The following is a 52,167-nucleotide window of genomic DNA, read 5'->3' as shown; positions in this document are numbered from 1 at the left end:
ACTTTCTCAAACATCCGCCCCCCCCCCCCCCTAACATTCTTCATGAAAATCCATTTTGTTTCATTTGGAGAATTAAAGACGGAACAATATATATATACTAAACTACAATACATTTTATGAGTATATACAAGGAATAATGAGCCGAGGGACTTCCTACTTTTTTCTAAATTTTAAATAAAAAGATATATAGAAACTTTTGTGACCCCCGTCACTTCCGCTCAAATTTGATAAAAGTTATCAAAGTTAAAAGTACTTTTACCATTACTTTTATACTACAATACGATACTAATTTTCAATTTTAATTTGAAATTTCTATTTTTTTGAAATTGCATCTTTGAACTCTGTGAAAGTATAAGGTATGTTAAAATATATACAAAGTTCACTTCTGACTGAGTCAACACATAAACGATTCCTTTCATCGGTCCAAACATTTCCCATAACACTGAATAATCTTTTGACATTTGCATTTGAAACCGGAATAGACATAACATACTTAACAATTTTCAAAAGATTCGGAGACTTTTCAAGGGATGATGCTTCTGGAAGCGATGGGAAAATAAATTTCAATGCACCCAACTCATCGTTTAAATCATCTGGAGGAACTTCATTTTTCCAAGGTGACGTCATCCAAATTTCAATAACTTTGTCTAGAGTTGGCAATTTTGTCAGATTACCAAGGCTAAGAGCCTTATATTTAAAATATGGAGAGTCGTTGTCAGCTCCATATGCCGTTACGTTTACCTACGACAATTTATTTTCCTGAAGCACACGACATAAATGACCCTTTATAGATGACGAGTTTTTAAATGAATCTTCATAAAAGTCAAGTATTTTGTAACTAAAAGATAAGGTGAAATACTGTACTACAACTGGATAAACTTTTCGGTTTCCCTTGTTTGATGCATCTGTTGAAACTGAAAATGGCAAATCATCATGTAAGTCATTCAATACTACTTCTAACGAGTATGGATACAAAACATTGTTGACAATTGCAGACGCTTTTGTGAGACCAGCCGTCATTTTTTTAAACAGTATCAGAATCTGGAATGATTTGTTTCATAATTTTAATTGTACAATCTTGAGCTAAAAAAGAGTTGCGATGTTTCACTCCATGAAAAACATGGGTTAACTCGGCTATGATGACTTTTTCATTCTGTGAATTGCCTTTAATGATAAAAAAAAACTCTTCATTCTTTGTGAAACAGCAGCGGCTAAGACATTTTTTGTGTGTTTTTGCGAACCTGCATGCTGAGTTAATGCTTTAACACCGTCAAATCCAATATTAAAAGATGAACTGCATAGCTTATATTTCGCTTTATTTTGATGACTGACTTCATTGCTGCATTTTTCAAGGCACGAATACTCTTTTTCCCACTCTGAATTAAATACACAGTCTTTTTCTCTTTTTTTGTGGCGTTTCTGGGTTCGTTTTTTTTTCCGGCAATGATAAATTCGAGAACATCGCTTGAATTTTCGTTATTATTTTTAAAACTAACAGCTGCATCACTGTCACTTCCGTTCATTTTAATATCCAGCTTTCGTTATCCACAACAAACAAAAATAATTGAGAAATAAAATGTATTTTGCATTTAATTTCTGTGTGATTGTGAAAGTGACGCCTAATTAAAATAAAAACAATACCTTTATTTAAGAATTAAATTTCAAACAAAATTGTTATATATTAATGAGGCGCCTTTTTCTTGCTTGTTGTAGATGTATAAAAACTGAAAATTAAACAGTTTTTAATAAATTTTTGTTTGCGTTTATTTTATCATTTACACAAACTTTCAATACTCAAATAAAAATTCTGAAATTTGAAGGTTTGAAAATTAAATTCCTATATAATTAAACGCAACTAAACATTTTCACTAATAATAAACAGAATTTATTATTTTTAAAAAATAATAAATTCTGGCTATTTTTTAAAAATAATTCGTAAACAATCAAATGAAGAAAAACATATCTTCAAGAATTTTGAAAAAACCGGACATTTACAAAACAGGTATTTATTTTTGTTTTTTACAGGACAGACTGTTGAAATAATGGACTGTCCGGTTCAAAACCGGACACCTGGCAACCCTATTTGGTGGATTGCGGTCGTCAATAACTGATAAGTTTTATTTTAACAAATTATTATAAGCAACAAAAGTATTTTATTAAAAGTTCATTAGAAACGTTTAAAGCGTTTAAATTTCAACAAAACATTCAAAAATCAATTACCGTTCATGAGAAAAATACTTTGAGTTAGAAAATCCCGTTTAAATTTGAAATCAGATTTGTGAAATGTCTGTCCTTAAAACTAAAAGAAGAGTGAGAACTATGAATGTTAATTCTATTTAAAAAATATTCGATCAGGCTAATGATTTAATGGAAGATGTAAATCAAAATGATAATTAATCAGAACTTATTATTTTGAGAGAGACTGCAAATGATAGATTTGAGAGAATCAAAATTCTAGATGATGAAATATCAGTGCTGATTGAAGATGCAGATGAACTGCAAATTAATGATGATTTAGCAATCGAATTTGAAGAAATATATGTAAAGAATCTTGTCATAGTATTTAATCATCGAATTGAAGTAAATAAAAACAATTCTTTACAGTGCTTAATTAATTTTCCACTTAACAATAGGTGTGGAATTTTCCTCTTTAATTCTCCATATTACTTTAGATAGTTCTGTGTCGTTCTTGTACTTTTCAATACTAAATGATTTTAGGTGGTTTGCATACCTTAATTTGAATGGTGTTTCATTGATGCCGTAATATGTTTTTGCTTTTATTTCTGGTTTGCTGGAGGAGACGATGGCTTGGTAAACTATGTTTCTTGTTCGGCAATTCTGATGTAAAGTAGGGAGTTTTGTCACGTGACATTTTATCGCGGAAAAAAATATACCGAACGTTTTTGAAAAACTTAGTCCAAAAAACGCAACAAATGATTTTATGTAGGTGTCGAAGAAAGAAAACCCACCCATGAAAATAAATAGTATATATATATATATAGATGTTATTTTTTTTAGAAAAGGTTGCACTACAATAATTTTTTTGGGGACATCGTTTTGCTTTAGAATTGATAAAGTTATTTAACTTTAAATGTTTCAGTTTTGTTTATATACAAGTAAATTAAGCTAATTCTTTCGTCCCCACATAAAAATAGATTCTGCAACTATTTATTTATTATGTCAATCAGTTTTTTTTTTGTTTTTGGTAGTCTAATAGGGTAGGTTTTTTGTTTTCTAAGTGGAAATTTTAAAAATCTTTAGATCTTTAGATATTTTATTGTTAACGCAACTTTTTACGCAAGAAAAAAAGAAGATAAAGTTTTATTTTTTCGGTGCCAAAAGTTTAACGAGAAACTTTAAGGAAATATTTCATAAAATGTATATGAATTGAAAATATTAAAACACGAATATCTTTGGAGCTAAATAAGCTACAGAAGTGGTTGACACCATTTTGAAAATAAAATATATTAAGGAATCCAATGCATTTTAAATAAAAAAGATTTACATTGGCTATAAAAATTGCCTAAGCTCCCTATGTAAAGGACACTTTGTTTTCCAAGCAATTATAAGTTTTTTCTCTCATATTGTGTTTATTTTGCAGAATGTGTTGGTTATGTGGATATATGATGTCTTTTAAGCTTGGCGTGCAGCTGTAACAAACTTTGATGGAATTTCTATTGCGTATTTTACGGAGTTTGTTGTTTACTGGAAAATGTTTGTCAAACAGATTTAAAAGCCGCTCATCAATATTTGTGCAAACATTTTTACTGTAAGGTGGTTTAAACCAGATAATTTTTCGCTCACGACTTTTGTTGTTAACGGTTTGTAAGTTGTATTTAAGCTTTTGGTTGTAACCGAATATTTTTAAAGATTCCTCGTATATATAGGAAGGATTTCTGAAGAAGTGTTCGCTAGATGAATTGGCCGACTATTGTAGCTCAATAGAATGCGGAATCTGTTTTAAGATGTTTGGTGGATGGCTGGATTCAGTATGAATAAAGCTTCGAAAATTCTCGGGTTTACTATAAGGCCGGAAAGATTTGTCATCGAGGTTTAAAGTAACATCAAGATAATTGACACATTTAATATTACATTGGATGGAAATAAGTAGGCCATTGTCTTTGAAGATTTGAACAAAGTGCTTTTTGATTTGCGGACCACTGGTGTTTTTAAATACAGCAAAACCGTCATTTCGATATAGTCCAAAATCAATCTGGTTTTAATGTAGCGAAAGTTGGAAAGGAGGAAAATACTAACAAGTTCACAAACCTCAGCCCCATCGAACGCACCCATGGTAACATCAAACAAACCGTTTTTTTTTAATCCAATCTTGTTGATTATTGAAGAGCAAAGATTTTCTTGCGTGTTTACTTTTTTTAATTTAAAAAAATCTTTTAATTGAAAGGAGTTTTGCCCTTTTAAACGCATTCTCATTTTTTTTGTCATCACCCGTTAATTTTAAAAAACTTGCTTAATGATTAAAAGAATACTTTACTCTTATGAGAGTCAAATATGTTACTAATAAGAATATATTAAATAAGAGTGTAAAACTAATTACTAGAGTATTTTAGCGACTATTTTGTCAAGTAATTTACTTTTTTTTATAGTAAAAAGTGGTCTGATCAAGAAAAAGCAAACATGATTTGCAGTTTCAGTCGAAATTCTTCAAACAAATGCTACCTTAAGTTTGAACTTGAATTGTTTAAAATTTATATAAACTGTCAGAAAGTTGTTTCTAAGTATCACATTTTACTGATTCACATACCAATTGATGGTTAAAAAACATGAATAAACCTTCAGCATATTAAAAACATTTTTGTAAATAAAAAATAACATTTGTTTTCTGCTGCATTTAATTTTTTTTAAAGTTTCCAAACAAATTTTAACCTGCAAGTTAAAAGAAACTTGTGTTTGAAAATTATATATACTGCCAGGACTGGGATAGGCGGTTTTAAAGTATTAAAAAACTTAAGTAATCAGAGGGTTTCTCCTTTTTGTAATATTTTATTGTTTAACAAGCAAGATTTGAATTTTATTTATTTGATTTAAGTGACTTAAATTCAATTTGTATTTATCCTCACATTCAATAAGTATCTTGATTCAAAGATTGAAGATTAAAACACTAAGCATATTAATTGGCCTGTGAATATTATTGCCTATAAAATAGAGAGTTCAGACTGAAACAGGAAGTTATTGCGCCACAACTCTCATCATCATGAGCTACCAGGAAACGAAACAAGCGACACACAACTTAAATTCTTTAAATCCTTTCTACATGAAGAACTGACGATCAGAACTGAAACTAAAAAACTGACGCGGTTACTTTCTCCTGTAACAAACAAATTGTGAACAAGAAGCAAATGTAAGAGAGAATGAAATTGAATGTAACAAAAAAGCATTAATATTTGCTGACATAAAATCAAAAATTATTTATAGTTTTTTGTAAATGAAGTTTAATTATATTTAATAAATATAAAATTATATTTAATTATATATAAAAAAAAATTATATTTTTTTGATATTTTTTTGAATCGCTCATTCCAAATATGACATAAAACACAATATCAAATATCGCAGATACAAAATTTTTTCTTGGCTTCTTTAAATTTGTCATAAGTAACATGGTAAAAATGAAGAATTGTTCGCAACATCAGCACTTTTTATAATGCAATGTTGATTTTTAGACAGCTTCGCTTCCATTGATATAGAAAGTGGAATGTAAAACTCTCTTTATACTTTGAGGCTTGCTTTTGAGAGGTACAAGTTAAATCTTCAACTATACTTGCAGCATGGTCTGCTCCTGTAGCCCAAATATTCCACAGAACTGCAAATGCTAACTTGGATGAACTGAATGTGGAACTCATTTCCTAAGATTTTCGTCATTTCGCTAGTCTACTTGCAAGATCAAAACTTATAAACGGTCGACCAATCACAGTTGAGCTTTTTTTTTCTTTTTTTTTTTTGTACTTGAACAATGTGAAAAAAAGTTCAGATAAAAAAAAATTAAAAACTATCAGAGGTTTGTTAGAGTTTAACCAAGGAAAATCTAAAAAACACTGCTGAGACTTTTAACCATGACACACTGTCAAAATCAAAATAAACCTGAACTGAAAGGACCAAAGAAATCCTTCTATGGAAGCATCATGTAGACATTGTGTGTTAATTTGGAGGTGTTTTAAAATCTTTTAATTTTGTCCGAGCCTGATTTTTGCGTTTTAACAGGTGGATTTTTGATTTTTTTGTGTTCAAGATGGTTAACATCCCAGCGTTGGTGCAAACTCAAAACTTTTATATGATCATGATAATGTCAATTGAGGATGGTTTACAAAAAACTACGGCAAGCGGAACGTTGGGAAAAAAATACCGCGATAATTTTGCCCTCTTGACTCGAAGACTATTATTTTGGAAAAAAAAACTACTTTATTCTATAGTTGACCAAAGCTCTTTTATATAATTCAAATTTCAACAATCCTCTTGGTGTTTAGAAACGGTAACCAGGTAAAGTATACAACCCCCTCAATTTGAGAGGGTTGTATTCATAACTTGGTCATAACTCATAGACACGAAATGAGAAAAAACTTTGGGGCCTAAATTTTCTTAATGAATTTAGATCTACTTTAGGGTGAAGTAGTTTTTTCTTGGAGATATTTACAGTACCTATAGTTGGATTATATTTTATAGAAGCTGAGAAACCAATTAAGTTAGTTAATCTTGCGATGCTATCTGAGACACTATTTGTAAATCATTTTTGAAAAATCTTTTGCGAAAGTGATCAGATAACTTTTTTTTTAAGAAATGGGCATTGTCAATCGAAAACCTTGTTGTCACTGTTATTACTGACAAAAAATTTGTATTAAATGAAATGTAAAACTTTTGGTAACCATTATGAGAATGCTTAATTTTCATATGTACATTGAAACCTTTCATAGGATGTGATTTAATCAGCATTGTTCACCTTTAGTTGGCATGAAGACTTTGTTTAAGAAGATTTTCCCAGCAAGACTAAGATATTAATAAACTTGAACATTTAACTATTTTTTAACATGAAACATTTCGTTTAGATGAAAAAAAGTTTACCAAATCAACTTCTCATTTAAAATTTAAAAAATTTAAAACTGATTTACTGATATGCAGACCAGAAAACACAACTTTTGTTTCATTTATAAGACAATTTTGGCTCGTTTTATGATAGAATTAAAAACTAAGATCCCACAGGATCACTCTCATACAAAACTTGAAATCGGCTAACATTTTTTTTATTTTAAAAGGAAAAATCAGGCTGATTAAAAATCGATTAAGTCTTAAAATTGCTTCTACAATTATCGAAATTAAGTAAAAAAAACAAAAATAGTACGTTAAGGCATTACAACAGGCAAAGGTTTAAATTAAAAAAATAGTATTAAAAAAATTTAAGCAACATGAAAATAAAGAGAAAAGAAAAAAAACGATGAGTATTTTTTGTCAAGTTAATGAGAGAAATTTAAAAAAATAAAATGAGAAACAGAATAAAAAACATGGAAATATTTCATATTAAAATAATGTTCGTATAAATTCGCTTTTAAAAAGTAAAAAAGCTACACAAAGCTCAAAAAAAACTTTCGTTGCTCTTTAATTCGTTTTGTTTCCCTTTTTTGTCTCAGGAAAAACAACTTACATTCGTTTTCAAATTTGATCACGTCATCAAGTTGTTGCTCTGTCAAGGTTTTTTCTAATAAAAGAAAAAAAAAGAAAGAGTTATATTTTTTAGAATATTAAATTACCAAGAGAGAAACATTTGTCATTCAATGGGAAAATATCCTAAAATCAGTTATACTCTATGAAACAATCATGTTTATAATAGCAAATGATGAAGATTATGTGATGATTAATGATGATGATGATGATGATGATGATGATGGTGATGATGATGATGGTGATGATGATGGTGATGATGATGATGATGATAACAATCATGATGATGATGATGATGATGATGACAACAACGATGATACTTCTCTCTAAAATGATAATAACAACAGTCACAGCTGTAAAAAAAAAAAATTATGTACTTAAAGGCATCTCCGGTGGCTGCAATCGATCATGATAATAATTGTTCAAATAAACTATTAACTTGTAGATATAGCACAAGAGAGGACTCAGCGGTGGTCGATTAGCATATTCCATGATCATGTTGTAGCGTTCGAATTTCCAGATTTGCTTAGAATTAGATTGTACCTTTAGATAGGTATTGCTAAATGATGCAAAAAGGTCTGCTAATATAAAACTACAATATCAGGTGATGCTAGAAAAGTAAAAACATGACATTATTGCAAAATATAAATGTGTTCAAATTTCACATGAGCTATTGAATAACTTCTTTTGTAATCAAACATTTACAATCTATGTAGAAACCAGTATGATAAGTTAAACTTAAATTACATTCAAAATCTAATTTTTACAATCTATGTAGAAACAAGTATGATCAGTTAAACTTAAATTATATTAAAAATATCCTTGAAAAGAGTTTTTTTGAAATTATTTTTTTACTTAAAGATAGCAATCAAAAGATTGAGGAGCAAAACATTTGCAATCAAAAGATAAAATCCCAGAAGTGTCAAAGCAATAGGTTCAGAATAACTGTTTTTTACTGGTGTTCCAAACCGTGTAGTATTATCTAAAAAAAAAAAAAAAAATTAAAGAAATATGTAAACACTTAAAAATGCAAAAAACTACTTAAGCTTTAAATCTAATCAAAAAAATTACTTAAGCTCTAAAACTAACCGTTTGAAGGATCTCGATCAATAAAGAGTTCACCAAATAGATTAAAATAGGGATGAATTATTGCATCTACTACAACTTTAAGCCCACTCCCTTGTGGCTTCAGTATTGAAATAGCAGCAAAAGCATATGCCACAAGAAACACAAATAGTATCAGTAAGAAGCTTACCATATCTAAAAACTAAAGTGATTGACATGACAAAAAAATATATAATTCTGATGGCTTTAAAACATTCATGAAACCAAGCTTCCTCTGATACAATAAATAAATGTAAAAAATAGATACCATTTTGGATATCATAACCACATAAGGACCCAGTTTTTGATCCACATAAAAAACATTTAATAATCTTATCACCCACATCCCCAGATTTATGCCATGAATGTTATGTGCAAAATCTAAAGTTGTTTGATTGAATTGAAGAGCTAGTCCAACATAAAAGGCTACTAGTGCTATCAAATCTAATTTGTTCCAATTACTAGACCACCAATTAGAAAGCTTTTTTGTAAATATTGATGCTTCATCTTGTAAAACCTTTTATTATATAGAAAGAATTAGATTTGATTAGGAAAAAATGTGAGCATTTTACAAAAATTTGATGCATCATAAACTTACTTGAAGTATTTCTTCAATAGTCAAGGTAACTATGTATAAAACCAAAAACCATTCTGCAGTTGATGGTGTTGTGGTGTCTTTTTTAACCATCAAAACATATGCAAATAACGCCAAAAAAATCAAGTAACTAAACTAAAATGCAGAAAAAAATTGACCAGAAAAAGTTTGAACAATTTACAAATAAAAAAAGTTTACACTTTTTTATATGATAAATTAATTTAAAAATCATATTTACAAATAAAAATCTCAAAGATACTTTCTTTTACAACAGGAGAGAGAGAGAAAAAAAAAGAAAGAAAAATTGAGCATAACAAAAAGAAAATATTAATGCAGAACAATTTTTTTTTAAAAATCTTACTAAATAAGACATGAACTTTACAACTGGAGTGCGAAAATAGAAATTTCCCATTCTACAGATAAAAAATATGTGCAAAATTTGTAACTCCAATCTACATATTCAACAATAAGCAACAATTACAACAAGTAAAAGTGGATTTCTTAAAAAACCTTTATGTGAATAAAAACATATGGATACTTTTTTTTTTTAAGAAGGAAGTGTTTTTTTGTTTTCATTTTGTGTAAAGTGTTTTTATTCTTAAAAAAAGTATGATTCTTAAATTAAAAATTGATTATCAATAAGAGTTCTAAGTTACATATGAAATTTAATCCTTTCATTTTTTATTAATAACATGTTTGGAATGTATCTAGAATCCATATTCGATGCTAAAAAAACTAAATCTTTAACAAACAGCAGAAATATTTCTGATAGATGTCGCTACTTGATTCTGAAGTGGTATCTGTGTTACATTTAAGTAATAAGATTGGTCAATCTTTCTCAGTTTAGTTATTGTTTCTAACAATTGGATTTGCAAAACTTTTTCTAAAATGTGGCAAACAATTCTAGCTGCATATAAAAATTTAAATGCTAAATAAGCTTATTTGAATTTAATCTAAAACCCACTATCTAAGCTGTAATACAATCTTGTTTTAATAACTGTAGTAAATTACATTTTGGTTGAAAATCATCATCAATGTTGTAGAACTTTGAATTAGCTTTTGAAAATAGTTCCTTACATTTTAGGTTTGATATAAACATACTATTTATTTAACAGGGTTACCACTATTAAAACTGAGGCTAAAAATAAGGATTTTAAGGAGAATTATTGATATATTTTCCCAATTTATAAGGATATTTGGTCGCGAACGCCAATTTTTTCAAGGAAAAAATAAGGAGAATTAAGGAGAAAATGATTACTTTAAAAACAGAATCTTTCTTTTTTTAATAAACATTCAATACAAATAGATAAACTATTATAAATATAATATACTATATACAAATATATATATAACATTATAAAAGTTCATTTTTCTTTTTAACAAGGTTTTTTTTTTTAACATAAAGCATTTCAAGAAACTCTTGTTTTTCAAAGGCAGCTCTTTTTAATGCATTAGATTTTGAAACGTCAGCTTTAATGTCATCTAAATACAAAGAGAATCATTAAATAATGACATTTCATTTAGTATTATATGAACTAAAAATTTACTTGGTTCGCTTTAATGTAAAATTGAACATGCAATATTTAACTTTTTTTCAAATTGTTTTTTTGACGATGAGATAGTCTTTGGTCTCAAAGAAAAATAGATTCGTAAGATGTTTTTTCATAGATGGTCAACCGTAATTTTGGAGTTTCATGCTGTATTTTTTTATAGCTCATTTTGTAACTTTTTTATTACTTGTTTTAATTTAAGTTTTTGCTAGTAATATTTCAAACAACAATAACAAAAGTTTAGAGTTAGTAAATGCTGATGAAAATAAAAGCAAAATTATAAAAGAAAATCATCAAATAAAGCAGCAAGCCTCAACTTTTGGCCAACATTAAAAAAATGAAAATTATAAAGTAGATGTTTTAAAATTATATATATTTAGTAATATAAAGTAAATTTTTAGGAAACAACATGTAAATTAAATAGTAAAGACTTTACTTATTAATTAGCACTAATAAAATATTGAAAAAATTAAACAGTTTTCAAAATAATTTCAATCAAACAGGTGCTTTAAAAAAAAAGGAGAAAGTGGGCTTTCTCTATATATAAATATATATTTATATATATATATTAGGGTGCATCACAAAATACCAGTTTAAAAGTATTGATTTTGTCTGACACCTAATTGTGTTCTAACACCTAATTGTGTTCTGTTATATATTAAAAAAACAATGACTTTCAAAAACTTAAGAAAAAGAAATATTTTTAGAGATCCCCCAACACCCTTGAATATTTGACCAGTCCCTAATAATTAAAAAAAATATAGTTTTTCAAAAGTAGGTCGTGTTGGGTCTCAAATTAGGCAAAATTTTAAAAAAAATTTCAAAAATAATCATCATTTAAAAAAAAAAACATTTTATATTTCACTGCTATGTATATATAAAACTACAAAAAATGCACCTTTTTCATCTTTCCTTTAAAAATGTCATATTTATTGCAGTAAAGTCTAATGTGAATTTTTTTTAAGAAAATGATGATTATTTTTTAAACTTTTATAAAATATCACTTAATTTGAGACCCAACATGACCTACTTTTGAAAAGCAATTTTTTTGAAATCATTAGGGACCGGTCAAATATTCAAGGGCGTTGGGGGACCTCTAAAAAATATTGAAAGTCAGTTTTTTTTTAATATATAGAACACAATTAGGTGTCAGACAAAATCAATTTTTTTAAATTGTTGTTTTGTGATGCACCCTAATATATATATATATATATATATATATATATATACCCAGTGGGCACAAGACGCGTTGAAAGCATCTAAAACACATATTAAAACGTTTTAATACATATTTTAGACGTTTAAAACACGTCTTGTGCCAACTGGCAACTGGGTATATATATATATATATATATATATATATATATATATATATATATATATATATATATATATATTATAGGTGTAGGATTTCAAATCATCAAAGAAGTAACTATTTGCTTCTCTATTGATAAGTATAATCCATATACTTTAATAAAATTTCCTTGAAGATAATGTAAGAAAATAAGGAGAAATTAAGGACAGCAGTTAAATTTGAACTTTTTTTAAGGTTATTTAAGGACTTTTAAGGAGTTTTTTTTATTAAGGATATTAAAGGTTTATAAGGAGGAGTGGGAACCCTGTTTAATGATCAGATTTTAACAAAATTCAAAACTAAAAAAAAAAATATCTCATGAGTATTTATTGCAATATAATAATTTTGCAAAGTTCATCATCTCCCTTCAATCCAGGAGCTACATAAAATCTTTCATTTTGTTAGTTATATTAAGTTTCTCAGCTTGCTTAGCTACACTAAATCTTTCAAGTTGTTAACAATGTTAAATCTTTTATCTTGTTATTCCAATCCTCTTTTCAATGTGATATATTAAATTTTTAAAATGTTCTTTATGTTTTAGATTGTATGCATTTTGGTATTCAAAATAATGCACGCCCTTATGGAATGGTATTTCTGTTCAGTTTATATGGTTATAATATGTTTTTTACGATAAGAACTTTTTATGACTGTCTTAAAGCAGAGATTGTATTTGATGGTGTTTTTGTTGTTGCTTGTTACAATTTTCTTGGGAATTGCTGATATCATTTTTTAGATACCCACCTTTTATATAACTAGATAACTTTTACAAAAATTCATCTATGTAAAATTAAAAACATTTATATTCATTATCATCATTGTTGCTTCCACATTTTAAAATTTAACATGGCAATTGTGATAACAACATTTGAACATTTATCTTGAAAGAACTTAGGTAAACTTGTTTAAAAAAAAAAAAAAAAAAAAACCTAGAGAGATTTTAATGTGATAAAACTATAACATCAAAAATAACATCAAACTTTTGTAGAATTCACAGCTTCATAAGAGCTTTCAAAGAATATTTTAATAGCTTACTTCGCAAATATGTTGGTTTTAGCTTCTGCTTGTTTATGAACAGTGTCCTTGAGAAACTCATGCTTGTAAATATAAGGAGGAAAAAAGAAAGCTATTGCCAATTGCATACGAGATATATTAGGATCTTTTATAAATCCATTCCAAACTTCATCCATGATAGTCTGGACAGCAATATTGGAAATAAAATGTTTATGATCCGTTAACACAGCTAAACGCAAACAATTATGATAATTGAGCTCTGAAGAGCTGCTGGTAATAAGTTGCTCAGTTTTCTCTCTATCTTTTTTAAAGCATTGATCTAGCAAGTTTGTGCAAAGCTTTTGAAATTTTCTAAAAACATAAATTTTTTTATGTTACTTGAGATATAGCACATTTTTCACAAGGCTTGTAATAGGTAGTATTTAAATTATTTGAAGCTTACACTAAGCTTTTATGACTAGTTGAGTATTTTTAAAAAAGAGCTACATTTGCCAGGATTACTACATAAAATTTGTAACTAGAAGAAAATTTTGATTTTTTTTAAAAATATTTTGAGCACCTTTATCATACATGACATAACTTAAAACCTTACAACTTGCTTTTTTTAACTTGATTTGTAATATCACCAGGAAGGTAATATTTTCTTGCCATCTCTGCTAAATATCTATTGATTACAATGCCAAAAAATGCTTTATTTAAACTTCTCTCTTGTAAACTCCAAAAGTAAAGAGCCATTTTAGGCATACTGCACAGCAATCCAAAGAAAAATAGCTCATTATATGGATCTTTAAATTTTTGTTGGTTTGTATCTCTCTAAAAAAATTATTGATAAATTTTTCATAATAAAACTTACTCATTACTTAGTTGTTAATAGAAAACAAATAAATACATGTAATAAATAAATATAAAGGTCTATATTGAAAGAACTGTGAAATGAATTAAACAGAGTTTTAAGAAACATAAATTATGTGCTACAAAAGCCTGGAGCATACTTTACTAGTTATTTGTGCAATATCTTTGTATTATGAGAAAGATTTTAAAGTACCAAAAAACAACAAGTGTTTGACATTGAAAGTGACTTTTTAGTTGACAAATCTTTTTAATCATATGGTAATTAGCATTTTGAATAGAGTATGCAAATATTGTGTAAAATGAGGTTGCCATTTAAAAATTATTCTGCATCAAAAACTAAAAAAAAAAGAAATAACAGACAGTTACCCTATTATTTATCTTTAACTAGAATGGTTAAAATTTTATTGTATTAACTACAAAATTTATACTGAATGACCAAAGTTTTACATACAATTTATTTTAAAAAGAAAAAACTCAAAGAAAAATAAGTTTTTTGGTTTTAAAATGGTTTGAAAGAATTTATTTTGTAAATTGTTTATTCATTTTAATGCTTTTATTATGATCATCTTTCTGATCTTCAACAAACCAATCAACTTATGCATAGGAAAAATTAAGGAACAGTAAGATATGTAACATATTTAACAAGTCGAGAGATTTAACACAGTTAACAGGACGAAAGTATTAACATAGTTAATGCTTTCATTCTGTTAATTGTGAGAGACTTACCATTAAAGATGAAAGATTGACATAGTTAACAATTTGAAAAATTTTGTGTAGTTAACATTTTACATTAAATTTCAGCTGATAAAAGCTTTGAATAAAGTTGATTAAAACCCCCCTCACAAATCACACAAACTACCTCTACCTTAAGTTAGATAACCTATGCCTGCAAACATTTCAAGAGTCTTTTTTATGAAGGTATATATCCGTTTAATCCTATAAGTGACAAGATAAAAATTTTTACTTGAGTCAGGTTGGTTAAATAACATTACTTTTAACATGTTTACCAACAAATTTTATGTGATAAAAATTTGTTCCTCTTATGTGAATTGTATTACTGTTTCTAGCATAGCACCACAGCCATCACAAGCATCCAACAATCAGCATGCTTTATTATCTGTGAACTCCCAACTAGGCTGGTTATTTCAGCACAGAAACAAATACTGAAAAAGCCATAATCACTTTTAATGGAAGTTTTAAACTTTCTTAAAGTATTTGTCTCACTTTGATAAGTTAAATCTGTGAGCATGATGCGAGCACAAAATTTAGGATATAATACTAAACTATCTTCTAGTATTTCTTTCATTTCAAAGAAAAACAGTGCAGAAACAAATTGGTTATTTCTGAAAAGATCTCTTCATTTTTTTAAGTATAACAGTTAAAAACTACATACTTTAAAAGTAGAATATATTTATAAGAAGAGCTGCTGTTTAAGAGATTACAACTATATCTTTTATTAATACTCTTACAATAACAAAAAACTGTAATTAATTACCTCTATGATCTTAGTTTCTCCGCTCATAATATCAGAAAAAGCTTCATTTACCACCCTTTCAATATCGCTTAATTGTATTGAAATAATCTTAGGTTCAATCTTAGAATCATCCTTCTCAAAACTATACAGGAGTTTAAAAAGTTTAACACATTCTTTCTTCTTAGAATCTTCTTGTAATTCATTTTCTGATGGATTAAATGATGAAATATCAGTATCTTTTATTAAGTGCTTAAGTATCGAGTGAGCACCTTTAGAGCAATAGCCATAAAGAAGCTCAAGTACTTGTGGTGTCAGAAGAGTTTGTATACTGATTCCATAATTCTGAAACAATTCCACAAAATCAACTCGATTCATTGCTAAAGCCATGATCATTGCAGAATTAAAGTCTTCATTCTAAAATTCAGTTTTTAAGTCAGACTCTTCTTTTGCAACTTTCAAGTGAGAACATAAAGATAAATATAAAAAATACTTTGAAGTGTACATGGGAGCATTTAAGTAGTGACATTTTTAAAGCTTCAGATAAACTCTTTAAAATATTTGGAATTAAATAAGAAAACCTCTAGCTCAGTTCGACTAGGCTGTGAAATACAATCTTTTGCAAGATCAGCACGATCCCATAACAAAGTCAATTCTAGCTGTTTAAATAATTCTAACTTTCCGACTCCTAAAAATAGCTTTAAAAATTTATAATTTTTCCTAAAACATTATTTTGTAAAACGATTAGAATACTTTTTATAAATACCCAAAACAATTTAAGTTTTGTAATTTCAACAAAAAAAAATTCCAGGTTATTCACATCACAAGTTCTTTTATAAGTAAATTACTAAAAACTGTTTATGATTGGGTGATTGAAGCAGTCAGAGTAAGTCTAGCAAAAAAACAAATTATCTGGTCCAATCCACCAAAAAATCCACTATTTGATATTAATTAATAGATAAAAAGTGTGCGCTTTCTAAATTTTAAATTGCCACACATGGAAATCATTTTTCTTTTTAAACTGTTTTTAATGTTGAAGAAGAAAGTAGAAAAAATTAACAAGTTTCACATCATCAATTTTAATCATGGTTTTCAAGCAGAATGGTTGCTGTTGTTTGTACAAATGATGTAAAGAAAACTTAAAGATTAAGAGAATATGATGATGACAAATTGAACATCATTGTCCTGTGGCACCATCAAAACCTAATAATAATTGACTTAAACAAGTTTGCAAGTGTCTGGCCAATTATCTAAGATTCACAGCGATGAAACCAATTATATAAGATTCACAGCGATGAAAAGATGTATGGTTGAGTAAATTTTGCAAAATGGTAATTTCAGCTTTATGCTGTAAATGTTTTAGGATAAAGCTAATTTTGTTTCTCTCAATAATCTATATGAAGGATAAAGTTCAACAGACTTTTCAAGAAATTTATTTCTAATAATTGTGCTTTAGCAAGGTTTGCATTTAATAAGGGTGATATTGCTTCTACTGGAATAAATTTACAGAATATATTTTGGGACACTTTCTATACTATTATCTCAATGGCTTTTGTTGAAATCACTGGTTTTCTTTTAAAGTCCAAAGATGTAAATGCAATATGCAAACATAATTCTTTGTTAGTATGAAACTTTTAAATGATAAGCAAAATCTCATAACACAAAAGTCATCAGAGAATACCTGAACAACAAGAGCATTGTAATAATTTACTGTACTCACTGGATTAGGCACCTTGTGATTTTTCTGCTTTTTAGCAAAATTAAGCAACACCTGACTGATAATAAAAATGCCCTAACCATAAAAAAAGTAGATTTCAACATTAGTTGCTGTCCTCTTCTTCTGTGAAGAGTAGCTAAAGAGTTTAGAGAAGTATCTTGAGAGAATGCAATTATGCATAGAGAATGCAACCATGCATTTAATATCTAATTTAATAAAAGTTAATAACATCTTACTCTTTTAATTTGTTATAACATTACTTCTGAATACCCCTAAGTTTATGGAAGACAAAACATCCCAAAAAAAATTTTCAAACATTTTTAAGCTTTAGAACGATGATTTTTGGGATTTTCTAGTGGAAAATTGAGATGGTCAGATTCCAACCAGACTCCAGCCAACTTTGCCAAGAACATAACCTGCATTAATGATGTCTAAAAAAAGCTTTGGTTTTACAGAATGCAATGATTTCATAACCAAAGTTGTGGAACAAAAACAGTTCCTAGTTGTAGAAAACAATATAAAAACATTTGCTTAGAGACAATGTTATTAACGTAGATTTTAAAAAGTTTCAATTTTTGGTTTAACTACTTGCAGTACTTTTATCATTATTTTTATGTAGTTTAAGACCTAAAGTTACCCAACTTAATGTAACCTTTGTTACAATTTAACAACAAATAATTGTGCATTCATTTAAAGTGACACAGAGTATTGCTGATATTCAGTTTTTTTTATTGGCTTTTAAACTACATTAAAATTTTGAATTTTCGCCTCAAATTTGACCAATATATAAAAATATTCTTATAATTTAATCATTAAGTGTTTTAAAACAGCATCAAAACATGAGATCAAAGTATTAAAAATTAGTTAACCTAAAGTTCTAGAGTGACTTTCAAATTAACTTTAATTTAATTTAATTCAAATATGATCCATTTATTATACACATATTTGACATTACAGAATTGTTACAATAACATGAATGAATTTAAAAAACTCGCCAAAATCACAGATCTTAAAATGATTTGGAGCATTTTAAAGATTGTCTAAATGAAATTTGGTCAGCAGCATATTATTTATCATATAGCATCTTTTTGAAAAATACCCTTTGTCACCATTAAAAAAAAAAAAACTTTAAAAAGAATAGTTTTCTTTCATTATAAATTAAAACAAACAGCCATACTTAAGCAAAGCAAAAAGAACACCTCTCAAAATTGCTTTTAGAATAGCTTCATCTAAACTATCTGTTTTTTCATCTGTTCCACTTTTTTTTGACTTATCAAACAATGTGACCTAGTTTAAAAAAAACAATATACAAATAGATTTGTAAATAACAAGTAAAGATAACAGTGACATTTGTTAGATAGAGAAAAGTAAAATTAGAAAAAGCTACAAATTGCATAAATTAAAAGTGTGAGGAAAACATTTAAAAAGTAAAATGTAAAGCAAAAAATATTACAATATTTAAAACATTTTCAAAAATATTAAATACACAACAAATTATTTAAATATTTTAAAACATTTTATTAAAAATATGCTAAGTTTATTTACTAACATAATCTTTCTTTCTCATGCATTTTAAAACAGCTTTGTAACATTTCTTTTGCTTTTCTTTGCTCTCACTTTTTAATTCAGGAAGAAGCTCTACTACCTTATTAAACAATTCATCATGATTAAGCAATTCATCATCATTAACCTTTTTATAAAGAGCATCAATATCTCCCACATTAACATAAGCATAAGCAAGTAGATCTGCAAAATGACCACTACCAACAATAACCAAAACAGATAAAGGATTTTGTTTCTTAAGAGCTTCACGCACAGTATCAAGTGTTCCTAGTCCACCCCCTACAACCATTAGAATAGCTGCTCCACGAGCTGTAATTCAACAATTTTACTTAATTATAACTAATTTTTCACAAAATTTAAAAAAAACAAACAACCTTTTTGATGATGTTCTTCACGCTAAAAATCAAAAACCAAAAACAAAGTTAACTTTGGCTTTCAGACCTGTGTTTCATACTTTACTAAACTCCAGATTGGAAAATACTGACAGGTTGTTAGCTACTATACACATTTCTTGGCAGTTTTTAGTTATCTTAAAAAAACTAATTAAAATAGTAGGGATATACCTTCATTCATAATATGCTCTTCAATTCTTGATCTTAGAGGAATTTCTTTACCAAAATTACCAACAGAACCATCGTCAACCAATAGATGATGAGTGTGATTGTGATCTAAATATGCACCTGTCTTTGGCAAACAAAATGCAACCTGGTAGTCAAAATCCCCACCAATCTTACCATCTTTAACAGTCAATTCACTTGCATTTGTAACTATTCCCCATGTTGAAATACCAATGCATGCTTTTGTTGCTCCTAGTATTGCTTTACCAACATCCACCATGACACCTGTATTTGTTCCACCAGTTATGAACCATGCTCCAGGTGTCTGTGCAACCTATAAATAATAGAAGTGGTGTATATATAAAAGTATAGCTTTTATTTATCAGACAAGATAATTTTAAAATGTTTGCTTTTTTATATCTCATTTTTATTAATCAATACTTAAATAAAACTAAAAAGATTAACTAAGATTAAGATTAATTAAATAAGAAATAGTTAGGAATCAATAAATAATAACCATAAAACATAGTTTGTAAAATTGGTAAACTTAATAAATTATGTTTTATGATTTTCAAATATTTATAGGCTCTTAAATTTCTTTACCACTGAAATTTATCACAATCCAAAGTTTTTCTTCTGAAATGCTTTTGTTTACAATTATGGAAAACTGATTGTTTGACCCCATTTGTTCTAGAATATTCTAATTGTTCTAGAATGTTCTAAATTGTTCCAGATTGACTTAAGGGCATTCTGGAACAATTTAGAACATCCTAGAACAATTAAGAATATTCTAGAACAATTTAGAATATTCTGGAACACTTTAGAACATTCTTGAACAATTTAGAACATTCTAGAAAAATTTAGAATATTCTAGACAGGGTTGCAAAAAAACCGGTTTTTTTTTGAAAAAACACCAAAAATCATAGGTTTTTTTAAAAAAACCATGGTTTTTTTGGTTTAAATTATGTTTTTATTAAAAAATGCCATATTTAGTTATCCTTTTAAATTAAAAAAAAAAAAAGCATAACAAATTTTATTTGAGTATTATATTTCTTTATCAATATTACTGTTATATTTCATCAAATTTATTCAATACATCACTGTTTAATGTTCTATATATAAATACCAGCTTTGCTGCTTTTCTACCCCCAATTGGTTTCTTAACTTAAAATGAACAAGGCCAAAAGTTGAAAAAATTCTTTCGATTCCAGCACTAGAAGCTGGTGCATTTTATAAACCTTCAATATCAATTGTTACAATCCACAATTTTTTTGAGATTTTCACCATTATATTGGTGATACATTTTTTAAAACAGATTCACTATACAAATAGCTTTTATTAAATGGAGCAGATTTGGCTTTTAATTTGAATATTGGTAACAAATTCTTGAACTCTTTATCTGCAAAATTCATGGCAGCTTCATTTTCATTTTCAGAAAGATTAGATCCAAAATATCTAGGATCTAGTGTGTTTGCAAGGAAATGAACATCACTGAGAGTCTGAGGGTATCTAGATTCAATTTTTTTTTTTTTTTCATTTTATAAAAATGATAAACTGTTCACCAAATCTTTGAAAATTTCAACAGTGTCACTTATTTTTGTTTGATCTCTTTGCAACTTATCTAGAGCTACTGCAATTGGTTCTAATACATTTAATAAACCATCTGTGTTTTGCTTTATCTGTATATCACTTATTTTTTTACCAATCATGGGACCCAAGTCTTTACTTTTTTCAAACATTGTGAAAATGATACTCCAGTTGTTGACATATTTTTCAAGTGAATCACATACAGAATTCCAGCAAGTTTCAGTAGGAAGTGGCAATTTTGTTCCTCCGCTTAGTTTATAAATTACTCCAGCTTCATGATTATTTCTTATGTATTTTATTATTTGTGTAACATGCTTGCTCACATTTTCAATCTTAAGATCATTTGCTAAAAGATTCAGCATATGAGCAGCACACCCATAAGTTATGATAATATCTCTTTCAGATGACAGTACTTGTCTTGTTGATTTCATATTAGCTGCATTGTCAGTCACAAAGCTTTTTACTGTGCATCCAAATTTACGTCTTACAAAATCTATTGCTTCTTTTGCTAATTGTGTAAGATATTCACCAGCATGTGAATGACCAGAAGTGTTGATTGTTTCTACTAAAATGTTAATTTTATCTGTAACTATAGAGATACAAACTATAGGTTGATTATGTACATTACTCAAGCCATCTAAAGACATGGCTACAATTTTCTCATTCAATACATTACATTTTTCAATTTCTTCTGTGTAAACCATATCTAATATTTCTCCTCCAATTTGAGTTCTATTAGGTAGAGTTACTAGTGTAACCTGGATGAAACATATTGATAAATTTTTTAAATTCTTTGTATTCAACTGTTCTGAAGCTAGAATTTGTACTGTATATAAATTTGCCAAGTTGCAGATCAAATAAATCTTTCTCTTTGAGGCTTGTTCGTGTGAAAAACTTATCAATTTTCAAATATTATCAGCTGATGTTGAATTGGGCTGAGACCTTTTCATTTGTTGCTATGATTTTGATGGTTTGTTATCTCTAAAATGAAATTGCAGTTTATTGAATTATTCTAAGTTAATATGTCCATACATGATAGTAATTTAAATATACTATTGCGGCAGAAAGTAAGTATACACCCTACCCAAATCGTAAAAATAATAGTTTAATGTGGTATTTCTTACTTTTAGAAACATAATAGAAGCAATTATTGCATTCTGTGAATTTACTTAATCAATATTCTTTGCACTTCCTGTTTACAATAGCAAGTGTGACTCATGTTGTGTACTAAAAATTAAACTTTAAAGAGTTAACTTTGTATTGTTTAATTGTGCAAATTTTGAAGACAAGGTTAGTAATTGTTTTACAATGTTATAGTATTGTTATTATAATTAAGTTTTTAAGAACAATTAACAAATAACTTTTTTTTATTGTCCTAAAAACTTTCAAAATGGTTCTGACCAGTTTTGACTTTAGGCCAAGTCATTAAAAAATTATTATAATCCATTGTTGAGATGCATGTTGGGTTTTAGAGAATTTTTAGTTACAATTTGTTAGTTTAAGCTAATACTGATTAATTAATGTCTTTGGTTTTTCATTATTCATATTTGGCCATTTGTCTGATATATTTTGTGTAATTATTCATTTTTATATTTGAAGGTATGCCCAAATATCGTCGACTGACAACAGAAGAAAGACTTCGCGCAGTGTTCTTGGCAGAAACAGGTGCAAGTTTAAGAAAAATAGCCAGAGAACTTAAAGCAACACTAATGGGTATTAAGAAAATAATAGATAAACATATCGAAACTGGTTCAACAGCTGATAAGAGGCGATCTGGAAGACCAAAGAAAACAACTCCACACACTGACAGAGTGTTAGTTCGAATGTCCTTGCAGGATCGTAGACTCACTGCACCTCAACTCGGTCGAAAGCTTTCTGAAGAACATGGGGTTACTCTGGCAACTCGAACTGTACGTCAGCGCCTTCTGAAAGCAGGTCTTCATGGATGTGTGGCTGCAAAGAAGCCACTGCTTTCAGCTACAAACGTTCGTCGACGATTGGCATTTGCCAAAGCACACAAAGACTTGACAGTAGATGATTGGAAACATGTCCTGTTCAGTGATGAAAGTTCTTTCGAGTTGTTCCTTAGTTCCAAACGAGTAATTGTGCAAAGAAGAGTTGGTGAAAAATTCAGTAAAAACTGTATTGCGCCAACTGTCAAGCATAGAGGAAAGAGTTTAATGATTTGGGGGTGTATGTCTGGCTATGGGCTTGGGCACCTTTATCGATGTACTGGAAGTATGAACCAACACCAGTACATTGATGTACTACAAAACACAATGTTTCCTTCTGCTAGTGCACTGTTTGGGCAACTTAACTCGTTCTTCTTTCAGCATGACAATGCACCATGCCACAAGGCCAAGACTGTCACAGATTTTCTTTGGCGTAATCAGGTGGCAGTACTTGATTGGCCTGCTCAGAGCCCGGACATGAATCCGATTGAAAATTTGTGGAGCGTTATGGCAAAGAACATTGAAGGAAAGAGGCCATCTAACTTGGATAGTCTTTGGTTAATTTTGCAAGATGCATGGAACAATATTGATGATGTTACAATTACTCGCCTGTTTGAGTCAATGCCAAACCGTATGAAACATGTTATTAAAGCACGAGGTTACCATACTAAATATTGATCAAACTGCATGTTCTTGATACAGAGTGTTGTTTTTGATGATTCTGATAAATAAAAATTGTGTTTGCAACAATTTACAGTGTTTTTAATTGCTTAAAATAATAAATGTATGCAAAACTCAATGGTGTATACTTACTTTATGCTGCTATAGTATATGTTTACGATTTAGGGAAATTATAAAATTTAAAATGACAATGCAGTAACTTAATTACTTTCAAGAAGTTGATGATCTTTTATTGACTCCATAAAAATTCATGAGATTGTGATTGCTTGCACTTTTTTTCATGTTCATGCGTCCTTTGAATTTGACCTTCCATTTCTTTTCTACACGCATTACAAACTGCTCTACACCCCTTTCTTTCTGGAACAGTCACTCGTGTATATTTTAACCAAATCATATCACATTTGCGCTCAGTTTTTTGAGACATTTTTGTGATATCAATAAATTATATTAGAAAACTTATACTTTTGCTATATATATATATATATATATATATATATATATATATATATATATATATATATATATATATATATATATATATATATATATATATATATATATATATCATTAAGAAAACTTCCTGATGAAATAAGTTCATCAGGAAGCAATGCTTCTTGATGAACCTATTGAAGGAGAAACAGCCTGTAGAAGAAAACAAATAAATAAGTGTTATTACTAATATATTATTGCTCTGTTCTATAAGAACACTAAGGACTCTATTCTATGAAAAAACAAAAAGAAAAATCATGGATTTAAAAAAAAATATCTATATTAAAGATTAGTTATATTTATGAACATAACCCTGTTTTAGTTTCCTGTTGTAAGTTCAAATCTTTTTAAAAAATACATTAATTTAGTATAAACCGACATTTTTTAAATTGGTTTAAACCATTCGGTTAAAACCATGCAACCCTGATTCTAGAACAATTTAGAACATTCTGGAACAATTTAGAATATTCTAGAACAATTTAGACAGTGTATATATAGCTAATTTTTTAGTTATTACAGAAGCTACACATGGCGACGTACAAGCAATAGTAGCATTCAGAAGATCAAGGATGTCTGGATCAATAATCTGGTTAAATTTGAAGACTCTCATAAAAGAAGAAGCATGGTCCCTTTTCAAGAATATTCACTGAAAGAAAAGTGCTGAATGCCTCTCCAAAAGAATTTATTGGACTATACTATTTCCATGGACCAAAAATCAAAGGAAGATATGAGTGAATAGAGGAAATTTCCAAAGAAGTCACCAAATTGTGGAATAATATACTGAATTTTCCTCAGGTATCTGATCAAGCTATATAAGCAAGGCTTGATAAAATACTGAAATGTTATGATGAATGTGTCAAGCGGGGAAGCTACAAACCCCTTGATAAATTTTTTGATATTACTAAAGTGGATGGAACATGGTTACCTTCTGAGGACAAGCGATTGTACCATCTTCAAGTGTGAACCAAACGAACAGTGGGATACTCTACAGGCCAAGCGGCCAGTAAAGAAACAATCCATCCCTCTAAAAAACATTCTGATGGGTCATTCAACTCATCATCTTACTATCCTGGTTTAAATGATTTTGACTCTGAGGTTGACGACATTGAATATGAAAACGATGAAGAAGATGAGACTACTCCTACACCAAGCAAAAAACATCATAAAAGCAAAATTGCAGTCAACTTGGTGACCTACACAAGAGTATCAACAAACAAAGCTGCTAACATATGCAAGGTCTGAGTCATTGTTGGATTGAAAATTTATTGTATTACATGACTATGAAATTCTATATACATTTGAATACATAATAGTACTTATGTAAAAATCGGTTTTTCAATGGCAGGGTGAACTTTTTTCAAAATCTATGCAAAATATTGTTCATTTCGTGCTCAGTAATTTTACTTGTAAATTTTTATAATACTTCAGCAATTTTATCAAACAGAAGAAAAAAATTTAAATGTAAAATCTTTGCTAAATTTATTCAAAACTTTATCAAATTTTATTTATTTAAAATTTTAACAATTTATCAATTTTTACTCATTTAGTATTGATATATTTGTTTAATTTAATTACAACTGAAGCAAAAAAAGTATATTTGCATGCATTTCCTTATGCTCAACTAAATACTGCAATATAGTCTTTTTGTTTAGAGTAAAAATATTCTTAAAGTGTAAAAGATTTTTAAAAAATTACCTTTTCAAGACAAGAATAGAACTGGTCATGAAGCTGTGAATTTAAATTGAAATTTTTTGCACCACCAGTGACTGATATCAACAAACGTGGCTGTTCTAACTTCCAAACTTTTGTCAAAAGTTCAAAAATAACCGAGGCTTCTGTATTCACACCTACTCTGGCAAACTAAACAAAATATCTATAGCATTATACTTAACTACAAACAATTTTCTTCAAATTGAGGCTAAAAGAAATATTTGCTATTAGCTCATTTTAATAGCCGGTAGGAAATTTTTAATTTATTAAATAATATTTACAAATCAACTTATTGCTTCTAAGCAATAAAGAACTAAGTTTTTAAAAGGTAAAAAACTTTACCGGCGCTGCATGTTTTTTTATTTATAAGCATAACGCTTTTAAGCATATGGAGGCTTAGATTTGGAAAAAAAAAAAGCATATGTAAGCATATTCCTGAGCCTCGATAAACTAATTAAAAAATTTAAATTTTATTTAATTAAAAATTTTAAATATATATATATTTCTAAATTTAAACCAACAAAAACAACAAAAATTGAAGTTTATGTTTTGCAATGCAACGACTTTAAGAAGTAATGAAATAATTGTTGCAAAACCTAAACCTCAATACTTGAACATAAAAACAAAGTTTAAGAGTGTCTCTGAAGTGTTTTATTTCTTTCTTTTGTTTTTCTCTCTCGCTTTTAATGTGCAGTTTATTTAATACCTTGTTTAAAATGTTTATTTTATTTCTAAGTTTTATTTTCAGATACTGATAAAATAGTAATAATAATGTCAAAGAGAATAAAGAGAAAGCAGCCTACATTGGCAGCGTTTGGTTTCACAAAAAATGTTATGCACAGAGGAGAAATGAGTGAAATCCAATTGTCGTTAGAAGCTGTTGAAACTAGTGTTGAATGCAAACATTGCAAAAAATTGTTTAAAAGCCAACAAGGACTAGCTTTTCATGTTAAAGTTATTCACGGAATTAGCAAACAAGATTGTAAACATTCACAATCACAAGTTCTTCAAAGTAACGAAGAACTTATCAGTCTAGCAGTGAAAGATGTGCTCAATAACATAGAAAACAAAATTGTTAGTGCAATGAAAAAAAGTGAAGAGTCTCGCAAATTAGCTGGTAAGAAACGCCGCCAATATACTGCTGAACTGTACGAAGCTATTTACAAAGAATTTTTACAAGCCAGATCGAAAGGTCATATTGTTAACTTTTCCTGGCTTTGGAGTAAAACTAGAAATATACAATTAAACATTGATCCAAACGTGGAAATAAAACTTTATGTTATTGTTCGATTTTTACAAAAAAAAGAGATAAAAATGAGATCGAAACAAAGAAACAAAAGGAAACATAAGAAAGAAATGGAACCATTATTACAGAAATGGCATGCGACATACAGAGAAAAGTGTATCAGAACAGGTTCTAAAGATCCAAGTTACGACAAAAAATGGGGACGGTACAAACCTGGACAAAGGCTCAATGTTGACCAGAGCCCGCTTCCCTTTGTTGTTCATGGCAACCAGTTGACGCAGGATATGCTGCCACTCTGAAAAGACTTATTGCCATTGAACATCAAAAACGGCTCAATAGAGATAATCATTCTGATAGATGGTTCAGTAATGAAATGCCCTACACTGCAAAAGAGAGACGAATTTTGATTACACATTGGGCAGGGGAAGCATGGAAAGCTTTAAACACTTCAAAGTATGACAGGCAAAGGAAGAAATGTTGGACGATGACTGGGTGTTTAATGACCTCTGATGGCTCAGAAGATTCGCTCGTTAAACCAGAGGGCCTTGATAGTTACAAAGTGCCCCCACCATCCATCATTGATCCTGGCAGTGATCAACCCATAGGAAATCAGGGTGATATTCAACCGGTGGAGGAAGATAATGCTATAAACGAAAGTGCCAACGAAATTCTTCCAGATGACACCTTTATTGGTCCGGACGAGAGGGAATGCGAAGTTCATATCTTTGATATCATTGATAACATTTGTATAAAGTATATATGTTTTATTTTTTATTATTATACTATAACATTAATTCAGCTACATTAAAACCAAAGCAAATACAGAGCATAAGTCAACTTTTCTTATAACCATTAACCTTTAGTAACGCGCACACTTTAAGAAAGTATTGAAATAAGCATATTTTATTAGAAATATGCTTAAGCTTAAGCATATCTTTGAGCCTCTTTTAACTTTTTGCTTAAGCATACTCGAGCCTGTTTCAAAAATTTCATATGCTTATAAAAAAAAAAACATGCACTTCACTTTCGCTCTCCCCCTTCCCTATATATATATATATATATATATATATATATATATATATATATATATATATATATATGAGATTAATATATATTTTATGCTGATTCAGAAAAATAAAGGGACATAGACCTGAAAATCAACCAAAAATGCTTCGAAGTTAAAGCTTTAAAAAATCCTACTAAAAATTAGAGATGGGAAACGAACCGAACCCGAACCGAACGAACCGAACTAGAACCTTATCTCCGACAGAACCGAACAGAACCCGAACTTTAGTTGTTACCAAACCGAACCGAACCCAAATTTAAAACTGTTGGGAACGAACCGAATCAAACCAACTGTTCTTATTCTAACCAAGCTAAATAGAGGCTTGAAAAAGTGAAAGTTTTTCAATTCGCACATCACTAAAATACATAACATGATCCATAACATAATTCATAACCTAATGCATAACATACCACGAGTTGAGAATTATTTTGTTCTATCTCTTATTTTAAGTGTTGTAGTGTTATAATAATGTTATAGTGTGTTTTTCTATGCGTCTAAATTTAGTAATTAATTACTAAATTTAGACGCATAGAAAAAGCTTATGGTGCATCGAAATTGAAAAAGATTCAAATTTTTTGTTTATCTCAGGACATTTATCTACTTAAAAGGTACACAACTGTAAAATTTTGAGACTTGATATATTTTACTTTTTGAGATATCTTTTCCAAGAACTTTGCACTTTTTAGGCCTAAAAACACTTAAATTAGAAATTTAAAAAAAAAAAAATTAGAAAGAGGAAAAAAAAAAAAGAAATTTTTTTTTTTTTAATCCTATTTATCGTGTTTAAAATGAGAAAATCAATTGGAATAATGTCAGATTTTAATCCTATTTATCGTGTTTAAAATGAGAAAATCAATTGGAATAATGTCAGATTTTAATCCTATTTATCGTGTTTAAAATGAGAAAATCAATTGGAATAATGTCAGATTTTAAAATTTTTTTTTTAGCAGTCTACCACCTTAAAGCAAAAGTTATTATTTCTTTAAAAACTAAGCTAAAATTTTAAGTAATTTTTACTTTTAGAAAAAAATGAAAAATTTTCTCCCAACGTTTAAAATGGGAAATTGAACAGAATAGTTCTAACCTCGCGATAAGTCTACAATTCATAAGATTACTAACCAAAATGGAAATGTTGTTTCTAAACATTTGCAATATTGAGTTGTTATTAATGTTCTGAGTTTTTATTCATATCTTAGTAGTTAATGATTGCAATATTTACATAATATTTTAGAAATAATGAGTAACAGTAAATTAACTCGTAAATGGACTAAAAAAGTTGCAGTATAAAAACATTGCAAATTGTTTCAAGTTATTTGCAATGCTTTAACTACTTAATATTACTTTAATTTATTTGTGTTTTGTCATTGTGGATGTAAAGCTTTGTAACTAATAATAAAAAACAGTTGTGTTTATACCGAACCGAACCCGAACTGTGCTTAAGACCGAACTGAACCGAACTCGAACATTAGATATAACCGAACCGAACCGGACCGAAATTTAAAAAAAGGGTTCGATTCCCATCTCTACTAAAAACCCTAATATTCGCCATCTTTTAAAAACATAATAACGCTTCGGAACTTAACGTAAATTAATTACCGTTACCTTGCGTAATAAACCAATGATAAATTATATATACCAATGATATATATTTATAATATATCATTGTAATAAACAGAGCTGGTTTCCATCAGCATTCACATTAGTATTTTAAAATGTTATATTGAAATAAAATTAGTTAAAGATTTCAAATTAAGGTCGAAAAAAGTTAAATTTGATAAAACATAAATTAAGTTTCAAAAATTCTTCTATTAGTAAGCAAAACTGTTAAATTCTTTATTAAAAGTTATTACAAAGCACATAACTTGCATTATAAATAATTCTCCAGTAAATCAAATAACGGCTACTTTAATAGAAACAAAAATTTATTTAAAACATTTTTTGCAAATAACGTTGGGCAGGGAGTGTGTAGTTGGGTAGTTTTTATTATTTACCACTCGTATTACCTGCTGGCAGTTTTTAAGTTAGTTTAAAAAAAGTTAAAGTCAACTTTTTAGTTAGGTATTTAGCCTACAAATCCATCGTTGTTTATACGTACTATAAATATCATAAACTATTATAATTAATTTTTGACTGCAAAATGATTTACTATAGTTCCTTTTTTAATTTCGATTTTGCAATTCTGTAATTTAGCACGAAAAATTTTTTTCCTTTGCGCCAGATAAACATAAGTTTAACTCGTGCAAATTGAGCCAGGTAAACGTACTTTAACGACTTTTTAAGGTAAGAACAATTTTATTTATGTCACTTTTGTTGGCTAAAAAAATGCTAACTTGTTATTCTCAAAATGGCAAATATTATGGTTTTTCGTGGGATTTTTTAAAACTTTGACTGCGATTTAGTGCACTTTCCATTGATTTTCAGTTGATTTTCTTAAATATAGGGGTGTGCGAAAAAGCAGTAGCTTCATTTTACCTTGGCTGTTGCACTTCTAGCGGCATCTTGAAATTTAACTTTTCCAAATGCATCAGTTGAGACAGGTTCACTATTCTCGACTGGTATCAAAATATTTTTTTTAACCCACTTAATATCTGGTGACCCACTTAGTATCAGGTGACCGAACTTATTATCTGGTGAATCTTGTTTAGTCGTACCGTTAGAACCATCACCCGAATCGTTCCCGAGCAAATTATCAGCCTCGCCGTCAGCACCATCAACATTTTCGTTCATTTTAATGGTAATATCCCCCATGTAAAAAAACAAAAATCACTTGTATGCACGGATTGTATTGTGCAACCTTTCGTGAAAACTTTTTTATTTTATATACAACCTGAAAAAGAAGTTTAAAAAGTTATTCTTTTTAGAAACAATTTTTTTTGTGTCACATTTAGTCACAAAGTTATTCAAACATGAGTTTTGAGTAAGTTTCATTCTAGATTATGATGATTATGATTGATGTTACGCCTCTAATTTATATTTACCCTTTAAATAAAAAAAGAAATCAATATAAACGACCTCAATTGTCAATCTCAATTGTCGTTTGTTGATTATTTGAAGAATAGGGTTTCAAAGGAAATTTTCTAGGGAATATCTAGGTCCAGATGCGAACCGAAAGAGACCCGACCCGAACCTGTATCAGATACCGATAAGAGCCAAAAAATATTTAATCAGATCCCGAATGCCCGAACGGGTATTATCCGATAACGCCAATAAAATCGGGTTGTTGATACATTTCATACCCGATCCGACTCATAATAGCTATCGGTACCCGCACCCGGTTACCCGTTAAAAAATAATAGCCGAACGGTTCTGTTGTCGAGTATTCTATGGTTTTCCGCATAATTTCAAATTCAAAAGAAAAAAAAGCCACTTTATTTCATTTAAGATTTACAATAAAGGGAAGTTTTAAAAAATAAAAAAAAGGTATTGCATACTGTCCCACTTCACTTCTTGTCTGTATTGTAATTAATTTAAGTTCAATCCTTACAGCAGGATTTAGTTCCATCTTAAGTGAGTACAACAGATCTTAGGGTTACCGTTGGTCCATTTTGTTCAAAATAATTTGATATTTCTAAAAATATTGCCAAGAGAGGAATATAAGCGCAATAATCCCAATAATTCCATTTTCACTTGGCATTTTGGCAATATAAGTAAACTTAATGTATTTTGTCATGTAGTCAAGTCCTAAAATAAATAACATTAGAATAATAAAAGCTTAAGTGATCTGAGAGTTTTCCTTTTCATGATACTTTGACGTTTAATAAACAAGATTTGATTTTTATTTATTTCATATGATAAACTTAAATTCAGCAAACACGTGTCCTCACATTCATAGAGTATCATCAGATGTTATAAAGCGTAAAAAAACGTAAGGACAAAAAATGCGAAAATATACGGAAAAATGCTAGAGAGACTCCAAAGCACTTTTTTCGTATTTTTTGTCATTACGTTTTTTAACGCTTTATAACATCTGTTGATCGCTGTTGCGTGAAACTTTAAGTAATGTTATATAAACCAAACTAATTACTTAGTTTGTATAATAGTAATAATAAAAATATATCATATTCACTCTACTTATATTACGCTGTATTTAGCACTCTTTCTAGAAATATTAACATAATTTCTACAATACTATATATATATATATATATATATATATATATATATATATATATATATATACATACATACATACATACATACATACATACATACATACATACATACATACATACATACATACATACATACATACATACATACATACATACATACATACATACATACATACATACATACATATATACATACATATATATATATATATATATATATATATATATATATATATATATATATATATATATATATATATATATATATATATATATATATATATATATATATATATTAGGGTGGGTCGAATTTTTTTATCTTTCCTGTACATGAATAAAAAGTTGTCTTGGCATCAGTACAGTATGAAAATAATATTTAAAGATTTTTTATGAAATGTTTAGGGGTCCCAACTTTTGATTAAAGCCTTACCTTATTTGATGTATTTTAACCATTTCCTTAGTACGGTCTAAATACGAACCAACTGTAAATCATGGACTAAAATGCGTTGGCAAATGGTTTAGCACCTAACTACAAGTGCTAAAAAAGAAATGGAATAAATTTTATAACGTTATTTACATGTGACGTCACCAACATTAGCAACAAAACATTTGCTGAATTTTTTAGAAACAAGCAAAATATCTAATATATTATTTTGTAATTTTATTTTCTTCTTTGCAATAATTGATCTATAGTAAAATTCAAGTAGGTTAATATAGATGTATACTACAGTAGGCTATAGTTTAGACTGTAGAAATATCACTTCGTTTAACATGTAGGCCTATTTATGAGAGGGCTAAACATATTATAGTCTGTATAAATATTGGAATATTTATTGACTAAATTCTTATGAAAAATTGTTTTAACAGCTTTTTTTTATTGTAACCATAACTTGTTGTAGTTTTTTTTATTATTTTAGACAAATATATTAAATATCTATATTTATGTGTACACGAAGTGCAACTAAACATCCATTGTTTGGACAGTTAGTTGATCTTCCTGAAAATCAAATCCCATCATATGAAGACGTTATTAAGGCGTTCTATTATAATCAGAAAACAGCATTAGAAATTAGCTTGCAAGAAAGATATTCAATTTTAGCAGACAGAGTGAAATGTATTTATTCAAAAGCAAGTATTCCCACAATAGAAGTGAATAGCACAATCATTAGGATTAGAAGACTTATGGATAAAGTACATACACTTGAAAAGTATTCAGATGCAAAAAGAACATCAGACACGTTCACTGGGAAGTTGAATTCTTTTAAGCAGTTATTTGACATTTGTACCTGCAAATGCTTTGATTCGGGCATTAGAGATAGGAACTTATGCACGTGCCCACTGCCAAATAAAATTCCATTGATAGAGTGGGATTTCTGGGTTGACCAGAAAACTGTTAGAAATATGATAATTGGTGGAGTAGACAAAGAAACGACAGCAACACTGGAAAAGAGACAAAAACGCAAGTTTATGAAATTAGTGTGTGATGAAGCACAGTCAAAAGAGGTTGAATATGAAACTGAGGAAGATATTGATGAGGATGAGCGTAACACATCTGAAAGTAATTATACATCAGAGGAAGAGACAGTATCAGTGCAGAACAGAAACAAGTACAAGGAATTATGTAAAGCAGTTGATCGATGCAAAATTAGCAACAGAGATACATGTCTTATTGTTAATGCTGTTTTAAAAGACCTCAGTATGTTGTCTTCAGCAACAATTCTTGATCCTTCAAAGCTACGTTGACAAAGGAATTTCTGGAGAGATACTCCTGTTGAAGAACATATGCAGAGCAATAAGGAATTGTGCTGTATAGGCTTTGATGGAAAACAAGACGTTACATTAGTTGAGAGTTTTGGTTGTAGAAGAAGTAAAAAAGTAGAACACTATAGTATTGTCTTGTATCCAGGAAACATATACATCGATCATGTAGTTCCTGAAAGTAGTAAAGCTGCTGATATAACAAAGGAGTTAATGTCAGTTATTATAGAGACAAACTCCGTAGAAAGCATTCAAGGTGTTGTGGGTGATGGCACAAATAATAATACAGGTAAAAGCAACGGAATCATAAGAAAATTGGAGGAGAACTTAGGTAGACCATTACAGTGGTTGGTATGCCTTCTACACTGTAACGAGCTGCCATTTAGAAAGTTTTTGGCAGGCTTGGATTTTGCTCAAACTACAGGACCTTCCACATCGACAGGTACAATTAGCTCAGCTCTAGAATATGATCCGAATGAATTGCCTGTCGTTAATTATTTGCCCATTACTGGTAAGGTGACTGATTGTGATGAAGCTGTCAAGAAGGATCTTAGCACAGACCAACTGTACTTTTTGAAAGCATGTCTAGCAGTACAGCGTGGACGTCAGGCTTCTACAGATATTGATTTCCTCGAGAAGAGTTTACCTGGAAATATAAGTCATGCTCGGTGGTTGACGAAAGCCAACAGGATTTTGCGTCTCTACATGTCTAGAGAGGTGGCATCTGAACCTCTCAGAAGAGTAACGCATTTCATTTTGAACTTTTACGGACCCTCTTGGTTCAAAATCAAATCAAATTCTTCTTGCCAGAATGGTGCTAACAACTTCTTTTACTTAGTTCAGTTGTTTCAGGAGCTTGATGCATTAGATCAGGCTGTGGTTCGTCCTGTTCTCGAAAATAACTGCTACTTTGCACATGCTGAAAACATTCTGTTAGCTGCAGTTAGTGATAGTGATATGGAAGTCCGTCATTTTTCAGTAGAACAAATAATAAGAGCAAGAGAGAAGCAGACTAATAGTAACATACCGGTTCGCGTCTTTGATAAGAAGGATATAACATTAAATTTGGCTGCGACATCGTTCATTAACATGATTGACTGAGACCAGAGTAATGTTACATCTCCTCCGATGCTATCACACCTTTCAAATGATCAACTTACTTACACACATCCAATACTACTGCCCGATGTTGTCATTCACAGGCAGTAGAGAGAACAATTAAAGACATTAGCGCTGCGAGCTGTAAAGTTTATGGGAGAAAGTCCCGTCATGGCATGGTGTTACAGAGTAAGAAATCCAGATTAGAGATACCAAAAATAGACAGCAAGAAGGATTTTATTAACAGTCTGGTTAAACAACTTTGTATTGTTGTTGTTTAACATTGATTCGTTACAGTTTACATTATTTTTAATTTGTAATATATTGCAATACATTACACTAACATTGGGTATTTATGTAGTCTTTCTAGTCAGAGTTGGGACCTGTAGACACTGTCCATAAAATAAAAAGTGAGGTTTTTTCAAACGAGTACATCAAAAAGCAACTTTTTAGACATGTACAGGATCTCCAACTTAATATTTTTTACATTTCAACCCACCTTAATATATATATATATATATTTATATATATATACATATATATAACTATTTCAAGTTGCATTATTTTCAAATACAATATCTCGTGCACGTATAAGAGTGCTCCTAATTTTGTATAAATATAGAAAACAAAGAAATAAGAAATAAAAAAATGAAAGAAAGAAAGTAAGAAAGAAAGAAATAGCTTAGGCCTAGTCACCACTGTCAAACTTCGAAAGAAGAAATTTGTTTCTAAGCCTGCATTTTGAAACCATATCGTTCTTCTTATTCAATAAGATACTTTCTTTGAACATTATAATTATGTACTTCTCATGCAGGCATAACATGTAACATTTTGTGGCCGGGTTGTACGGTTTGCAGTGTTTGATAATTTTCCACTTAACAACAGGTGTGAATTTTTCTTCTTTTATTTTCCATATTTCTTTCGATTGTTCCGTGTCGTTCTTGTACTTTTCAATATTAAAGGATTTTGATGGTTTGCATACCTTAATTTGAAAGATTTTTCGCTGATGCCGTAATGTTGTTTTTTTTTCATAACTGGGTTGCTGGATGAGACGATGGCTTGGTAGACTATGTTTTTTGTAAGGCAATTCTAATGTAAAGGACAGTTAGTTTTATCCATGCAATTACAAGTTTTTTGTCTAATATTGGGGTTTTTTTGCTGTTTTTTTTGCAGAATGCTCTGGTTGTGGGAATTTATGATGTCTTTTATGCTTGGCATGCAGCTATAACTCACTTTAATGTAATTTCTATTGAATTTCTTATGGAGTTTGTGGTTTACTGGAAAATGTTTGTCGACCAGATTTAAAAACCGCTTTCCTATATTTGTGCAAATATTTTTGCTGTAAGGAGGATTGAACCAGATAATCTTTCGCTTACGGCTTTTGTTGTTAACAGGTTGTAAGTTGGGAAAGTATTTAAGCTTTTGGTTGTAACCTGATTTTTTTAAGGCTTCCTCGTACATAAAAGAAGAATTTCTAAAGATGTGTTCGCTAGATGAATTGGCCGACAATCGTAGCTCGATGGAGTGCGGAATCTGCTTTAAAATGTTAGGTGGATGGTTGAATTCAGCATGAATATAGCTTAAAACATTCTCAGATTCAATGTAAGAACGGAAAGAGTAGTCATTGAGGTTAAAAGTAACGTCAAGATAATTGACAATTTTCTTGGAAATAAGTAGGCCATTGTCTTTAAAGATTTGAACAAAGTGCTTTTTTATTCTTTCCATTTGCGTGCCGCTGGTGTTTTTAAATACAGCTAAACCGTCGTCACGATATAATCCAAAATCAAACTTGTTATAATGTTGCGGTAGTTGGAAAAGTAGGAAAATACCAACAAGTTCACTAACCTCGGCACCGTCAAAAGCACCCATGGTAACATCAAACAAACCGCTTTTCTTTTTAACTCAAACTTGTTCATTATTGAAGGGCAACGGATTTCTTGCGTGTTTGATAACTAATTTTTGAATTTTGTGTTGCTCAGCGAAGCTAATTGTGTCGATCAGAAGTTTTTTATTGATTGAAATAATATTTTATTGTTAGAAATCATTTATGTCAAACATAAGAAACTTATACTGGTGCTTTTCAGTAATACTCTTAAACCAATTAGTAACATTTTGAGTACATGTCCATTGGTTGAGAGCAAGTATATGTTTGATATAAGAGTTTATTTTTGATAGCATTTTTTTTACTGATTCTTCAAATTTCATTTATATAAGGATTTAGTAATCTGACTGTTGGGTTGTTTATAAAGTTTTCATTGTGGTCTTTCAGGATTAAAAAACAGTTAGATGTTTATTTCAATTTTGTTAAAGACTTCATGGTTGTTTAAAATTCTTTTGGTTTCCATATTTACTTGATCTTTTATTAAAGGACTGGCTCTTTTGTATGACGACGTTATAGCACTTGTTAGTAAATTGTTATATTCGTCTTTAGACAACATGTACATGTTAGATGTTTGTCAGCCTGGGTTAGTGTTTTTTCTAATTTTCGTATATTCATAATGTCATCATTTAGCTTTGTTTGGAAGTTGGATGTTAGTTTTCGAAACTTGACGTTCTTGACTAGATCCAATATATCGTTTTCAAAAGATGCCATTTCCTTAACTTGTTGCGGGGCATTTCTCGGTGTTAATTCCTAAAGTTTCAGACCTTTAGTTATCTTTGTTCTTTAAATCCTTGTTATTATAAAAAAGAACTTTCCATCTCATTCTTTTTATCATCTGTTCTGTTTTCTTTAGCAATAGTAATCTGTAATTTTTATTCAGACATTATTAGAATATTTTTGATTGAGTAACTAAAGTTTATTTTCTAAAGGTAAGACGTTAAAATTAATTATATATATATATATATATATATATATATATATATATATATATATATATATATATATATATATATATATATATATATTAGGGTGGTCCAGAAATACAAATTAAAAATTAAAAGTGTTTCTAATCACACTCCACAAGGCTAACTTAGTTTTACTATATATAAGGAATAACTATGCAAAAAGTTGGACCAATTTGAGCAATTTTAGGGGTCAATAGGATATTAACATTTTGGACAAGCACCTAATTTTACGGCATGTTTGTAGCAGAAATCACTTTGTTGAGTGTTTATACATAATTTTTAGTTTTGTTTGATGAAGATCAGTATCGGAAGGTCACGGATGGCTACCCGAACAAAAGTAACTGAAGCAGAAAAGAGTTCTTTTTCAACTGAATTTTCTCTTCTTCTCCATTGGGATGGGAAACTGCTTCCGGACATAGCTAGTGCAAAAGAAACCGTTGATTGAATTGCTGTGATCTTCACTGGGAATGGAATCGAGAAGTTGTTGGACGTCCCAAATATTGTAGTAGGAACTGGGGAAGAACAGGCTGTTGCATGCTTAAAAGTGCTAGTGGACTGGAATCTACGAGAAAAGTTCAAGGTCTGGTAATTGATACAACTTCCTCCAACACAGGCATCCATCGAGGGGGATGCATTCTTATTGAGGAAGCCATTGGCCATGAACTTGTAAAAATTGGATACAGTCATCATGTCCTGGAAGTCGTTCTGAGCAGTGTCTTCACAGCTGTTTTTGTTGGGCCGGGTGGACCAGAAGTTGGTCTTTTTAAGAGGTTTTAGAAGAAATGGTCATACATCAGGCAAACAGAGTATTCGACAGCTAAAGACGAAATTTTCAATGAGGATACCGAAACTCTTCGGACGGAGATGGTTGTCTACTGCACCAAAGCCATAAGACATCAGCAGCCTCGGGAGGATTACCTAGAGCTCCTTCGGTTATGTCTTGTCTTCCTCGGTGGAAGCATTTTTAAGATGGAGTTCCAGTTCCGAGCTCCAGTAGCAATGCATCATGCTTGATGGATGTCGAAGGCCATCTATTCTCTAAAAATGGTGCTATTTGAAGGCCAGTTGGAATTGACTGCTAAAGAAAAGCGAGGTTTGAAGGAGCTGGCACTCTTCGTTTCTCTTATTTATGGACGTTTCTGACACGAGGCTCCACTGGCTTCATACGCTCCCCTGAATGATGCAATGATGATTGGGCTTCTCAAGAAATATCCAAACCGAATAATTGCTGATGCGGCTTACACTGCATTTACTCGACATCTGTGGTTCTTCTCAGAACTCCTCGTGGGGTTACCTTTTTTTGACAAGCGAGTCCCTCTAGATGTTAAAAGAGCCATTATAGCCAACCTCCAGTTTCCAAAGACTCAGTCAGCTCTAAAGAGAATAAGCACGAGTGGCGCAGACTTCAATCATCTTGAAAAGTTTGTGACCCAAAGAACATTTCGTCTCTTCAAAGTACTTAGTATCACTGGAAAAGAGGAGGCCAAGAGTTTCCTGTTGAAAGATCCAGATGCATGGGAATCAGATGCTTGCTACAAAAATTTGAAGTATTGAGTCAACAAGATGAAGGTTGTCAATGATAGCGCAGAACGTGGCATTGTTCTTATCCAGAAATATAATGAAACCCTAACCAAAGATGAGGACCAAAAACAGTTTCTGCTTCATTTTGTCCAGCGACATCGCCAGATTTACCCATCCTCCTCTAAGGCAGCCATGATATCGGTAAATGACATTTAATGGGGCATTACTTATAAGTCATACTTTTGAAATCAGTATTATAACAATTTTTCATTTAACATTTTAAATATTAAAATATGAAAATGTCAAATTAAATTTTTACTATTTTGACCATATGAAGTTTGGAATTTCTCTAATATTATATGAAATAAGATAAGCCTTGTGGAGAACAGAGTTTCCAAACTTCTTTTTTTTGGACCATCTAATATATATATAGATATATAAACCTTTTCGTATGTAAACCTCTGAGACGATGAAATAAAATAGGTTTATAACAAGCAGTATCAAAAAAAAAATACTTTTCTCCAAGCTATATTCCTTGTTTTCCCTGTGTGCCAAAAAAAAAAAAACTTTATTTAAAAAATTTAATTCACTTAAAAAATTTTATTTATTGATATGTTCTATAAAAAATCATATTTTTTACATATTGTTTAAACTGATTATAGGTATCACTTTAGTGAATATATTGAATCTTGTTATAAATCTACGAAGACATTAAAGCTTATCTTAAAGTCCTGTTTGGGAAAACAAATAACATAGACTATAAAGCAGAGAGGTTTGAAAAGAGATATCACTAAGTCACAACTCTCAACAGCAGAAAATCCTTGACAGTCAAACAAGTAACATTCAGCGTAAGTTGTTTAAATTTTAGAATAAAAAAATGGTCACTTTCTCCTGCAATAAACCTTTAATGAAAATGGTCACTTCCTCCAGAAATAAACTTGTAATAAATTGGTTGGAAATGTAAGGAATGAAGTTAAATGCAACAGATAATCAATATATTTTGGTGACATAAAAACCCAAAATTATTTAAAATTTCCTGTAAATGAGTCGCATGTAAATGTATAATCATCTTAGATTGCTACTATACTAGTGTTATTTGCTACTTAAATAATGAAAACAAGCAGAAATTGTTTCTTTGAGAAAGCTTCAATGAATAAAAAATCAAATTTTATCTTTTAAGTAGTTTTGTAATTCTGGCATCATTTTTAAAATTTTTATTTGCATACTTATAGCTGTTTTATTAATGGAAAGATCGCAATCTTCAGGATTCGTTTCCTTTCTGATTTGTATAACTTTCAATTAAAAGTGAAGTTTAAATGGATGATATTAGGCTAGAAGCAGATATTAGTTTAGAAAATGGAAATGTTAATAGGCAAGTTAATTGTCGCAGAAATGAAAGAGATAGGCTTAGGCGAGATGAAATTAATAATTGACAAAACGCTAGAAATGCTGCTAGGTTCGAAAGAATGTATTGTATAGCAAGAAGTAAAACTATTCCAGATTATAATTACTTAGGAGAAAAGAATTATGTTTGTCAGCATTGTGGTGCTAAGAAATTTCCTGATGAAACACAATTTTTATGTTGCCATAATGGATAGGTAGTTTTGTTGCAACCTTCATCATTTCCACAAGATTTAGAAGATTTATTTAAAGGAAACTATGCAGATAGAAATGCCAATCTGAATTTTTTTTAAATATATTAGAAATTATGATGCCTGTCTTTCTTTTGCTTCATTTGAAGCTAATGTAGTTCAACCCATGAACCATGGGCCGCCATGTTTTAGAATATGTGGTCAAGTTTTTCATCAGATATGTAATCTAAGACCAAATTAAGATGTTCCGCTGACATATTGTCAACTATACATCTATGATCCACTTGCAGCAGTAAATTTTAGAATGCAACAGTGTGGTAATCATCTTTGCTTAAATGATTTGATGTTTCGATTGCAAGCTATTATTAGTGAAGAGAACCGATTTGCTCTTGCATTTAAAAAGATGGCTGAAGTGGAAGATGAAGAAATTCGTCGAGCAGCTCTAGAAGGTCGCTCAGTGTCGGTTGTAAAAATGTCTTTACTTGAAGGGCAAGATAGACATTGCTATAATCTCCCTTCACATAATGAAGTTGCAGTTGTATTTGTTGGTGAAGATGGTGCACCACCTGCTTCCAGGGAAGTTGTTATTTACCCAAGAGGTCGTCCTCTTAAAACTATATCAAGTTAGTCTGCCAACTTAGATCCTATGGTTTATCCTCTATTTTTTCATAATCAATTGGTTCACAACCCTGAACGTGTTACATTGGTTAGAAATCATGTTACATTATCTCAGTATTACAATTATAAGCTTTCAGTTATACAATTTTTTTCTTCACTTTTTTATGGCAAAAAACTGTTTCAGCAATATGCTGTTGATGCGTATGTTAAAATTGAAGGCCAGCACCTTGCTTTCATCAGAAATAACTGAAACAAACTGAGAAGCGAGCAGTATGATGTCTTACACGACCATGTAAACAACCTCGGAAATGATCATAATGTTAGACCAGTGCGTGTTGTAGTTTTGCCATCAACTTATGTAGGAAGTCCTAGAGCTTTAAAAGAAAACTTTGAAGATGCTATGGCTATAATTAAAAAGTATGGTAAACCAGATCTTTTATTACTTTCACTTGCAACTAAAAATGGCGCAAGAAAACTGAAAATTTATATGCAGGGCAGACAGCAATTTCACGGTCCATGTGGCATACTGAATCCAAATTCTCCCTGCATGAAAGATGAGTTGTGCAGCAAAAACTATCCTAAAGAATTTAATGCTAACACAGTAGCAGTTCATAATGGTTATCCACGATATAGACGTCGTGATAATGGTTTGGTTATCAATATTAAAGGTAACAATATAGATAACCGGTGGGTGGTACCTTACAATCTATGGTTTTCAAAGAAATATCAAGCTCACATTAATGTTGAAGCTTGCATGTCTGTTAAGGTTGTTAAATATTTGTACAAATACATATACAAGGGTCACGACTGCCAATATCTATAATATAATTCCTACAGAAACGTTTAATGTTTAACGTCGTTTTGTCATTAGTTACTAGGCTTTGAAAGAGCACGTTCTGCCATTGGAGAAAGATCCCTTAAACGAGCTAAAACTTTTTTCCTTTTGGAATTTAATTATTAGTTTAGATTTGGAATTTAATTATTAGTTTAGACATATTACATAAAGAATCATATTAAGATAAATAATCATCATTTTATTAGATAAAGTAGAAAGGATTTAAATTAGAAAGGATTTTAATTTTTTAAATCGTTTATGTTTTGTTTGTTTTAGTTTTTCTTTTTGCAGTTTTATTTTTATTATCTTATTTTTTAGAAGGAAAATAGGGGTATGGATGTTATTTCAAGTTATACTAATGCTATTTCCTTAAAATGGTTATTACTACTTTGAAATTTCTGTGATGCTATTAACTATTATTGTTCTTTTTTAGAAAATTTAGAAAAATAAATTAAAATTTTGTGCCAACACTAACATGGCATCTCACATGTTATTGTATGTAAAGGTTATATTTTGTTATAAGGATTACAGTTCTTATGAAAGAAAAAAAGAAGGTAAAGAGTATTGTTTGTAAATATATATTTTGAATCTTTTTAAATTTTCTTGCATCATTTTTAAAATTTTTGTTTGCACACTCTTAGTGTTTGCATATGCTTTTTTGATATGTATGTGGTAATAAGTGCTTTATAGTTGTTTTATCAACGTATTTTTACAATAATGTAAAGTGTTTTTTTATTGTTTGTGTATGTGTTAATGTGTTATATAATTGTTTTAAAAATGTGTTTAAATATGTATTAAAGGTATATATTTAACCTTATATTCATATTTAAACACATTTATTGTGTTTATAGTTGGTACATATGTTTATATTATGTTGTTTCCGTGTTTTCAAAGTGCTTTGACTTGGTCGACATCTACCTGAAAATCAATTATTGTATTTTAGAGAAGGAGCAGAACAAATGGCTTTAGATCATGCAGCTCAACGTGATACGCATCTAACGGCATGTTTAAAGTTGAATACTGAAAATGAAAAAGCACATTGCTATTACTACTTGGAATTGAGAGTTCTGGGACAAACCCTTTTTTGATGCTTTATTTGCGAAATTTCATGAAATCACGGGGGTTTTTGTGACAAAGCATTTTTCATGCTTTATTTGCGAAATTTCATGAAAGCGCGGGGATAAAACATTTTTTTCATAACGTGAGAGCGCGTAGTGAAAAAAAATTAAATTAATGGAAAAGGTGTTTAAACTTTCCATCACGAAATTTCTTTTTTGTTGTTTCGATTTGTTCTTTTTTTTTTGTTGGGATGATGGATTTGTAAATTTCGATTTCGAGCCATTGGAGTCCATTATTTTTTTAAATTTGAATGGGGTCAATGAATTAAATGCTTCGAATTTTTCCGGCGTCATTTCGGAATATTCTCCTTTTTATTTCGCCAAGAAAAAAAAAATTTCAATATTTTTCACAAAATTAAATTTAAAAAGGGGATGCTTGAGAATGGAGAGTTTGGTCCGAAAAGCAATCCGGATCCGATGGATTCGTAACCTTTTCCGATTTTTACATAAAATCCATCTCTTACTGAACTTCCTTTCACCCATGGTGTTAAAGAGTCCGTTGCCTATGTGGTTCCCATTTTCATTCCGTGTCCATTTTTTTTGACGTAAAAACACCTGAAATTTTGTCGATCACAGTTGATCCAAGCGAAGAGGCAGCGCCACCTAATAGACCAGTGGCAACCACAGGAGTCGCTCGCGCTGCAAGAATTCCCAATAAAGGCAAAAGAGCTCCAATAAATCCTCCTCTTACTCTGGCGTTTTGTTCTACCTGAGTTTTGCTCATTTTAATGGTAACCCCCACTCCTCGATGGAGAGCGTCCACAATTTTTCGATGTTGACTCTGTCACAAGCAAAACGTCGTTTCCGTTAAAATCCTCTCTTGAAATCCTGATGCTCACAGGCTTGCCCTCCATCATGGATTTTTTTTATTTTGTCGACTTGTCCCTGAGACATTTAGTTTGACACTGACATATTTGCTCATTTTTAAATGTCGGAAAAAATATTTATTTCACTTCTCGAATGCGGTATCGTATTGTGATGTCTTCCCCTCGAAAGTTGATTAAATTCCCCTTTTGATCGACGATGCGAGTGATCATCGTGGAAATTTCTGGGACTTTGACAGGGAGGTAAACCAAATGGGTGGGTCTTTCGATGATTTTAAAACCTGGATCAACGTCGGGATAAAAGCAGTAAAAGCAATTCGATGGCTCCGCGCAAAATCGGACTATCTGCAATCTCCGCGGAAAACAAATTTGGCATATCTGCAATCTCCGCCAAAAACAAAATTGGCATATCTGCAATCTCCGCGTAAAACAAAATTGGACTATCTGCATTTTTGCCAGATACATTTTTGGACTATCTGCGTTTTTCGCAGATAACCAACTTGTTATTTTCACATTTAACCAAACCACGTTTTTCGCAGATAACCAACTTGTTATTTTCACATTTAACCAAAACATGACTGACTGCTATATGCTATATAGTATACCTATATAATATAGATAACACAGTAACACTAGTATTTTTTTTTCTGTTGAAAATAGACAAACTTGAAAAACACCAAACAATGTTTCAAATAAGCCTCATAAAACTGTAAAACGTTTTCTTAATCCAGCAGCATTTTAATTTCAAATTAAATTTGAATACATAAAATTGGTTTTGCGATCAGCTACACTTTGATCAATTCATGATGTGTATACGCTTACTAAGTTCAGACTTGAGATTAAAGTAGATGCAGACTGTTCTTATTTTTGCTGCTATAATGATGTTCTAAAAATATTGTAAATTTTTCATTTGCATTAACATACCATATGTCATATAACTATTTAAAATAATTACTTCTAAACAAAATCAAATGTGGCAAGTGAAACTTTGTGTTAAAACTTAAACAGATTTATATCTCAGGAATAGATGGGAAATAATGCAATTACTGTCTTCTTATTAACAACTTATTTCATGAGATCTGCCATTTGTAGTGAAATCACATTTTGACAAGGCGCATAATTTCATGCAATAAAAACTTTGAACGCCCGGAGAATGCAGATAGTTCAAAAATAAAGCGGGCGGAAAATGCAGATAGTCCAATTTTGTTTTACGCGGAGATTGCAGATATGCCAATTTTGTTTTTGGCGGAGATTGCAGATATGCCAAATTTGTTTTCCGCGGAGATTGCAGATAGTCCGATTTTGCGCGGAGCCATCGAATTTAATTGTGAGCCGTTGATGTAAGCCGTCCCGATGACGTTGTTGACGATTCTGATCGTGTTGACGCTTGAAATTCTGACAATGTCGTCGGACTCGTATTCGGAATTGGAGTCCAATTGTCTTTTTGTGAATCCCAAAAGTGAGACGATGCTGTTTTCAACATTCAAGTCCATCAAATAATTCAAACCAAGTCTGATGGTTGATTTTAAAGTGTTTGAATTGGATCCGAATTTGATATTTTCAGGGGAGTAGCTGATTTTATTTCTGGCAACGTAGCTTGCACTTTGTAACACGTAATCTTTTATTGTGTTTGAGACGGACTTTTGCAAGAAATTGTTGATGTCAATGATGTCGTAACTTCCGTCTGGAATGGTGATGTTTTCCCAATTGCCTCCGTTGTTCATGCTGTACCTGAAAGAATTGTTTTTGCTGGTGATGTTTGGAAAGTTGTTGTACGTCTCAAGACCGAGAAAAGCCATCTCATAAGTTTTCCCTTTTTCAAAGACAATTTTGTCCAAAAACTCTGTTATTATTACGTTGGAATTTCCATCCACTTCGATGATTATGCCTGACATTTTTAATATGCGTCACTTTTTTTAAAATCATTTTTTTTCAATGACCTCTTTTGGAAAATAAAAATTGTGAAATCCGCTTCGATATTTTCCATCGTTTTTTTATTGATGACAAATCAATCACAGCAAATCCGTGAGGTTCAGACCAGCAATGTCTGCAAAATTTTTTAAACTCTTCTTTCTTCATGTCGCTTGAAACATGGTCTCGATAAATGTGGTCCACGTTTTTTGAATCTTGAGGAAACAGACAAATATAATAGGTGTTTTCTCTGATGGTTTGCCTGGGGAGCATGAAATAATTTTGAGTGAGGTAAAAGCAGTCGACATTGGAGTGCCTTCCTCGGATGTAATATTTTTCGCTTGTTTTGTTTGGTCAAATGCAAATCATCAAAGATCATCAAATTGTTTGAATCGAGATCTTCAGGTTGAATGTTGAATCGAGATCTTCAGGTTCAGGAACATCGTCAGCCGTTTCGAAAAACTGACACTCCATGTCTTCGTTTTCGGAATAATTTTTTGAAAGGTCGTAGATGACGCATTCAGGATTTAAATTCAATTTTTCCATTTCGTTTTGTACCTTTAACAAATCGAGAATAATCCTTTTTGGCAAATTCTTCTCGAAAGAACTTTTCAGTATTTTGTACTCGGGTTGGAAAAGAGATTTTATAAAAACTTGCAAATGGTTGTAATCCAACCATCCAGGTCTTAACACTTTCGCTGCCAACTACGAGTATACTCGAAGTAAGTTGGCGTCATTTATTTGCCAACTACGAGTATACTGGCAGTTATACTAACATATTTCAAATAATATTTGTGCATAACTGGCTTTGTCTGTTCTTTTCTTTTTTTTTTTTTAGCTTCACATTTGGTTTCAGAAAATATTACATTCAGGATTTTATTTTAAAAATCCAGGGAACCTAATTTAAATGCGGATGAAGACAGAAATATAAAACAGATAAAAATAAAACATTAATATTAACTTAATTTTATTTCATGAAAATTTAAGTGTAAATCTATTCTGCTGAGTGATACATTCTGAAACATTCGCCGATATATAACGGAGGTCTATTTTCACAAACAGCACATTCATATCGTGTTTCTTTACGTTTTATTTTAGAGCAGACTCGACATGGTTTGGTTGGGAATTTTTTCTTTTCATTCGTTGGTATTGAAGACAAGTAGTGGAAGCTATTATTGGTAATTCGAGGCACAATTTCATTCAAACGTTTACCCAATAATCAGTAACAACTAATTCTCTAAACTTAAGCAAGGAAATTGTTTTATCTACCTCATATTTGCTGTTTAGACAGTAAGCATTAAACAAAAAAGTATCAAAGAGATGAAGTGCTACTTTTTTATACCATCTGATTGTCTTTCGCCCTATCTACTCCTGACATATATTGATTGTAATCTTTAATAATGTTGAGTTTCATTTTCTTCTCTCCTCTTCTGTTTGTCACTTCAATCATTTGCAACGAATGCATGTCGCTAATCATTAGCACGTCTCTTTTGTCTTTCACTACACCCTCTCTGCTTCTGCTTATAACGTCTCCCTGTTTCAGTTTTACTTTTGTACACTCTTTTGGATATGACTTTTGGTCAGTTCTTAAAGTACCACAAATATATGTTTTTTGATTTATGTGCTTTGTTAATTCAAAGGAACTGTAAAAGCTATCGGTGTACAGATGATAACCTTTTCCCAGAAATTTTTCCGTTAAATCTAAAACAATAGCTCCCGTTTGACCCAACAAATGTTTATCGAGAGTTGTCTCGCCAGAGTAGATTTTTACTTTTAGTACAACACTATCTGATTCGCAAAGCTCATAGAACTTGATACCATACTTATATCTTTTATTTTTCACATACTGCCTGAATACAAGACGTCCCTTCCAAATCATCATTGACTCATCAATTGATATATTTTTATTAGGACAGTAGATGTTATCCATTGCATTATTTAAGTGATCGAGAAGTCCAACAATTTTACACAAGCGTCCACTACCCGAATCTTCATTGTTAATAAAATGCCAAAACCGTAATATTAGTTGGAATTTATTTCGTGACATTGTTCTAGAAAATAAGGGAAATCTATAGAGACTGTTCTTAGACCAATAGTGTTCTAAAGATGGCGTTTTGACACACCCCATATGAAGAACTCTAAGGAACTGCCGCATATCATCTGAATTTATTGGTTTCAAATCTTTAAAACGTGAGCTTCTTCTGAGGGGCGCTGCTTATTTATTTCTTGCGTTGCGTAGCGATTAGTTTCAACTTCCATAATATTTATAAGCTCTTCTGTAAAAAATAGTCTAAAGAAATCTAATGGTTTCTTGCTCTCCATGTATATCTTCAAACCAGGATCGGCAGTAAATTCAATTTGTTTTACAATATTCGGCTCATCTTTCCATTGGTTTGAATTTCCAGATGGACCACCCGTTGTTCTAGCTCTTTTCGGCGGCATTTAAAAATCTTCTGCAGTGGCTGCTTGATAAACTTCTGTGTACTGATTGTCATCACTTTCTTCAGTGTTATTATCTTCAGAACCTGATTCTGATGCAGTCAAGCTCGAAGACGTAGTAGTATAAGCGAAAAATGAATCCGAATCTTTAATATCATCATCTTCACTATCCTTACAATCTTCCATTATCATATGTGCTGATCCAATTGTGAAATATCTGTGTTGAGCTAATAGGAGATAGATAAATTTATAAATTATCTATTTATAAAAAAGAAATTACTCATCTATAAAACACATTAAATAGTATGCACACTAAAATGTTTTTTAATGTATTAAAAAACATCTTATTGTGTACTTCAAATTTTTTGTCACATTTTTAATAACATACAGTATAATGTTGTTATTAAATATATTTTAGCTTCTAGTCTAAAAAACACAACGATTTAGAATTAAGAAAACAAAATATAAATTACCTTGTTTACTCATGATAACTGCCAATGTGCATGTGCAAAAAAATTGAAACACTATAATAATAATGCATCAAATAAGGTACATTACTACACCTTTTCAAGATGTAAGTGAGAACTTGACAGTTGTAGTTAAGAAACGTAAGATATAATTGAGAAATACAACATGTAATTTAGAAGTCGCATTATGTAATTTAGAACATGGAAGATGTAATTAAGAAACTTAAGATGTAATTTAGAAGATGAAAGTCGTAATTGAGAAAATATAATATATATTTCAAATTACATATTGCAATTTCTTATTTACATGTTGGGTTTCTCAATTACATTTTAAAGTATCTTAATTACATGTTGTGTTTCTTAATTACATCTTACGTTTCTTAATTACAACTTTCAAGTTCTCAATTACATCTTGAAAAGATGTAGTCACCGCAATGAGTTATACTCATTACGGTGTTACGAGTACTTCGGCACTGTAAAAAAATTCCTTCCCCATTGCCAAGCTACGAGAATACTCGTAGTGCTTTTTTTTTTGTCAGTTACATTCAGAATAAAAAATACTATAGAATTATTTCAGATTAAAAATATTTTACTTATTGAAATGCTGATATCTAGCCTTGGCAATGAAAATGAAACCACGTAAAACAGCCTTGGCAAAAATTAATCATTGTAAACATTATAGCTCGGCAAAGAAATAATGCATAGCTTAAAATAGCTCGGCAGCGAACGTGTTAACAGCAAATTTAGAAGCAAAGTTGTTTTACCACAACTTGATTTTCCGACGATGATTCCTCGAATGCTCCTAGGCAGAATATTGTTGTTGTTTCTTGCTCTTTCCAATATTCCATGACAAATCAGTGACTTCCATTTTTTAATTAAAAATTTTTTTTTTTAAATAAAAAATGTACTGCGTGAAATGCAAAAGGAAAACAGAAACAATCCATTTGAGAAACGAGGTCTCAAAAAACAACAGAAATATGATCAAAGGAACTTGTGACGTTTGCGGAACGACAAAACGTAAGTTTGTTCCTTCGCATGAATCCTTTCAAAAAGGAGGAGACTTGGTTGAATCGATCAACAAATTTTCAAAAAAAATTTAAACTTCCTTTGGCAAAATTCCCAGGAGAAATGCACATTCCAGGAATAAATTTTGCAGGACCTGGCACAAACTTGGATAAAAGGCTCACTTCAACAGACATGTATCAGGAGTGGAGCAAACCGGTGGACAGAGTGGACAATGCAGCATACCATCACGATTTGGCTTATAAATATTTAAATGACGTTCAAAGCAGAAATTTGGCAGATCAAATGATGCTTGAAGAAATGAACTCCATTCCAAACCCCACTCAAAAAGAAATCGAAAGAAAAGAAAACTCAAACTCCCATCATCAAAGCCAAAGCGAAATTCGGACTGGATGTTGCGAAAAAAAAAAAAAATCCCGAGAGTTGTCTGAAATGGACGGATCAGCTTGCAGAGGAGCTTCAAAAACCGGTGATTCATCATTTCAAAAAAAGAACAGTGTTTGTGAATGACGTCGATGAAATATGAGCTGCAGATTTGGTTGACATGCGCTCTTTTTCAAAATTCAACAACGGAGTAAAATATTTACTCATGGTCATTGACGTTTTTTCAAAGTATGGATGGATCATTCCTTTAAAAAGCTAAACAAGTCTTGATGTGTCTGAAGCGTTGAAAAAAATATTTGAAAAAAGAAAGTGCACCAAAATGTGGGTGGACAAAGGAAAAGAATTTTATAACAAGCACGTGAAAGCGCTGGGAGTGCAATTATACTCCAGTGAAAACGAAGAAAAAAGTTGCGTCGTTGAACGATGGAACAGAACGATGAAAGAAAAAATGTTCAAATTCTTTTCAGCAAACAATACCAAAAAATACATTGACGTTTTAGACGAAATGGTGAAAAATTACAACAACACAAAGCACTCTTCCATTAAAATAACTCCAGTTGAAGCCAGCGATGAAAAGAATAAAAATAAGGTCTGGATGAACCTGAATGGAAAGGTGCAAACAGAAAGACCAGAACCGAAATTTTCAATGGGTGACAAAGTGAGGATCACAAAAAAGAAGTCCAATTTTGAAAAAGGGTACACGCCGAGATGGACTGAGGAGGTTTTCACAGTGTCAAAAATTCAGCACACGTATCCACCCACATACAAAGTCACCGACGCCAATGGTGAAGAAATTCAAGGAACTTTTTACGAGCAGGAAATGCAAAAGACAAATCAAGACATATTCAGAATTGAAAAAATAGTTCGCAGAACAAAGAGCAAATCATTGGTCAAGTGGCAAGGATATCCAGACTCGTTCAACTCGTGGGTGGATCATAAAGAATTGATCCGTTTGAAAAAATGATTTAAAAAAATTTTTTTTCTTTATAAAAAGATGAATTTTGTGACGATTGAAAATTTTGATGAGAGCAAATTATTGGTTGGAGAAATTTATTCACCAAACAAGCCAATTCAGTACCAAAAGATTCCACTTTTTTATGATTACCCCTCTGGAAAAGGTCCTGTCATTGTGAGGACTCCCGTTTTGTTTTCGCTTGGTGTGTTTGAAAATCGCAGTTTTGAAACGAAAGAACTGAATGGATATTCCATGTCCATTCTCGGTTTTAACGAAAAAAATGGAATGAGCGAAGAAGAAAGAAAGTTCATCGAGGTGACTGAAAAAATATCAAAATTTCTTCGAGATAAAGTCAAGGAAATGATGCCCTCTTTGAAAAAAGGAAGATGAACGAAAAAAATCATGACGGAAGATTTGTCCATTTTGAAAAACAAGATTCCAAACGCAGCACCCATTATTTTCGGAAAGTTGTTCACAAAGAAAAACGAA

General features: G+C 30.4%; 1 protein-coding gene and 1 pseudogene across 5 annotated transcripts; both read right to left on the bottom strand.

Annotated features, from left to right (window-relative positions):
• Positions 1-7,438: 7,438 nt before the first annotated feature.
• LOC149893748 (transient receptor potential cation channel subfamily M member 3-like) lies at positions 7,439-31,002 on the bottom strand. Of its 5 annotated transcripts, none has more exons than XM_090076255.1 (16): positions 30,649-31,002; positions 25,850-26,014; positions 19,452-19,779; positions 18,875-19,197; positions 18,525-18,612; positions 16,190-16,296; positions 15,633-16,025; positions 13,878-14,098; positions 13,307-13,636; positions 9,732-9,783; positions 9,374-9,505; positions 9,044-9,292; positions 8,761-8,938; positions 8,527-8,653; positions 8,049-8,230; positions 7,439-7,708 (listed from the first exon to the last, which is right to left on the bottom strand). In XM_090076255.1, exons 1-16 carry the CDS (start codon positions 30,922-30,924, stop codon positions 7,575-7,577), a joined length of 3,285 nt encoding a protein of 1,094 aa, XP_089932381.1. In that variant the 5' UTR covers positions 30,925-31,002; the 3' UTR covers positions 7,439-7,574. The 5 variants fall into 5 exon arrangements, 4 of the variants coding, with proteins under 4 accessions (XP_089932381.1, XP_089932382.1, XP_089932383.1 ...); XM_090076256.1 differs by lacking the exon at positions 30,649-31,002 and adding an exon at positions 26,207-26,262; XM_090076257.1 differs by lacking the exons at positions 25,850-26,014; positions 30,649-31,002 and having other exon boundaries at positions 18,875-19,284; positions 19,452-19,584.
• Positions 20,732-24,133, bottom strand: LOC149893749 (uncharacterized; annotated as a pseudogene).
• Positions 31,003-52,167: the final 21,165 nt, after the last annotated feature.

The sequence above is a fragment of the Hydra viridissima genome, unplaced genomic scaffold, assembly GCF_058129835.1.
Source record: "Hydra viridissima isolate aposymbiotic clone 2 unplaced genomic scaffold, HvirCarnegie_v1 scaffold_1, whole genome shotgun sequence".
In the NCBI taxonomy this organism is placed as follows: Eukaryota; Metazoa; Cnidaria; class Hydrozoa; order Anthoathecata; family Hydridae; genus Hydra; species Hydra viridissima.
The sequence above is the reverse complement of the archived record's forward strand: the minus strand, read 5'-3'. Positions and strand labels throughout refer to the sequence as shown.

Bases quoted from the DNA above. Each gene is read 5' to 3' on its own strand.
- LOC149893748 (XM_090076255.1), bottom strand. From the start codon at position 30,924: ATGGGGGATATTACCATTAAAATGAACGAAAATGTTGATGGTGCTGAC. The intron at 19,198-19,451 runs GTATATCCCTAC...GTTGAATTACAG, and splicing joins AGAGCATATTATGAATGAAG to CTCGTGGAGCAGCTATTCTA. The intron at 9,506-9,731 runs GTAAGATTTTTA...TCTGCATTTTAG, and splicing joins TAAAGTTCATGTCTTATTTA to TTTAGTTACTTGATTTTTTT.